The sequence below is a fragment of the Equus przewalskii genome, chromosome 9, assembly GCF_037783145.1.
Source record: "Equus przewalskii isolate Varuska chromosome 9, EquPr2, whole genome shotgun sequence".
NCBI classification, from domain to species: Eukaryota; Metazoa; Chordata; class Mammalia; order Perissodactyla; family Equidae; genus Equus; species Equus przewalskii.
The window spans coordinates 26,492,543-26,544,363 of NC_091839.1; the positions used below are offsets into that span (position 1 = coordinate 26,492,543).

The 51,821-nt window shown below is 42.7% G+C and overlaps 2 protein-coding genes across 4 annotated transcripts; both read right to left on the reverse strand.

The window, feature by feature from the left end:
* Positions 1-22,623: 22,623 nt before the first annotated feature.
* Positions 22,624-29,520, reverse strand: LOC103563467 (zinc finger protein 154-like). Of its 3 annotated transcripts, none has more exons than XM_008538857.2 (3): positions 29,223-29,520; positions 26,235-26,361; positions 22,624-24,920 (listed from the first exon to the last, which is right to left on the reverse strand). In XM_008538857.2, exons 1-3 carry the CDS (start codon positions 29,253-29,255, stop codon positions 23,530-23,532), a joined length of 1,551 nt encoding a protein of 516 aa, XP_008537079.2. In that variant the 5' UTR covers positions 29,256-29,520; the 3' UTR covers positions 22,624-23,529. The 3 variants fall into 3 exon arrangements, with proteins under 3 accessions (XP_008537079.2, XP_070414892.1, XP_070414893.1); XM_070558791.1 differs by having other exon boundaries at positions 26,235-26,356; positions 29,223-29,506; XM_070558792.1 differs by lacking the exon at positions 29,223-29,520 and adding an exon at positions 28,687-28,891.
* Positions 29,521-42,282: 12,762 nt separating this feature from the next.
* LOC103563472 (zinc finger and SCAN domain-containing protein 4-like) lies at positions 42,283-44,226 on the reverse strand. The gene is made up of 3 exons (XM_008538864.2): positions 43,826-44,226; positions 43,126-43,291; positions 42,283-43,034 (listed from the first exon to the last, which is right to left on the reverse strand). The coding sequence occupies exons 1-3, from the start codon at positions 44,219-44,221 to the stop codon at positions 42,283-42,285; spliced, it is 1,314 nt and encodes a 437-aa protein (XP_008537086.2). The 5' UTR covers positions 44,222-44,226.
* Between the last annotated feature and the right edge of the window lie 7,595 nt (positions 44,227-51,821).

Consider the following 51,821-nt stretch of genomic DNA (forward strand, 5'->3'; position numbering starts at 1 on the left):
TTAGCACAATGACTCCATTTGGGGCCTGTTGTCTCTTTTTTAACAATTTCTACCTTTTGATCAAACCCTCAGTCTCAATGAGAGTCATAATAAAAAATTAAGACCCTCATGCCACTCCTAGCCACGGCTCTGTAGTTTTCACTGATTCTGTGTGGTATTCACAGATGATGATGTTTTTTACTGAATCCCTGTGGTGCTCACAGGTCACAACTTAAGGCACATAATTTTTTAATCAGTCATTTCCTTTTCTGGGGTTTCAGTCTTAAGGAGATCACTTGCTTAGTGGTTATCAGCTGTGAACAAGCATTTAAAACTTTTGAGAGAATAACAGCACACAGGGAAGACTACTATGATTATTATCAGCAGGATGAAAATGTCTGGAGTGCACTCAGAGCCTTGGTCCCCAAGACCCAAGCCAATCAAACTCAAATAAGCCAAAGACTCCACTGAAGGAGTCACTTTTTTAAGCCAAGTGGTTTGCTCAGTGACCTTATGTAACTGAGCTTCATCCTCCCCAGAAATGTCAATCCAGGTACAGCAGGTGGTGTTGGCCACACACAGACACTTGCTTGCTCAGCTACAAGATAATCAAAGGCTACCCTATTATCAAGAGCAACTTTGGCCAGAGTGGCTAAGGATTTTTGTTGGGCAGCTATTCCTTTAACAGTGGATTCTGCAATACTTTCAAGAGTTAAGCAGAGGTTCCTGATCACAGCCTCATTTACATTTAATCCTAACCAGGGAAGTAGGGCCCTGCCAAAGGAAGCAAATCCTGCATAGTGAACACCTCCTGGTGGGTCCTTTCTAACTCAAAGATATAAATTCAGGGGACTTGACCAGTAAGCTATCTCAGTTTGTTTGTGAACAGTTAAGGGCACAGTTAGATAACCTAAGAGGCATTGCTGGTCATGCACCAGCCATGTAGGCAATCATAGGCCCGAGGAGAATGATGACCACCAGAGACAAAGATAAATCCTGACAGGACACAAACCACTCTCATTAAGGTGGCATGCTAATGGATTCATTCACAGGGACTGTTGCATTTGCCTGTTCACGCCAGCAGTCAGTTAGGTTTTCGTTTAGCCTGAAATAAAAAGTTGTTCTAAATCCCAGAGGTTACTCCCCTTAACAATGGCCTGGGAGATAAAAATGATTGTGCTGTCTCTCCAGGCCAGTGCCAGAGTAATGAAAGGAAAGAGAAGAAGAAAGAGTTTCATGTTTAGTTAAAGTATGAAGTCTTGATCTGGCATCTTGGGAGGAAGCAGTCTACCTCTGTGTCAGCTACTTCTCTTCTCAGTCAATTTGATGTGGAGGTCCTCCAGCGTTTGTACAGGATCAGATGTCAGGTGGAGCCTTCTTCAGTGGTGACATGTATAACCAAGGTTCAAGTCCCTGAAGTTTGGCTGCCATCTGGGTAGTGAGGAGGACCTGGTATAAACCCTTCCAAGAAGATTCAAGGGCAGTCTTTGTTCTTAGTGATTACAAATCAGAAGGGTGGAAGAAAATTGCAAACGTTATTTTGGAGAGTCATAGCCAGATAACTGAGAAGACTAGAATAATTCAGGATCCAGTCCAGTTTACAGATATATAACAAAACCTCAAAGACAATTCACAAGACTAGAATCTAATAACTACAAAGGTGCAACATAATTTTTCTCTCTATAATCATCCTTTCTTTTTACCAAAGATAATCACAGTAAAACTAATTTATTTGTACTAAAATTGGCCTGATCATTTAACCAATGTTTCCAATTGTGTACTGTTACAAGGAGAACAGGTTCTTACTGAACTTACGCAAATAACAGACTATAGCTCCATGAAAAGAATACTCAAGAGTTTCTGAATTCTGGAAGGATCAGATAGGAAGAAAAAGCAGATGTTTTCATCTTTGTTTACAAAGGTATATTTTACCAAATTGCAGTAAGTCATAGATACCTTAAGAGAAAAGGTAGTTTCCTCAAATCTGGAAAAATGAAACATTAAAGAACCAGCAGTGTTTCAAACAGGTCATAAAAATTATAATCATCTTCGTCAGTTCACTCAGTCCCATGTAATTCACACTCGTTCTGTTCGAATTATTTTTTCTGTCAGTTCTGGAAATTCTTACCGAGTTCAGTTTTATGATCTTAAAGTGATCAGACTCTTGTATCTGTTAAAAGTCCATTCTATGAATCTCCTTGAAGATGAAGCACCTTTTGCAGGCACACTTTTACAAAAGCATCAGACTGAAACATTATCTGTTTGTACAAAGACTTAAAAAATGCTCATTGTTAAAGATCTGATGAGAGTTCATTTGGTTTGCAAATTTGGTTATTTTTATAACATAAAACATTTTAAGATAATAACTAGAATGATGACTGATAACATTATACCAGGACATATAAGACTTGAGAAATTTCACACAATTTCCAGAACACTTTTTACACACACCTATACAAATACAACATAAAGAAGACTTAGTATTACTTCTTATTCCCAGTGTTTCCCATGTCATTTAACATATCAAATTAGCCTAATTAGTTTAATATTTCTCTTTTTATAAGAAGAGAGAACAAATCTTTTGAGATGTTCCAAGGGCCTTCTAGAAAATCCCAAAGTTTATCAGTTCCAGGTCAAAAAGACTTCTTTTAGAATTTAATTTTGGGAAGTTTGTCAGAAATATCAGAAGGTTTGGACACTAGACTCAAAAGGATCAGAGATCATTATGAAACAATATTTAATTATCTATTACACCAAAGTGACAATAAAAGATTTCAAAGGCAAACAGAAGGTTACACAGTTGTGAGCAAAACTTTTCTCTTTGAATATTAAGAAGACTCAGTTTTCCTATATAATCAAAGACCAGATGAGAGAGATAAAATGAAGCACATTAAATTATTTTGATAAAACACAAAACCTTAGTTTTATAGGCCGATTACTTTAAATGTAAGGAAAAACCTTTTACAATCTCCTATCAGGAGCAGACCAATAATCCAAGAAACTGTTGTACTTTTATCAGAAATAAAAACAATTCGAATTTCACACCTGCTTACTTTTGATATTAAAATTCATTTAACTTAAACTTATTTTAATCTTAGTTTGACAACACTATAATATTTTTCCCCAAAGATTCCTTTTCCACAAATTTTCTAGAACTTTCTTTTTTACATTCAGATTGTCCTACTTTTCCTCTTTCCCATTTGGGGAAAAATAGCCTCATTTTAGGACAAAGTTACTCTCTTTTCCTTCAACTAAAAATGAATTTCCATTCCTTGTACATTCTCTTACTGAAAACACACATCTCACTTTCCTTGTATATAGAGATGTTTCCCTTATTACTTTTAGTAGCTTTAATTACATATATGAGAATGTTTAGCCCTTAAAAAACTTATTTTTTTGTGAAAATAAAGAATTAAACAATTGTGAAGTATATTAGCATTCTCTGCCTTTGCCAGTTTATATAAATACATTTATAATTTCTAGGAACATACACTTTCTCATAGTAAATTTCTCAGTGGCAGCAGAAAATGTATCTACTAACACACCAAAATTATTTAATTCCTCTGTAAAAGGAAACAAAAAAGTGGATAAACGTATGTTCTGTAATTAATGTTTAGTATTTTATTTTATTTGCAAATGATCTGGATATTCAATGAATTTAACTTAATTCACCATTTAACTTAATCTAGCAAAACGTTAAGGTTTCAGGTTACCAAAAAGATTGGGGGGAACTATTTAAAAAGTTCACCTAGGGTCAGCCCTGGTGGCCTAGTGGTTAAGTTTGGCGCACTCCACTTCAGCAGCCTGGGTTCAGTTCCTGGGCATGGACCTTTACCACTCATCTATCAGTGGCCATTCTGTGATGGGAGCTCACATCAAAAACTGAAGAAGACTGGCAAGAGATGTTAGCTCAGGGCAAATCTCCCTCAGCAAAAAAAAAAAAAAAAGTTCACCTAAAACCTTTTTATCCTATTTACATCTATTTAATTTCTTTGTTCTTAACAATTATGTTCAGAGTACCCACAAAAAGTCCATGAGACATTAGACACCATCAGTAATCATTCTAAGTTATTTGTCTGGCTGACAAATTTTGTAAGAGATGACAGGAGCTCAACTGACTAATAAACCCAGGTAGAATAAAAGTTGTATGTCTGTGTTACATTTAATGTTAAAACTGTAAAGACATGTCTCTTTTCATTAAACCAATAAACTTAAATTAACTTTAATGCTGAGTATTTTCTTAGATCACATGAACCTGAAATTCATAAGTTTCTATTTTATTTCTGAGAATTCAATTATATTAGCACTTAATTTTTTTAATGCCAATTAAATAGAGCTCTTTTACAAATTAATCTTAGCAATACCATCCAAAGGTAGAAAATGCCACACAGCTACAACATACACACATATATATACAGACACACGTGAACATACAACAAATGCAAACAGACCTCATAGCTTCTAGCCTAAAATTTTAATTATGAAATGAATATGATAATGCAAAACTCACTAGATTATAAAAGAATGGTTAGGATAAGTTATGTTTACCAATATTTGTGGAGAAGACCCTTAAGAGTCTTCATTCACTCAAGTTCCAAATGACTTTTCCCCCTTTTTGTTCACCTTCTGATAAAAATTACCTCCTTGAAGTTGCTATTTGAAAGAGGTAACCTAGATAAGAGTTAATGTTTATACTTCAAAGGCACAGACAAAGAATGTAAGTTCCTCTAAGGACCTTTATTTCTAGGGCCGGAATATTTAAAACCCTTTTGAGATAAAGAGTCAAGGTTAGTTGCTTATCAAAAGACTGATACATCCATCCACCTATGGCAGAATGTTTTTCTTTCCCTCTAGGTACATTAAGTTTAAGGGAGAAGGCCTAAAAAAAAGTTCCTATCAGGCTCAGAATATGAGCTTCCAATTTGGCCAAATTTCTGATCATAGAGTTATTAAATCCTTTCAAATATTTTGTCAGCTTTCATCCAAGACAAACAGTAACTATTTCTGGCACTATTAAACTATCCCATGGACCCAAAAGGTATCCTCAAAGAGGCTGCAAAAGATATTATCTTCATAAAATCTAGAGTTGCTCTCAAAGATAGCCAAAAACTAAGAACTGACAACCTGCATGTCCTAGGCAGGCAGAAAGCCAAGCCAAGTTCTTAGGATGCAAAACAAGACAAGCAAGAAGGCAACACCTATCCCCCTGGGAGAGAAAAGATCAATAACCAATGGGTCTGGATTTGGAAAACAAGGGACAACATGAATTTTATTTTCCTCTCTTGACTGCGCACTACAGACAGAGATCGGGAAAGCTGACTCTGGTAAGAATTCTCACCCTTGGCTGGCTTGTGTCAGTTTTCCCAGGATCCCATCTGTAGGCTCCAGGACCTACCAGCATTTGGAAAAGTTTCATTTATTTTAACTTTAGTTTCTCTTGGCTGTTTAAAGGAATAGTATAGCAGTTTACCAGACAATCCCTCAGAGTTTCCTCAACTCTGGGAGGGGCCTATACGGGGACCCTCCTTTGAAGGTAGATATAGGGGTACGTGAGTTGATGGTAAAAAGATTTGCAAAGGGCCTTTGAGGGCAATCTCTTTTCCAGTGGCCCAGTTAATTAAAACCGAGACATCAATCCATGGGCCAATGTTTTGATAACGAAGAACTAGGAGGTTGTAATAGGGGAGAAATAGGTGTTGTTTAGATACCTTTGTTTTTTTAATTTTTCATTAGCCTTTCCAACAAATCTTTCAATGAAGCTGTTTTTGGAATAGTGAAGCCTTTTGGAAGCTTTTGCATACAAATTAAAATAGGTATCCTATTCTGTTTGCATAATTCAGGAACCCTTACTTTCAAGTGCACTCCTTAAATGAACGATCTTATCTAATTGAAATATTCCCCATAACAGCTATTGTAACTCCAGGTGATTTTAGTATGAGTTTGCCATTTTCCTAAGTATTTATAGCTTCCAGGACCCTAGTTCTTAAGCAGGTAGTAGCCTGCTCAACTCTGTGGAGTTTAAGGATCCCATTTTACTATTATTTGTTTATTTATTTAGCTAAGCCTGTGTCTCTCTTGGAGCTAAAGTAATACCTGAAGGAGATGTTCTGCTGGGGTGGAGATTCTGTGGTGTCTTATAGTGTACCTCACTGCATTGAAATTTTCTTGAGGTTGGCGAGTGACCTAGTGCCAACTGATTCTGTAACCAACTTATCCTGACAGGGACTCTCTTGGTTTGGTGGCAAGTGCTCTAACAACTTTGTAAGTGCTCAACCTACGCCCATCAATTTTTGTGGCTTTTTCACTTCTGAAGTTTCCATTAGCAATAGCTTTATCTCACATGTACATTAACAGAAACCAACAGTAACTGAAGAAACGGGAGTGTACGCACCAGTAAGAACCAAAGAACTAGGGACTGGGGAAAGGAGTAGACCAAAAGACCTCATCAAATGGGGGCTGTGAACCGATTCCAGACAAATGGAGAACTGCAGCTGCCACGAGCAGACTAAACTCCCTGCAATTCCCAATATGGAATCTGGAGACAGAATCAAGGGCTGGGGTTTAGATGTCACTGAACACTGGCCAATAGAAGGCCATGTGTGCACTACCAGCAATTCCCATGGAAGTTGGGACTGGGGAAAAGGGATAAACCAGCAAACCCCCAAAATGGGGACTGCGGACTGGGGTCTCCACATAAATGGGGAACTGCAAACTGCCACTAACAGTCCCCAGGTGGTTCTTGGTACTGAATCAAGGGCTGGGGTTTTCCACTCAAATACCTGAAAATTGTGGACTGGAAAAGCCAATTAGATTGGGAGCTAGATGCAAAGAGAGCAGAGCTCAGAACTGAGAGGAACTTATTCACTGCCCTCAGAAACAGCAAGAAAGACAGTGAACTCAAAGGGATCGCAGGATACCATGCCTGTGTTTCTCGTTGTCCCTGAATGCCATCAGAGAAGTTCACTTTGGAACCCAAAGTTTCCACCAAATCTGTTAAAAAACAAAATTCAACTGAGTAAATTTGAAGGCCTAATTAGCTTTATTCAGTGATTCAAGAATTGGGCAGTTTCCCATCTAGCAAATAGAAAGGAGCTCTGAAGAGCCACAGAAAAGGAAAGCTTTTTACAAGCAAAAAGAATGGAAAATGAAGTTACTAGCAAAGAGCACCTTCTTTCAGACAAGGTCTCCTTCCTAAGGGGGACGGAAGGAGACTATCAGGGTGGATTACTAGTGTTGACCATATAATTTTGGATTAACTACTTTTTTTTTCTTTTTAGAGACTGGCCCCTAGGTAACATCTGTTGCCAATCTTTTCTTTTGTTCTTCCTCTCCCCAAAGCCCCTCAGGACATAACTGTATATTCTAGTTTTAAGTCCTTCTGGTTCTGCTATGTGGGATGCAACCTCAGCATGGCCTGATGAGTGGTGCTAGGTCTGTGCTCAGGATCTGAACTGGTGGAACCCTGGGCCGCCAAAGTGGAGTATGTGAACTTAACTGCTCAGCCACAGGGCAGCCCCTGGATTAATTACTTAAAGATTACGTTCCTGTGAAAGGCTAAAGCTGCAATTGGTTAGGTACTAAGTTTTGGTTTGCTGATGCATTGTTGAGCATGAGTCCATTTTAGGCCTGTGTCTCTTTTTTAACAGGTTCAAAGCCCCCAAATAAAGACTTTTTTCCTCTCTTTTTTTTTTAAGGTTGGCACCTGAGCTAACAACTGTTACCAATCTTTGTTTTTTAATCCTTTCTTCTCAAAGACTCCCAGTACATAGTTGTATATTCTAGTTGTGAGTGCCTCTGCTTGTGCTATGTGGGATGCTGTCTCAGCATGGCTTGACGAGCGGTGCCATGTCCACGCCGAGGACCCACACCAGCGAAACCCTGGGCCACCAAAGCAGAGCATGTGAACTTAACCACTCAGCCAAGGGGCCGGCCCCAAGACATTCTTACTAGTAAGTTTCCAGGGGCTGAAAGGTGACATCCCAAGAACCAAGGGCAAAGGCCAGACGTTTCTTTGGGTAAGGTTAATTTTTCCAGTGTATTTATTTCTTTTGAGGGAGATTAGCCCTGAGCTAACATCCGTGCCCATCTTCCTCTACTTTCTAAGTGGGACGCCTACCATAGTGTGGCTTGCCAAGCGGTGCCATGGCCACACCCAGGATCCAAACTGGTGAACCCCAGGCCGCCAAAGTGGAACGTGCAAACTTAACAGCTGCGACATTGGGCTGGCCCCCTAGCTAATTCTTTATTAAACAGATGGTTGTGTTTTTTATAGACAGAGGGAAGATGAGCAGAAGAAATGACATGGAGAATGTGGCAGGCTTGCTTTGGGAGGGTGCTTATTGGACAACTGAATGATGAAGTCCAGCTGACAGGTGGATGTGCTAGGCTACAAATACGGTTTAGTCAAAACTATGAACACAATTTGGAAGTTCTCAACACAGAACACTGTATACTACACAGGTAATGAGCAGCAGTGATGATACAAATTACCAAACACTTCCTCATTACCCCTGTGAAGGGGTGGGAACCTCTGGTCTGATTTACTGGAAAAAATGGTGTGGACACAGAGTATGGGGTAGCCCTGTGTGCTATAACAGAATGTTTGGTTTTCATCCCCATTCAAGGAACAGAGCTCCTCAAGTCCTTGGAATTTTCTAAGGGACAGGAGTGTCTTCTGTCATTCATAAAGAAACACCTTAGAATTTATGCTAATGAGATGATTTAGGGTGGGGGGGGGTCTCTAAATAGCCTCATGATGGGTCTGATCACCAGAAAGACCAAGTGATTAGGGTCAGAACTTTCAGCCCCACTCATCAACCTCTGGGAAGGAGAAGGAGAGAGGTGCAGCATATTAAGCTCTATAAAAACACTTGAACACGATTTGATGAACTTCCACATTGGTGAGCACCTGCCGAGAGGTGGGGTACCCCAGTTCCATGGGGACAGACGCTCCTATCAGGATCCTTCCACACCTCACCTTCTGTATCCCTTTGATACAAGATGAGAATGAGGCCAGAGTCAACAAGATGGTTACCATGACCACCTCAAGACTAAACTGTGGGCAGAAATAGAAAATTCTATTTTAACTTGGACTGTCACCAGATGGCTAGAGAACAATGCAGTAGTTTTTCCCTGCAGTTAAGACATTTAGAAAGCCCCAGGCACAAGATAACCATATCAATTTGCAGGTTGAGGTATACTTCCTCAGTTGGCAAAGCTTTTAATAAAGCCTCTCTTTTCTTTAAAACTTTATCTTTGCCTTGTAAAGCTGCTCATTTGGGCTAACATTTCTGGTGATGAAGATGGGATGTGATACTGCCACCTGATCTCCTCATGGAAGTTGACTGGACACTACATGCCGGCACAGCCCGGAGTAACCTTGACTGCTCTTCTGCATCTCCCATGGCCTCAGGAGGACAATCAAGGTAAGGCTCCTTCACATCCTTAACCTCCCATGCTTTGGTAGAGGTCTAGAGGCTCTTTGAGGGGAGACCCTCAATTTCAGGTTTAAGGTTCAGCTGGCTCAAAAGGGAGGTTTCTCCACATAGAGAGGGTTCTCCATTCAGGATGGACACTTTTTCTAAAGATTGTTCTAAAGAAGCTGCAAACGGCCAGCGGCCTGTCACCACTCCTGCAGCTTTTCTGTACAAAAATTATGTACCAAACACTTGCAAGTTCCTTATCACCTGTATCCAGATCACTAGAGATGATCTAAAATTACACTGGCTACAATGGGACCCTTTGCTATTTCCAAATTGGTTTATTTGTGCAGTTAGAAAAGAGATGTCACACCTCTCAAATACTATGGGAAGCATATTTTAATTTTTTGAGTCTTATAAATAAGATGAATAATCCTTTACTGCCTCTTCAAAAGAAAATAATTAAATAAAAAACCATACCAGATTGGAGAGTGTCAGCTGCACCAGTGACTGTGCTAGCCAAACAAACCCAAATCTGCTGCTCCTCTCTCTTCTCTCGCTGAGCTCCCTATTTCAACTCCCCTGAAATTCCTGATATAAAATGAAGCAAGTGCAAATGGATAGAATTTTGAGGTAATCTGAAATTATAATGGCCATTCTGGGGAACCTTTGTTTCAGACAAGTCCACCTTACGGGTCACCTTAAAAGAGAGGATCCAAAACCTCTCACAATGGAATGCATTCTTTGCTCAATATGCAGAAGCTTCTACAAGACAAAATGACTTCAAAAACAGCTCTAAAAAGGATCCTTATGGCAAAAAGAAAGAATCTTTAGTAAAAATCTTTCACCACCTGAGCAGGTCCATCAGTTCATAAAATGAACCAGTGAGAAAATGTCAGAACACTTACAGTAATAAATGTAAATTAATTCTATGCAAACTGTCTACATTGATGCTGAGAGAATGCAGGCAAATCAGCAGAAGCCTCTTTGAAAGATAAGCAGTGGAATTCTCATCAGAGCTTTCTCTTAATATGGAAGGATTTACTGTAACTTCTTGTTTTTCAAACTATGGTCAAAGACCATTGATAAATTATGAATAACATTTATTTAAATAGAAAACATTGTTAAGTGGATAATATATATCTTCGAAAATTTTATCTATAATACACAGATAAGATTATAAAATTTATATATTTAAATAAAAGAAAATAACTTCACAAAATACAAAATGGAATGCATGTATGGCATATACTAAAAACAGGAAATACATGTAAGTTTGTTAAATTTTTACTTCAGTCACTTATATGATCTTATATACATATATATAAAAATATATATGTATATAAGTATATGCTAGAGTATAATGATACAGTACATTTCTTGCTATGGAATGATCCAATATGTTTGAAAGCCACTGCTCTTACACCACAGTAAACTGAGCAACAGAAGGGTCTATGCAGCCAGATGGAAAGGCCAATACAAGGACAACCACCCTCTCTGTCCTGTTCACAAACAATGATGTATACCCACAATAACAACTCCTCAAGGCCAAGCTGTAATCACTCTCTGATAGGCTCAAACTCTGTTGCCATGTCTTTTCAGATTTACAGCCAGACAATCAATCTTTACTTAAAAGAACTTCCCCCATTTCTTATAACTACTTGCAGAGCTGAACATTCGGAAGGTGGCTTCCCAGATATTTATAGCTCTGCCATCAGTTTAGAAGTTGTTCCATCCTTCAAATCTTTATTCTGCCTACCCAACCTAGAGCAACCCGCTTCAGCAATAATGTGGGGATCTTGTTGCCTCTGCCTGATCTATCATTCCTGGTTCAGCAAAGCAACGTCAGGATGAACCTACGGACACAAATGAATCTCATACTGTATATTCCAAAAACCGTATGGTTTATCTTAACTATATTACATAGAAGGAGTTAATATTCACTTAATCTAATGCATAGGCACTTACGCTATCCTCTAGGAGTAAAATCTGTACTTATTTTCTAACAACTGCCTTCATCATTCCTTTTCTAGATAAACTTTCTAACTTTTGAAAGTGAGAAAACGACTGTATATGAAAAGTAGACAATGGATATGTTTTCAATAAGAAGAAATAAACAATGGAAATATTTTTGTTTGTTTTGTTAAGAAAGATAAATTTGTCCTCAAGCACTAGGAAAAGAAAAAGGAAAGAAGGCATGCGAGAAATTCTTAATGTAAAAAGCAAGTGACAGAAGGTTTGTGGAAGTAAAACCCTGAGTAAAGAGTTTGCTGCATGGTCAAATTGGCTAAGATTAAAATGAATTCAATTAGGTAAGTTTTAATATCAAAAGCAAGCTGATACAAAAAATTAAAATTTGGCTTTCTTAAAAGGCTAATTTACTTCAACTTTTAGCCTGCTCTTGCTAAAGACATTATGAAAGGTCCTTCTTTACCTTTGAGTAAGTCTACCTAAAAGACAGAAAATCTGTATTTTGTTAAAATTATTTCCTATATTTAAAAAGCCTGAGATCTATTAGTGTTTTATTTTAAAATAACAGTTTAACTCGTTTGTCTTTGACATCTTCTCTTGTCACCTTGATTGAATGGATAACTAAGCAATGTTTCCTACTTGACCAAATGTTTTAAATAAACTCTTTTGATATTTCTGACAAACTTCCCCCAAGGTTCAAATCCTGAGTAAAGTCTTTCTTTTGACTTAAAAACAAACTTTGGGAATTTCCAATGGGGCATGGGACTTCTCAAAGAATTTGTTCTCTCTTTCTATAAAGATGGACATACTAAACTAATTAGACTTATTTGGTATGTTAAACTACATGAGAAGCATTATCAAATAAGAAATGACAATAAGCCTTCTTTGGGTTATGTCTCTGTAAGTATATAAGTGTTCCAGAAATTATATGAAATTCCTAGAAATCTAATGTCTTGGTATGAAATGTTACCTGTCATCAAAATTGAGGCTCACACTAAATATCTGGAAAGTGCACTTAGCCAAATTTCATGCAAACGCAGCCATAACATAATCTATAAAGGTTATGACACATGTGGATGAAACCCATTCTGCTTCTTTTATAAAAAAAGAAAAAATTTGACCTCATTGCCAGACTTTTGCCATCCTGATGTCCTTCTAACACCGCATCAGACTGCTCCTGAATCAGAAAATTAAGATGAGTGAACAGTAGCTATAAATTAAACATTCGGGGCTGTGGGAAAACCAAGATGGCCACTTGTTTTTTTCTTGGATCCCTGGCAAAACCCCATTTTTTCATTCCTTCACCCACCAGAGTAAATTAAGAAAAAACTATTTCTGCCCCCAGAGGCCTCAGAACTACTCCCTCAGGGTTCTTTGAGCACCTGCAGCTGGATTTCATTCAAATGTTACTTAGTATGTATTACCATTATGTTCCTGTTATTGTATGTATGTTAAAGCCCTCCCTTGCCAGAAAGCTGATAACTTCACTATGGCAAAGAAATTCCTAGAAGATGTTTTTCCCACTTGGGGTATACCTTCTAGTCTCCAGTGAGCGAGGCAACTCATGTCACTGGGCAAATCATACAAACATTAATGAAAACCTTTTAAACTTCTTGGACTTTTAAAACTTCTTGGTTCCTATCATAACCATAAGCCAAAGCTGAGAAAACTAATGGAATAAACTGGATTCAAGCAGAAGAAATATTAAATTATACGGAACTACAAGAACTGAGGAAGATGCTCTAATATTTTATTTTTCCAGATTTAAGAACTCTTTTCTCTTAAGCTAACTATGACTTATAGCTATTTGTGAGCAGAAGTGAAGCATTTATCTTTTTCTCCCTACCTGATCCCTCCAGAATTTGGAAGCTGTAGATAAGTGAGTATTCTTATTTTCTTGGCAATACAGTTGTTTGTGCTAAGTTCAATAAGACTCTGTTCTCCCCAAGGCAGTGAAACAACTGGAAACATTATTACCAAGGCTTTGACTGGAATGTCATATTTGCTAAAACATGTATAGACTCTGATATGACCAAACGGTTTTAAGGAACGAGGAGTGACTTTATGGAACACATAAAGCCACTTGAAAATATTGGCCTGATACTGTGTTTACAGGGTGCCCAGCAACCTTACCGGGTGAGAAAAGAAGGTCACTTCCTTGGCAGGTGCAAGAACCCCAGAATAACGTAGGAACATCGAGAAGAGAAGAATTCACTCAAACCTGCAGGTATTGAAGGTGGAGTCTGACAATCCTTGGCTTAGCTTTCCTGGCCTCGAGAAGCCTTTAAAGTTCAATCTGAGATTCCTCATAAAAATTTTCACCAAAGCAGATTTAAAGGAGCCCATGATTGTTACTCTTGCTGTACTTATGTAAATAATTGGGCCGAGTTTATTAAAACTAGACTCATTTTGCAAACCAATGAATCTTAATTTGGCTATCTTTGGTTAAAAAAAGAGGGTGATTTTAGAGGAAAAAATTATGTTTCAATAGAAACTACAGTACACACTTGTGGATATTAGATTCTAGTTCCGTTAATTGTCTTTGAGGTTTTTGTTTTCTATCTGTAAACTCAACTGGATCCTGAATTCTTCAAGTTTCTTCAAATATCTGGTACAAATCTTCAAACTATTATTTTCAATTGTGTCCATCCTTTTCACTTTCAATCATTTAAGAACTGAAACCACTCCTTTTCTTGAAGCCCTGCAAACTGAAGGTGGATAACTTGATACAAACTTATGAGAGAGCACCACAACAGCTCATGTTTAGACAATCTTCATGCCTCTTGCTGTATAAGCCACTCAAAAGGTTTACCTGAACAGCCAATGACACCATCAGAGACATTTCAAACTGCAAAAGATGATTCGACCCTGACATCTAGAAATCATCTTGACTGGCTATCCCTTGAGCTCAGAAAGTGGTTTATAATTTGCTCCAACCATTAACCTTGTTTCTCTAGACATGCTTCTATTTACTTACCTGGTCACTTGCTTACACAATATAAGCCTAACCTTGGGAGATCCTTCCTATGTCCTAGAGATGATTCAAAAGACCCAGAGGAAACTTACATTAAGGAACTAGACACTGTCAGATGTTCCTCCGCGCCACATTTGTCATGGAGACTGGGTCCCATTAAAATCCTGGAAGCACAAGCACCCAGAACATCAACTTCATCCCCACTTGATGGGACCATACAAGAAACACCACAGGAATGAGAACTATGCTATAGAAGAATTATCACAACTGGGATCACTCAAACCTTGACTGGCTTCATACTCAGTCTAGACTGACTTCTCCAAATGGACAAGTGAACCTCTGACAGACCACAAGTTGATGCTCAGAAAATGATCTCCTAAAGGCAAGTAATAAATGATTCCCAGGTTCTTACCTTACTTGTTGGACTATTAGACAGTAGGCTATTTGGCTACATTAGATTTCACTTGAGTTTCCAGGCCCTAACCTCGAATGGTTTACAGGACTCATGCCCTGGATTTCCCAAAGATTGAGGTCCATTACGGAAGGGATACTAAAATTTGGGCTATTTTGCTACTATCCACAGTCGTCTATATACCTATAAAATATAGATTTAAGTGTTGTTCTAAAGAAATTGATCAGAGTACTAAAATATTAGTCATGTAAAGCATACCTTGCTCTCCCCAGCTGGCATCCAAAAACATTTTAAAATAAAAGTACAACAATTTCACTCCTCTGACCTGGTCTTTGCTCTTTTATAGCAGGAAATTGCTAGAGTGGTCTTAGGCACCATTCCCCAAGACTGAGGGAGGATCATAAGACAGTGTGGATTGAAATGAAAATGAAGAAGCTAAAATTTTCCCTTCATTAGGGTGAAACCCTGCCTCTTACCCACAAGGCTGATGTGGGAAACTAACCAAAGTTTCTGAGCTTGTTTTACAGTACAGGAAGACTGCTGATGAGAGAGCGACTTGCTGACAGCCCCGTCCCCCCACCTTACTAAATAGCGCAGCGGTGTCTGGATGCTACCTCACTGCTGGCAACCCACATGATGCTGGCTCAGGCCACCACCTACATTCAGCACATGCCACCCTCTGGAGCCTCCTATGTGGGACTAGATGGAACCCAAGCAGCCGAGAGGGTACTTAGGCATCAAACAACCTTAACACTCCCTGAATTGATCAAAAGTGGTGACCTGGCAAACCTATGATCAAGAGGAAGAAATAATAAAAGAGAGATAAAAACAGGGCCAGAGTGGACATGATGGTTACCATGACCACCTCAAGGCTGAACTATGGGCAGAAATAGAAAATTACATTTTAACCTTGATTGTCACCAGATGGCTAGAAAACAATGCAGTTTTTTCCTGCAGTTAGGACACTGAGAAAGCCCTGAGCATGAGCTAACTATAGCTGGAAATGGTGACCAATCAGAACTGGATTCAGCTGTAACCTTGCCTACTCTGCACCTTTTGCCTTTAAAAATCAGTCACCCCCAAACCAGGGGAAAGCCCAGCTATTAACTTGCAGGTTGAGATGTACTTCCCCAGTTTGCAAACCTTTTAATAAAGACTCTGCTTTCTTTAAAACTTATCTTTGCCTAATAAAGCTACTCATTTTGGTTAACATCTTTTCAGCTGGCTGTTCATCTATATTCTTTATAATGAACTGGTAAACATGTTTCTCAGTTCTGCAAGCCACTATAACAAATTAATTGAACAAAAGGAGGGAGTTGTAGGAACCACCAATCTATAGCTAGTCAATGAGAAGCACAAATAACCACCTGGACTTGCCATTAGTATCCAAAGTAGGGGCAGTCTGATCAAACTGAGCCCTTAACCTGTGGGATCTAATGCTATCTCCAGGTAGACAGTGTCAGAATTGAGTTAATTCCTTAGTGTTGTTGAAAAACACACATATTGTGAATAATAAAAGTGTTTTGTCTCTACTACATTTGTGGAGACGATTTGAGGGTTGGGACATTTTATTTCCCCAATAGTCACCATGACACCTGTCTGCTGACACCAAACCGCAATCACCTATCTCATCCATACCTAGTGTACAAGATTATGGAAGAGGGTGATAAGTTTAACGGTATCAGAGATTCAATAAGCCACATCTAGGACGTGACAAATTCTAATAAGCTTATGAATCATCAACCTCAACAAATAAATAATAATAATTAAAAAGATAAGTTGAAACTATAGATTGAAACTTGAAACACAGCTACTGACCACCATCAGGATACACTTCAATCCTAATTACAATTAATCTGATTTAAAAACCAGACACATTTTTCAGAAAACTGAGCATTGATAATTTATATTTAAAATATTTTTGTGATAGTTATTGGAGTTACAAAGTAGCCCTTACATTTTAAACATGTATTCTCAATGCATTCTTATGCATTGAATTATCATGTCTGATTAAATAACCCACTAGTATATGTGAGGGTAGATGAAACAAGAAGAGCCATGAAATGATGAATAATGGTAGACGACTAGGGAAGGGTTCATGTGGCTTCATAATACAGTGTTTTCCATTTTTGTACACATGTGAAAAGAGCCATGACAAAAGACAGACTTAACTTAGTCAGTCTGGGGTGCTATAACAAAAGACCACAGACTGGGTGGCTTAGAAATTGAGAAATTTATTTCTCACAGTACTGGAGGCTGCAAGTCACAGATCAGGGTGCCAGCATGGCCAGGTCAGCCTTCTTTGGGGTCACTGACTTCTTGTTGAGTCCTCAACATGGTGGAAGGGCTTGGGTATCTCTCTGGAGCCTCTGTTATAAGGCATGGATCCCATTCATGAGGGTTCCACTCTCATTACTTAAGCACTTCCAAAAGGCCCCACCTCCTAACATCATCACCTTTGTGGGTGAGGATTTCAACATGTGAATTTGGGGGGAACACATTCGGACCACAGCAGTGTCACTGTATCATAACTTTATTTGTTAAGAATGAAATAAAAAAGGGCAGGAGGGTACTTCTGGTTTCCAGTCCAACATGTAAGAAGCTGGAAGTTGCCGATCCATCCTAACAACAAGTAAAAAGATGAACAATCTGGAAAAATAAATAACTCCTCTTAGATTCCTAAAAGAAGTGCAGTCACAGGGCAAACCACTGTTCCTAGACTGGAGAGACCAACAGGCAAATACAGAGAATCACAACTTACTGAAGAAGAAACCCACAAATGGAAACCATGGTAGGAGCCAGAGCCAGGGTGGGCAAACCTGAATTGTAATGGACAAATTGCTGGAGGCTGAGTGAGGACAAGTCTGAGGGCTGAAAACTCTGGGGGAACCAGTCACAGTGAGAGCCCCACACTTTCTCTGAGTTTTACTCCCTAGAGTTCTACCTGGTTGTCACAGTGACTATTGGAGAAAAACCCTGTTGTGCTTTCAGCAGGGGGAAAGAAAAAGGAACCTTCTTCAAGTATGCCAAAGCCTTCTGTTCTGTACAAAGTCTGCCCCCAGGAGAAACTAAGCAGACCCTAACTTCCTCAGGTTTTATCAGAGCCTGAGTGACCTGGGACAAGGGAAATATCCAAACTCACGTCAGATCTACTTTATAAAAGACAGAGGAGAAAAAAAACCCAACCAACTCCAGCCCCCTCTAGCCATGCAGTCCCATCTAAGGCTGAGTGGGGACTGAAAGACACATGTGAAGTACACAGACCAGAAGCACAAACTCACCAAAAGACTGACATCTGTTATATGTCAACTAAAAAGGTTAAAAATAAAAGAAAATGAAACTTTATACTACAAACAAACTTCCTAAGCTTGGAAATATACTCCTAAAGAACTCATAGGTTAAACAGAAAACGACAGTTCAAAAAACACGAAAAACAAAAAACTGAGACCCAATCATAGGACAATCTAGCACTTTCCCTCTCCCCACACTTTAACACCACATAATGAAAGGATTATCTACAGCAGTTCCTTTTACCCAGTACATCATGCCTAACTACCAAGAAAAAATAAGGCATAATAAAACTTAAAAAAAAAAAAAAAAAAAAAACGAAGATACAGAGCAAGCGTCAGAACCAAGCCAGGGCCAGGAGTTTAAAATAATTGTGAATGACATGCCAAGGACGCTACTGGATAAACACAACACACAAGAACAAATGGGCAATATAAACAGAGAAGAAAATTCTACAACACACCCAAAAGAAATGCTAGGGATCAAAAACTGTAACAGAAAGGAAGAATGCTTTCGATGGGCTTCTCAGTAGACTGGACACAGCTAAGAAAAGACTCTGACTTGACGATATCTCAATAGAAACCTCCAAACTGAAAAAAAACAAAGACTGAAAAACAAAACAGCCACCCAAGAACTGTGGGACAACTACAAATGCTATAAATTATGAGTAACAGGAAGAAGTGAAGAAAGAGATAAAAGAACAGAAGAAATTAAATCAATAACTAACAGCCTTCCAAACCAGAACGCACTAGACTCCAATGGGTTCACCAGTTTATTCTAATAAACATTTAAGAAAGAAATTATACCAGTTCTTTACAATCTCTTTCAGAGGACCGAAGGAGAGGGAATAATTTCCTAACAGGTTCTAAGAAATCAGCATCGCCCTAATACTCACACAAACCAAACAAAGTAAAGGTCACTTCAGACCAATATCTGTCATAAACATAGATGCAAAAATCCTCACCAGTAAGATACCACTTCACACCTATTAGAATGGCCAAGCTCTGGAAAAATGACAGCACCAAATGCCAGTGAGGAGGGGGAACAACAGGAACTCTTACTCATCGCTGGGGAGAATAGTACAGGCACTTTGGAAGATACTTCGGCAGTTTCTTACAAAACTAAACATGCTCTTACCATACAATCCAGCAACTGTGTTCCTTGGTATTTACCCAAAGGAGCTGAAAACGTGCCCACACAAAAGCCTGCACACGACTGTTTACAGCAGCTTTAGTCATAATTGCTAAAACTTGAAAGCAACCAAGAGCTTGTCTTCAGGTGAATGGATATATGGTGGTACATTCAGACAACAGAATATTATTCAGTTGTAAAAGAAATGTGCCATCAAGCCATGAAAAGACATGGAGGAACCTTAAGTGCATATCACTAAGTGAAAACAGCCAATCTGAAAAGGCTACATACTGTATGATTCCAACCATATGGCATTCTATAGAGACAGTAAAAAGATCGGTGGTTCCCAAGTAACACAGGGGCAAGGGAGAGATGAACAGGCAGAATACAGAGGGATTTTAAGGCAGTGAAACTACTCAATGAGATACAATGGTGGATACATTTCATTATAAATTTGTTCAAACTTAGAATGTACACCACCAAGAGAGAACCCCAATATGAACTACGGACTCTGGGTGACAACAATGTGTCAATGTAGGTTCATCAACTCTAACAAATGTATTACTCTGCTGGGGGATGTGATAATGGAGGAGGCCATGCATGTGTGAGGACAGGAGGTATATGGGAAATCTCTACCTTCATCTTAATTTTGCTCTGAACCTAAAACTGTGCTAAAAAAGGGAAGTGTTTACATTTTAAAAATTAAAAATGTAAATATGAAACAAAGCAAAACAAACAAAACACTGGACAGAGAGTTAGGAAGCCTGGGTGTTACTTCCAATCCTGATACTAACTAGTTGTGGAAGTCACTTCCCCTCCCTGGGTCCTGATTGACTTCCCTGTGAAAGAAGGCTAAGGGACCTCATGACATCTAAGGTTTTTTCCTATTCCAACTTGTTTGGTTAATATTGTTTTTCTTTTTTTGTTTTGCTAGTGGTGAGGAAGATTGGCCCTGAGCTAATATCTGTGGCCAATCTTCCTCTATTTTGTATGTGGGACACCACCACAGCATAGCTTGATGAGAGGTGTGTAGGTTCACACCTGGGATCTGAACTGGCAAACCCCAGGCTGCTGAAGCAGAGCGCAAGGACTTAACCACTACGCCACCAGGCCAGTCATAACTGTTTCTTTCAATTTACACCTACCAATGGCCCTCAGAACCTTTGTAGGATATTGTATATCATATCAAATAAAATGGAATAATATGGCTACACATACACATACAAACAAGTATTTTCTATTAAAATCAAGAGTAAAAAAGATTACGAAGTGGTAAGTGTTGCATATTTGTTTTTTAAACTGCTTAATTCAGACATGACTGATTTAAACTGCTCATACTTAAAATATACATTTTGATGTTTACAGGCTTGAAGTATTGAAACTAAAAGTTTCCTTCTGCCCTTTTAAATTTATCCTTCTCACCATATGAAGTAACTCATAATAGGACATGTTCCACCCTTTGTAATGGCTATTTTCAAACATATCAAAAATGGAAAAGCATTAGGAAATCATTATTTTGTCAATATTTATCCATTTACGGTTGTTCTTGTTTCATCTCTCCCTACACACTAGTGGTTGATCTTATTTATAATCCCAGACATCGTGTCATTCCACACATAATGCCTTCAAAATGTTTCTACAATGTAAAGGCTCTTATACAACTTCAATAACTTTGACACATAGTCAAAATATTTAAAACTATGATAAATTGTTGTAAGTGCTGAATTTTGTCAGTTGTAGTCCTTAAAGCAGATTGACTGCAATCTGAATGCAAAATTTATCCTTAGGCAATTATTACATGTGTCCAGCAAATCTTTTAACCTATATGTACCATTGACCACTTTTTAATTCTTCAGTTCATGAAGCTGGTAACCATTTGTCCACTAGAATTTGCCACAATCCAGATTTGGCTTGTTGATTCCTCATCCTGTTTGACACACCCACCATGCCACAATATTTCTATACTAGCTATGCTAAACATCTTGAAACATCAGAGAAACGCAATTAAAGCCACAGTGAGATACTGCTACACATCCACTAAAAGGGCCAAAATTTTAAGAGTAACAGTAGCTACTTAGCAAAAATATGGAAGAACTGGAACTCTCATATACTGCTGACAAGAACACAAAAGGGAACAATCATTTTAGATGACAATTTGGTGTTTCTTAAGTTATACATTCACCTACACTCTGACTCAGGTACTGAACTTAAGATATTAACATGAGAAAGGAATCATATCAATATCCAATTTCTGCAGAGTTTTATCTGCAATAGCCCAAACTGGAAACAATTAAAACTACCCATACATAAAGAGATACATTGATAGAAAATTCTTTTCAACTACAAAATAAGAATGAACTACTCATATAAGCACTAGTGATGAATTTCAAAATAAATGTCACATGAGGGTACCCAAGGGAAAAAAAAAGACTAAACACTTTATGATTTCAGTCATATAAAATTCTAGACAATGCAAACTAATCTATTGTAATGAAAAGCAAATCAGTGGCTGCCTGGAGAACAGACTGAAGGTCACAAGGTAAATATGGGGGTGATGGAAAGGTTTATCATCATGACTGTATGATGGTTTCATGGGTTTATATGAATGTCAAAAATTATCAAATGGCACAGGTTAAATATGAATAGTATACTTCATATCATTTATCTTACTAAAACTTTAACAATATGGTTCAAATTAAAAGTCTGGATTTCCTTTAGAAAATCAGGTTTGGTAACCATCCTGACTCCATCGTCTCTCTCCTCATGAGAGAAGCACTTGCCTCAGTGGCAGCAAAAATAGTTGAGCCACAAAGTCTGTTTCACCTCATTCAACAGGAATACTGGCTGGGTCATAAGACGACATGCAGGACTAAGAGATCTCCCTTCTCTCGTCCCTTGTTTTCCTGCCTCTGAGGCAATGGCCTTAACTGAACAGCCCAGAGAGCCCACAGGAATCCACAAAACCTTTAGAGTATTTTCTCTGACAAGGCCCTCACTGACACAAGATACACAGTTCTGGAGATCCTGAGAATTTCTCTAGCTGCTTATCCTTCACAGCCATACTGACTAAACATTGTGGACGACCTTTAAAGAGAGGCACTGTTCTGTGACAGACTCCTGCACTATTAATCCAGTGTTTCTGTAACAATTCTCATTCCCCTGGCCCTTATAGTCTCAAAAACAGTGATGTTACCCTACAGATTTCAGGAACTCTGAACCCACAAAATATCACGGCATCCGAGTTACAAATTAGGACCACAGAACCCTGCAGTCTTTCCTTGAAGGCTTTGAGCAACAATGCAAACGAGGCTAGAGAGGCATTTTCTGCCATCATACTGTCCCCCCTAGGCACACAAAGTTTGGGATTCCAACCAAAGCTGTTCATCCCTTCACTTTAGCAAACCCAGTTAATTTCAAACCATCCCATACAGTAAACAGAACTCCCAAGATTAAAGGTGGCTGAAACAATAAGACCTTTATTATCAGACAAACAAGAGCAATGGGAGGCAGACTATTCTCAGGTTGGTTATTTGGAAACTAGAAAATTCCATCACTAGAGTCTCATGAGACCAATAATATCCTGAAAAATGTAGTCCATCTTTCCAAATCACCAACAGAGTCCTCTAGGCCAAAAGTGGGTAAGGTCTACGCCCTAACTCAGCAGAGGAGAAAAAAATTGGGCAAAGTATAAATGCTCAGGCTACTCACGAATTGTCCCGCAAGGGGGGGAGAACACTTGTCTTTACGTCCCTGAAGACCCTGAGAAGGATGAATGTTGCCCACTGTGGGCACCTACCAGGTGGAAGAGGTAAAACGGCCTCTGCTACAGAAGTGGTAGTGACATAAATCTGGCAATGGCCCTGGTCAGGTTAAAAAGTGCAATGCAGCTCCCACATACCTGGAATTTACATGGACGTTTGGATATATGAGGGTTCAATACAGGTAAACGGCACCTTCCTAAGGGCCCTCCTTCAGTGCTGTTGCACTAAACAAGGAAATAGTATATACCCGTACATTTATGGTAGTTCTCTCATTTGAAACTTGCGGCATCCAATGAGGCAACTCCTTCAGCTGAAAGGTTTTTTACATTCACTGCACTTATGAGGCTTTTCTCCACTGTGAAGTCTCTGGGGTGTAATGAAGTTAGACTTGGCTTAAACGATTTCCCACATTTGCCACACTCATTAGGGCCTTTGTCCAATGTGAAGTTATAGTGTTTAGGAGCCTGGTATTGTAGCTAAATTCCCCACATTCAAATACTCATAAAGCCTTTCTCCAGTTTGAACACTCTAGTGATTACTGAAATTGGAGCTGTGGCTAAACAATTTCCCAGATTCACTGCATTCATCAGGCCTTTATCCAGCATGAACTCTTCGATGTTTAATGAGACCAGAGCTGTCGCTAAAAGATTTCCCACATTCACTGCACTCATAAGGCCTTTCTCCAGTGTGAACTCTCCTGTGTTTAATAAGGCTGGAGCTTTGAGTAAACGATTTCCCACATTGACTGCACTCATAGGGCCTTGATCCAGTGTGAACTCTCTGGTGTTTTAAGAGACTGGAGCTGTAAGTAAAGAACTTCCCACATTCACTGCATTCATAAGGCCTTTCTCCAGTGTGAACTCTCCGATGCTGAAGAAGCGCAGAGCTTTGGCTAAATGATTTCCCACATTCACTGCATTTATAAGGCCTTTCTCCACTATGAACCCTACGGTGCTCAATGAGGCTGGAGTTTTGAGTAAAGGATTTTCCACATTCACTGCACTCATAGGGCCTTGATCCAGAGTGAACTCTCTGGTGTTTAATGAGACTGGAGTGGTAGGTAAAGAATTTCCCACACTCACTACACTCATAAGGCCTTTCTCCAGTGTGAACACTCTGGTGTTGAAGGAGTGCAGAGCTTTCACTAAAGGTTTTCCCACATTCACTACACTCATATGGCCTTTCTCCAGTGTGAATTCTCCTGTGTTTAATGAGGTTGGATTTGTTGCTAAACGATTTTCCACATTCATCACACTCGTGAGGCCTTGCTCCTGTATGAACTCTCCGGTGTTGACTGAGGCTAGAGCTTTGCCTAAAGGATTTCCCACACTCCCCACACTCATAAGGCCTTTCCCCAGTGTGAACTCTCCAATGGTCACTGAAGCTGTAGCTCGTGCTAAAAGATTTCCCACATTCGCTGCACATGTAGTTTTTTTCTCTAGTGAGGACTCTCTGGTGCTGAACAAGTGTGTGTTTGCAATCAAAGTCTTTTGTGCGTTCTCCAGAGGTGTACTGAGTGTTTCCCTTATGAAAGGCTGCCCCACATTCAGTTCTCCTATTTGACTTTTCCCTGGTGTGTGTGGCCTGACACTGGAGAAATCCTGAGCTAGCCACGATGTCCCTCACAACCTCCTCACAGGAAAAGGGCTTCCCTGACACACAGAATTTGTAGTCCTTCACAAATGAGGCTCTGCCCATGTTGCTTCTGAAGCACTTCTCTCCAGTGTGCTGCTTCTGGGGCTGAAGTTTTGCACTGAAATACAACTGTTTCTCACATGCCCCCATCCTGTACAGCTTCTGCCAACAATGTGTTTCCTGGTGCTCAGTCAAGTGGAAAATGTCTCTCAATTCCGGGCCACACATTTCACAAGGCTGGGCATTCTGGGGAGACACACCTGCCTTGGGAGTCCTGATCCGTGACACTCCTTGTACAGAAATGCTCTGCTCAGCTGGTGTCTCCTCATCTTCTGCTCCATGCCAACAATCTGAAAGAAAGAAAGGCTGGTAAAGTGACTGGTGACTTTGGTGGGAAGGGGCAGTTACTGCCCAAGTGTGTGTCTAACAAACCCAGGAACCAGTCCACAGGATTGTTTGCTTCAGGTTGAAGATGGGGCTGCTCAGCAGTACTGGGCTATAAAGAGGACAAAATGGGAGAGGCCTCATGAGCTGAAGGACACAACCATCAGCATGGCATCAGAGAGCACAGACAGGGTCTACAATTCATTCCTCTGCAAACAACTTTTCAAAGGAAGTTGTCTGCTGGTGACACATGAACACTGCATAGAAGGGCAAAACCCAAGAAAACACAACTATAACAGAGCAGTTGGTGCTCAAGGACTGTGTAAAGATATGTGCACACCTCATGACACAATACATAATGGCAAATGTGGAAAGCACTGCAGATAGAGTGGTGAGAATAATGGATGAGACATGAAGTCCAGAGATGTGAGATTAACTCCAGGCCGGAAGTAAGACGAAGTGACAGGCAACACAAATAACAAATGGGCAAAGTGTCAAGAAAGGGGAAGGAAAGACAGAAATGGAGTGTGGCCACTGGCAATGGCATCAAAATACTAGTCAAACAGAATGTTTCTGGTCTGAGGTGAATACATGTCCTCTTCCAGGGCTACTCTGCAGGGCCAGGCTCCTTCTGAGCCATTTTGCTGTGGGCTGGATTCATGTACATCCTGAGAACCACCGTGAGCTCCCCAACCCAACCCCACTCCCTCAATGAGCAAACACACGGCACCCTGATGACACAAGTATAGAGGGAAAGACAGGACAGACGAACAGCCAGCACTAGTCCAGAACAACTCAGCACATGACAGCCCGAAAGAAAGAAAACTAAGCATTACTCAGAGAACTTCGGAAGAGGGTCTTGCAAGAACAGCCCAGGGTCCATGTGAGTAGTGAATATGTCAGTGATGGCAATTCCTGGTAGAGGCAGGCATGAGGAAATGTCAGCTTGGGGAAGGAAGTAGACCTGGGACGCAGAGGTGCCTTGCATCTGGACAAAGTGACCCAGTCAGGGAGAAGGCAAGTAAGGTGGGATCCTTTAGGGTGACTACAAGATTCCTGACCCTCCATCCTTCCCTGCAACTTAGCAGGGAAGCTTGTGTTGGGCCTGTTCATGGAAGGAGAGGGCAGTGTGCACACCTCAGGCTTACTAACCAAGCACTTACCCAGGAAAGTGAGGGACAAAGCAGTGCCCATGGTCCTGTGTGAGGAAAGAGCTCCCCTGGGGAAAGAAGAAGGGCAGAACATAGGTCAGGACACAAGGGTGAGTGTGAGAGCCTTACCCAGGGAGGTTATCAGTGCCAAGTTCTTCAGCATCACATCCTGGTACAGGCATCTCTGAGCCTCATCAAGGAGACTCCACTCCTCCCAGGAGAAGTACACGGCCACATCTTCAAAGGTCACACTGCCCTGGCATGGAGACAGATGAAACCATAAACAGTCCCTCTCCCAAGAACCCACAAGCCCTTCCTCATCCATCTATTCCACGCCCACCCGCCTCCCAATCTCCCCAACTCAGAGGAGAAACCAGGCGCTAGTGCCATGGGTGCTACTGCTTGTCTCCTCACGGGCTCACTCATCACAGGGTCCAGCCACCAGCAAGAAGAGGCAGACAGATTGTCTGACTTGTGGCAGGTGGATGTCTAACTTGTGGACCTGGCATGAAGGGATCTACCCGATCATGCCAGGCTATTCTGCTGGTGTGGCCAAGGTCATGTAACTCTCAATAACAAAGCCCTGGGGTCATGAGGCATACTTCTTCTCCAAGTACACATAATTCTTGAGACAGCCACACGCCTATGGTCACAACCACCTCACTGTCCCACACCAGTGGGATTGCCTTGGCCTTTCCACATGTTACTTATGTTTTAAACATCTCCTCTTCACCTCACTGCTGAGGGTGGCATTCCCATCTTAGGATTATGGGGATGGCCAAACACGTGACACCTGACCTGAACAGAAGAGATGGACAGCAGTTTATTAATCACATATATTCACAGCCTGGGAGAGGACAGCACACCCCACACAGGGTCACGTGGGGGCTGCACTCTGAAAGACTAAAGAATCAGAAGCTGTAGGAGGCAAGCTTTATAGGATCAAGAGAGTGGAGTACCTCCTGATTCCTGTGAGAGGATGTGATTGGCTTCTTTTCATAACTCCCTGGGATGGCAGGAACTGAAACCCATACAGAGGACTAACCAGGAACTGCACCTGGTCCCTCTGATGAAAAAGTTGTTTGACGAGGAGACCTCAGCAGCAGCAGCAGCAGCAGCAGAGTGGGGAGAGGACCATGTACCCTGGCCATTTCAGGCTCTCCAGCTTTCACCAGATGTCAAGGCAGCACATGATATTGGGCCCTAATCTGAGGACTCACACTACAACTGGGTGACAGAATCCAGAGTATGTTTGGAAAATTTCAACAGGATCCAGTACTACCCTAGACCTACCATGCTTTCCGCTAGTGGTGGCCACCCAAATTCCTTCTGGGAAGGCCTCCCTGCCTGGCTCCGTTCTCTCCCTTGGACTTAACCACACAGAACCATACATGGATCTCTGATACCCATGGTCCTCTTCTACTCCTGTGCTGCACTTATGTCCCCTCAGCAGTCACAACCTTCCTCTGTCCACCTAAGCCTCATTCAATGCCAAGCCTCACTGGTGGCCAACCCCAGGCCTGGTGACTCTCACAGGTGACCATACCTGCAGGTCACAGATGACTTTATTCTCCAGGCTGAATGCAATACCCAGCCCACCAAAGTTCTCACAAAATTCTGGTGGAGTTCAGAGTGGTGAATAAGCACCAGCTCAGGCCTGAGTGTCATCTTGCCTTAATTACTCCTAAGCTTCTGCATCCACCTCATGTTCACTCTTCCACTGGAAACCTTGGCCACCTGCCAGACTATCCTGTCCCTGACACTGTCCCTTCATGGCCACTTACCTCCCTTACCTCTGTTTGTGAAGTCCAGTGCCATCACCTAGGTACCCAAGCGAGTGATCCAGTCGTGAGTCCCTAACCTCTCCCTATTCCTGGCACCCTAATAGCTTTACCATCGTAACCAGAAGACTGCTCCTCCTAAATTTGATCCACTGCTCACTCACCTTGGTCCACATGGCAGCCATGACATTTTAGAAGTCTCCATTCTCAAACTCTCCTCAGATTTCCAGACCTGTGTGTTTAGCTGGTCACTTAATGACTCCACTTAGTGCTCTGTGAAACATCTCAGAAATTCCTGACAGCTCCCCTGAATATCACTCCTACTACCAACTTCCTCATGTCAACTGATGGAGCTTCCTTTCCCACAGCTGCTAAGAAAAACCCTAGGAACATCCCTGAACCCTGTTTCACTCCCTCACCGTTCACATCAGAAGACACAGTTGTCACTTTTTAAAACACACATCCAGACTCCAATCACATCTCCTAGACCACGACTTCTGGTTCATTAACCCTCACCTGGATCTACCGCAGTAGACTCCACCCTGATCTTCCTCTTCCCCATAGTCCTGTTATAGCCAGACGGAGCCTATGGAGACCTCAGCCTTTATCACCTCCCTCCTCTGATCCAAACACCTCATTACCGCCAGAAAAAATAGCCTGCTTCTCAGGCAGTCATTGCGAGCTGACTCCCGTCCCCACTTGAAAGGAAAGAGCCCTGTAGTTTCCTTAACACTACCAGATGAGTGTTAACTCAGGTACGTGCACACCCTGCTCCCACTTTCTGGGGTAACCCTCCACACCTGTTCACACTGGTTGCCAGAAATGGGAAGACCTCCGTAACTCCTGGCACGGGTTTGGGGTTTCTCCAGGGTCTCCACTCAAGACGGAGCACGGGAATGGCACTTAAGTCCCGGGACACAACAATCCAGGGACATGCGTTTGAGGGTCAGGGCCGCGAGGAAAAGGGACGCCCTCCACCTGGCTGTGTTGGTTCCACAAGCGCTTCTGCAGCCACGAAAAACGTGGGAAAGGCAGACCTCAGAATACCGCGTCCACGCGGGCTTCCAACGGCTCAGGCCTCCCCGGACCCTGCCCTGGCCCTGAAACCCAGGCCGCGGCCGGCCGTTTAACCTCCCTCAGCGTGGGCCCCCCCAACCAGGTGTCCCTCCGCCGGGACCCTCGCCCGCAGCCCGGCCCCCGCCCGCAGCCACAGGCCCCACGAGCGCCTCCCCGGCCCGGTCCCGGGGCCTGGGCTGCAGGCCCGGGAGCAGCGCCCGCCCGAGGGCTGGAGCTCGGGCTGCGCTGCGGGCGGGGCGGCCCGGAGCCGAGCGCTCACCTGAGCCGGCTCCCTCCGCGCGGCCGCCGCCATCAGCCTCGGGGGCGGAGCGGCGCCGGGAGCGGCGGGAGACGAGGCGCCGGGCGCGGCGCTCCCTGGCTCGGGCCTGGCGCGGGGCCCCGGGCGGCGTCGCCAAGCCTCAGAGCCGCCTGCGCCGCGGGGACGGCGCCTCCTCCCGCGCCTCCTCGTCGTCCCCTCCGCCGTGAGCGGGCGCTTCGGCGCCTCTTAGCCGCTGAACAAAACCATGAGTAGCTAACACGGCCGCTTTGAGGGAGGCCGGAAGCCCCGCCCCAACGTTATGGGCCACACGCGGGACCTCCGTTCTAAGCTCTCATTGGTTAGCGACGCTGCCGCTCGACTGCGGGCATTCTGGGTAATGTAGTCCCCACACATCCACGGACTTGGAGTAACAGACTTCTTTCCCCTTTTCCCGCCGCTGGGAGGGGCGTTGGGAAACGGCATTGCCACCTCTTTGAAAGGATCCTAATGTTTGTGCAGGATGCTCTCTGGAGCTCGTTATCCAACTGTTTGGTGACGTTATTTCACACTCTGTGAAGCTCAGCATACGCCCAGAGGCTAAAAATATTATTTCAGATGCTTCCAAAGGCTACAAACCCAAATAAAGACATAATTCCATACAGTCATACAGATTCCAGATGTGTCCACTGTTAGTGGAACATTATCTTATGGACATTGTCTTATTTCAGCTCCACTGAATGCACTCTGAAGCATTAAAGTCAGTTTGTCAGTTTATGTATGTTTGGTCAGAGAGAACCCCAGACTGTGCCGTGTCAAGAAAGATAGAGGAAGGATGTTGGGCCACCCTGAAGCAGGAGTGCACACAGAGATCTGAGAAAGAGTCTCTCCTTTACTGAACTTTAGGCAGCCTCCCCTAACCTTTTTTTGACTAGGCCCAGTTCTTTGTGCTTGTCCCCTGGAGCAAGACTCCTGCTAAGTTGGTTTAGTGAGAATCTCCCATCCTCAGCATCTGATCGCCACTGATACCTCATCAGATTTCCTCATCCATCAGCATCACACAGGTACTATCTAATCACACTGACCTCCTTCAGCAAGAACCTTTTAGGTCAGTTTAGGATGAGTTTCCCTGCTCTCTTAGTAATTTTCCATGCACTCGCCCCCACCCTCCTTAGCTATAAATCCCAACTGTTAAAAAAAGTTTGGAGTTGAGTCCAATATCTCTCCCCTACTGTGAAACCCCGTTGTCTCTACACCAATCATAATGGTCCTGAGTAAAAGTCTGCCTTAGTGGGAGGTTTTTCATTGCTTTTTTTTTTTAAGATTGTCACCTGAGCTAACATCCATGCCCAGGGTCTGAACCGGTGAAACCCCGGGCCAGGGAAGCGGAGCACATGAACTTAACCACTTGGCCACGGGGCTCCCCATGCCTTACTGTTTAACAAGTGTCTTAATAATTTTTCTTTAGCAGATCTGTCTGTGGTTACCAAAGAAAACCTCTCTCCTATCTGTATAATCAATTATTCTGTCCCATTCATTGAGCAAAACTTTGATCCATTTAATATCTCTTATTTGATATCCTGACATACATTCAGTTCCTTTTAGGAGTCTAACATCAGCCTCAAAAAGAGAACAAAGAGAAAAATGTTATTTTGGTACAGTACGACAGTGGCACTGCTCAAAGTTGGAGCAGGTATGCAATGGATGCTCTCAATCTGGAGATACTGGGAGTATCTTAAATTCATGATTTCATTGCTGAGAAGTGATTATCATTTCTCTTGGGATGCAGGAACTGTTTTGCATGAAGAATTTATGTTATCTCAGAAAAACATTGTCAAATGCAAATTACAGAAAGCTACTAGCAATGTCTATGTAGTGATTCAAAGGTGGTGACAGAAATAGCTCTGGTGAAACATCAGTGGAAGGTGAAAAAAAGTAAGACCTCCGAGAAGTTGTAGCAGTGATGTCTGTGAAGACAGAGAATTAAGTTGAGAACATGACTAGAAGGGTCTCTCAAAGTTTTGTCTCCCAAATGAGATTCTTCTTCATTCTTGAAAAATTTGTGCAATACCAACATGGAAGGAGAGTTAAAGGGGACATTTAGCGTAGCCAGAATTGTAAAAATATACAGGGGAGCTGAGATGTCGTGTTTGTTCCCTGGTCTCACTAATGATCAATGAGCAAATATTTGGTTTTAGGACTTACTGTGGGTGTATGGGAGACATTGGGTCATATGAGAGACAAAGACCCCTGCACCCATGGGACTTACCCGGTATTCATGGAAGAAAGACCGGAAACAGAAAAGAATGAATACTCAGGTCTACAGTATGTTAGAATGTGGCAGACAGAGTGGAAGAAGAGGGCGAGAGTCCTGAGAGGGGAGTAGGGAATGTAACATTATACCGCACAGTAAGGGGGCTCCCTAATAAGAGGAGAAAACTCTTGAAGTTGGTGAGGGATGAACGACGTGGGTATTTTTGCAATAAGTTCTGGGCAGAAGAAGCAGGTGACTGGGTTGGTCAGTGGGTAGAGCCTTCACAGGTCTCCTCAGCAGTGGAGAGCCTGGGCCACTAGCCCAGTCAGCCATTCCTCTGCTTTGCTCACTGCAGACACGCTCAGGGCATTTGGGTGAGAAACCTTAGCTCTGCCTCTCAGAGCCTGCGAATCTCCCCTGTGGTGGACTGGGGCCTGAGCCCAGGCAGCCTCACCTGTCCTAGAACCCTGATTTTCAGAGTTTGAGCCCTGGATCTTCACCATCGGTGTCACCTGATGACTCAGGAGAAATGCACATTCTCAATCCTGAACCCAGACGTCTGTGGATCAGGCCCAAGAATCTGTGTTTTAACAAGCTTCCAAGAGATTGGGATACATGTTTAGTAAATTTCCATTCTTCTGCTGTGTATTCTGTGGAAACATGTACTTGCATTTCTTGCAATTAGCCGTTCTGTCTAAATCAGTACAATTGGGGCCAGGCCAGTGGCATAATGGTTAAGTTCGCACACTCTGCTTCAGCGGCCAGGGTTCAATGGTTCGGATCCTGGGCGCAGACCTACACACCGCCTGTCAAGCCATCCCTAACAGAACTGGGAGAACTTATAACTAGGATATACAAGTATGTACAGGGGCTTTGAGGAGAAAATCAAAAGAGGAAGATTGGCAACAGATATTAGCTCAGGGCCAATCTTCCTCACAAAAAAAAGAAGCAGCAGCAAAATATCTTAAAAATAAATAAATAAATCTGTAGGATTTTTTTTCTTTTTCTGCTTTATCTCCTCCCCTCCCCCCCCCCCCCCCCGCCCCGTACACAGTTGTATATCTTAGTTGCACTAGTCCTTCTAGTTGTAGGATGTGGGACGCTGCCTCAACATGGCCTGACAAGCAGTGCCATGTCCTCGCCCAGGATCCAAACCCTGGGCCACCGCAGCGGAGTGCGCGAACTTAACCACTCGGCCATGGAGCTGGTCCCTCTGTAGGATTTTTAAACTGAAGTTGGAAAAGAAAACTGGATCAGGATATTTGTTTTCCTAATACAAAAAAAGTATAAAATGTTTTCTATTATTTATTAAAGGAGTCCCATACTAAATAAAATTATAAAATAAATTGTGAGAAGTTTCAGATAATTAAACCTCCTAGAGAAAAACAAAGTTTGCAGTATAATATACTTTTAGAGTTGCTTTTGCACGTGGATTGCTCTGTGTGTGTGTGTCTATACATTAAAATGTGTTCCTCTAAAAGCTGTTTTTCTCAGTCTGAAGTGATGGCGGTCTTATGGGACTCAGGCCTTAACCTGTGGGATCTGACGTGATCTCCAGTTGAGTTAATTGCTTGCTGGTGTTGAAAAACCAGTTAGACCCTGACAGAGGGAGCCTTTTGGCCATTCATGTGCGAAGAGCCCCCCAGCTTTCATTCACTTCCCATTCAGACTAGTTTCTTGGTCAACTAGCTGGCAAGGTTCATGAGGGAGAACATCAGAGGATTCACTAATTTATTTCATATAAAAAAATGTGTTTCTAGCATTTCCTGTGTGCCCAATTCAGTTCAAGTTTTACAGATATTAATCTATTTAAATACGTGCAATAACACTACAAGGTAAGTATTATTATAATAATCCCAAATGAACATGTGAAGAAAACGAGGCCAAGAGAGTTTCACTAAGGGGCCCCGTGTCTCAACCCTAGTAAGTGTCAGCATGAGGAAGGAGTTGCACGCTGCCTCTGAGTCCAGGAGCTCCATCCCTGTGCCACACTGCCATGGGATGCTGATCCCTAATATAAAAACCAGAACCAATATTTTGGGGGTGTTCCCACATCCAGGGCTCCAGAAGGTTCTGAGCCCAGGCATATTGATGAAGAGGAGGAGGAGGAGAAGGAGGAGAAGGATGATGATATTAACAACAGCAGTGATGGAAGCAGGGATCATAATCAGTAACCCACACACAAGCAGGGAGGAACAGACTGTGTGTTCTGTGCCCTGTTCATATATTAACTAATTTACCCTCACAATAGCCCTGTAAAGTAGACAAGATAATACCCATTATACCAAAGAGGAAACAGGCACACCAAGGTTCAGAAACTCACCCAGGGCCAGACAGCTCACAAACAGCAGAGCTGGGATTCACCGCCATGTGGTCGGGCTCTGGAGCCCCACACTAACGGAAACAGCTCACAGGCACTGTGTGGGGTCAGTGTCGGTGAGGAGGAGGTGATCTGCAGTATCTAATCCTGAGATAAGAGAGCTTTAGGAGGGAGTGACTTGGTGATTCCCAGATGAATATGACAAACTGCTAAAAAGTTTAAAAATAGAAAACCCACACTGTACTTTGGTCCAATAAAGACATTTCACATTTATTCTTGCCAACATTTCACAAAAGCAAGGACATCTTTCATCAAAGAAAGCAGAGAATGGTGTCTCAAAAAAAGGGCACATCTAAATTGAATAAATCAAGCCTATTGAGGGACTCGCCGCATGGCTCCTCTGTGCCTCCCTTTGCAAGGATGGATGTCAGGAAGACTAAGGGTGGGAGCATGGGTAGCGCCCCCCAGACTGACATGTGGTCAGTGCTCAGGGGATGTCAGCTGTGACCATTGGCTTTTCCTTAAGTTGACCCACTTTTTATTATTCTTACACAGTTTATTCTAAAGGAGAATCTTGTATTTCTCTGGTAGATGGCAAAGTCAATTTCATTTGCCACAAATAGAAGGTTACCATCAAACCACAACAATGAGATCCAAATAATGATGTTAACTCTGGCGAGCTCACGCAGCCTGCTCAGGGCTGTGAGCTGGAGGCTGCTCCCTCGGTTGAAAAGGGAAATTAGCCACAGTGAGGAGGCATGAAAGACTCAGCACTGAAGTGAGAAATTCTGTTAATAATCAGGAGGGAAAGAGAAGGGAAAAGGATCGGCTTTCTCAGCGTGTCCACCCATGGCATTTGATGACATCCCTGTGCACCCTCTAAAATCATCTGTACCAATGGAGGATTGTGGCCCAGGCCACAGGAAACATGTGAGGATCTTGTAGACACCAGGGGCCTTTTTACCAAGATTGTGTTGTTCAGGAAGATCCCTGAGGGGCACTGATGACAAATGTGACCTGGTGGTCTGCCTGACTCACTGTCTCTTCTGAGAACAGCCCATCACCCATGGCCCTGCCAACTGGGCTGTGGAGACACTTGACCCAGCCTGGCTGAGCTAGTCAGCTCCCCTTCTGTGGAATCTGAAATAAGGACCTCAGACTGAGGCCCCAGTGTTCTGGGCGCTGGGGTGAGGGTTTGTGTTTCGGTATTTTGAATATATCATTTCATGCTCTCCTAGACTGTAAGGTTTCTGCTGGGAAATTCACTAAAAGCCTGATTGGAGTTCCTTTGTAGGTTATTCTCTTCTGCCTTGCTGCCCTTAATGTTTTTTCTTTGTCATTGACTTTTGCCAGTTTTAATAGTATATGGCTTGGAGAAGGTCCTTTTGCGTTGATATAATTAGGAGTTCTGTTGGCTTCATGTACTTGTAAGTCCAGTTTCTTCCCCAGATTTAGGAAGTTCTCAGCTATTATTTCTTTGAACAAGCTCTCTGCTCCTTTCTCCCTCACTTCTCCCTCTTGAATACTTATAATTCTTATGTTACTTTTCCTAATTGAGTCAGACATTTCTCAAAGAATTCCTCCATTTTTAGAAAAATTTGGTTCTCTCTCCTCCACCTGAAGCATTTCTATCCTCTAAATCACTAGTTCTGTCCTCCATAGCATCAGCTCTATTTTTTATGGATTATAGATTATTTTTTATGTCATTGTCTTCTTCATATCCAGAACTTCTGTTTTAGGGGAGTTTTTTCTTTTAGAGTTTCAATCTCTTTGGTGAAGTACCCCTTATGTTCATCAATTTTATTCTTGAGCTCATTGAACTATCTTTCTGAGTTTTCTTGTAACTCATTGAGTTTCTTTATGACAACTATTTTGAATTCTCTGTCATTTATGTGAATTCAGGATTGGTTTCTGGAGCCCTGTTATTTTCCTTCTGCTCTGAAGTATTAATGTAGTTCTTCATGATGTTTGATGAACTGATCCTTTGCCAGCACATTTGTGATAGTATCAGGTCACAAATTCCACCTGCCACCACTGGGGATGTGGGCAGAAGCTGTGTTTTCAGATCCTGCCCCCTCTGCTGGAAGTTGTTCAAGTAGGGCTGCTCTGCATTTGCCTAGGCTGGCCACAGCTGCTCTGCAGGTGGCACTCATGTGTGCAGGGCCTCTATGCTGGGCTTGCAGGTCAGGCACCATAGGCAGGGCCTCTGTGCTTGGCAGGGGACCAGCTTAGCTGCTGCAGGCTATGTAGAGGCTGAGCCGCCACTTGATGGTTCCTGTGGGCTGCCATGCTCTGTGGGTTGGGGTACCTTCTGAGTGGGCAGGGTGCCTTCTTGCCTGCGCTACACTAAGGGTGTAGGGCACCCATGCGGGGGCTGAGCCACCACTCTGTGGATCCTTCTGGCTACTGTGCTCTGCAGACAGGGGCACCTTCTGAGCGGGCAGGGCACCTTCTTGCCTGCACTGTGCTAGGGTGGAGGGGAGCCACCGCCACTCAGTGTAGAGCATTTCCACAGGCAAGGCCACTATGGCATGTTGGGCCCTCCCATGGGCCAGAGCCCAAAAGTGTTTTCCGGTCATGCTGTCCTCACCTCCTCTTACAGTTGTGGGAATCTGCTGTGTGGGGATCCATGAACTGGTATGCTGCCACTGGGGAGGGAGAAGGGTACACTTACTTAGTTTTACTGCCTCTCAGGGGTCCAGTCCACCTACCTTTAGATGTGTAGCTCCATGGATCTCTCAGAAGTCTTGTTGTCCTTGCAGAGAATCCTCTGCTAATTAATGAATGTCCATTTAGTTGTAACTTAAAGAGGTGAGACTGAGGGAAAAACTCACTCCACCATGATGCTGATGTCACTCCCTCCCTAAATTCAGCCTCTTGAATCCAAAACTTTCTCTGCTGTGTGACCTTGGGGAAGACATTTCATTTCTCTGATCCCGGATTTTCCCAGAAATGCAGTAATAGTTCTCACTTCACCAGGTTGTTGTCAGAATTAAAGATCAAACACTCAAAAAGCAAATCCTGGGGTGCCTGGTTCATGGAGGTGTTCCTAGTGTTTATGCAACTGTTAATGGTCCTCCAACAACCCTCAAGGTAGCCCATATCGTATTTCCATCTCAATCAGCTGCTCGAGGTTTGAGGGTCAGGCAGCTCTGACAAGTCATTCAGTCTACCCAGCAGAGGTGGGACTGAACCCAGGTCCCTCTGGTCAGGATGCATTGTAACCCCACACTCCTCCATCACCACAGTGAACCCACAGTCAGCAGGACATGAAGTATTTCCCACTGCTATTGCTGTTATAAGCATTTCAGCCTCCTCCCGCCTTAAAGACCCCCTGTTCCCTCTCTACTGTCTCCCCAGGTTGGCAGAAGGCCCCTTACTCAGGTTACTTATGGCCCCCCAGGGCACTCTGCAGTCATGCCCCCCCTCCTCTTATGCTGATGGCCCCCACTCATCTGCTCACAGGGAGCTAACACTAATGAGCTCTCCTGAGGATGATCTCATTTTAACAGCCCCCAAACCACTCAGGATGCAGGAACTATTATTTCCACTTCTCAAAGGAGGGATCTACAGCTCAAAGAGGGTGAGGGACTTCCACGAGGGCCCACAGCTGCCAAACGGCTGAGTTGGAAGGGTTTAGCCTACACTGCACTGGGTCCTTTGCCTTGTTCCCTCCTGTGCTCCCCGACTGGAACTGCTGAGGACTCTGGGCCAGGACTCCCAGCCACCCGACTACCCAGATGGCCCATAAGTAACCACACCCCCACATCTCCACTTGCGGCTCTCCGAGCCCTCCCCCATGGTATGCAACATCTTCCACAAAATTCCTTCCCTTCTGCAATGTGGGAAACCTTCTATAGGTGGACGGTCATCAGTGTCACTTCAGAAGCACCCCGCCCCTTTGCCATCATAGGCAATGATTCCTCCCCATGGTCCTGTAGGTCTTTCTCCTAAATATGACTTCTGGGTATCCCCTCCTTTCTGTGCCCCCATACTGAGATGTCACCTAGTTATCACTGTTACCATTATGGAGGTTGGAAGAGTCCCTGAAGGAGTGAGGGTGGCCACTGAGGTCTCTCACATCCTGACGGGGGTGAGAGGGGTGGGGGGGGCTTCGAGGGAGACTCTTGCAGCCTCCTCACCATTGTTGGTAAACTGCAAATAGTCAAAACAATGGCTGTTAATCCCCCAGAACAGTTGCTGGGGAAACTGGCTGAAAGTTCCCCCCATCCCCCACCCACCCCCGCCCCAGCCCCCACCCCCACCCCCACCCCCCTGTAAAATCTGTAAATCTCCCACCTCCTGCCCCGTGTGACTGAGGGTCTGGAGCCTTCTTGGTGGGCATTTCTGTGTAGACTTCTCAGCTCCGGCTGGTTTCCTCCCACAATCTAAGAATCTTCAAATCTTAGTCTCCAAGGTTGTGCCACGGGGTGCACCTGACTCCTGCTGTGACCTCCACCGGCACCTCATCAAATCTGCAGAGATGGGAGTTAGGTTGTTTTTTCCAAGCCAGACTATCTCCACCTGTATCTTCCTCATCACACTCTGTGCATGTAGACTGTGTGATTCTGTGTGTCTTTGGGGCATCCCTATGACGTGCTTGTCTCACTAGTCTCCAGTCTCCATGGAGCATTTGTACATTTGTGTTGCTATGGCTGTGGCAGGTCAGCACCTCCTTCCTATCCCATAGGTCCCTGGTGTGTTTTGCATATTTGTTGCATACGTTTTATGTCTGTCGTATATCTTTTCTGTTGTGATGTTGTATTTGTGTTTCCAGGCTGTTTTCTAGAGTGTCAGCATCCCACACCTGTCACATAGTGTCCCCAGGGTGTGTGTGGAGAGCCCCCAGGTTGTGCTGGGCTGTGTCAGTAGAAAGCACTTGTCACACAGAGTTCCCAAGATATTCATGTCTGTAGGCTGTACTGCAGTATCACACCTGTCACACACCTGCGTCATAGGGTGCTTGACATGATTGTGTATTTCCAGGCTGCACCATGGTGTGCTAGCCTAAAATGTCACATTGCATGTGCCTCTAGGTGTGTCAACGTTACACACCTGTCCACTGGCACCAGCCCTCCAATCATCCATCCCACCAATATCCAGTTTGCAGGAGATGTGGTGGGGGGCTTGGCATCTTAAAACAGCATCAGAGAGATGCGAAAAGCCAAATCTAGAATGTGGGAAATTCTTATGAACAAATGACCCACAGCTTCAACAAATAAATTATAAGAATAAAAAAGAGGAACGAAGTGCCATGTATAGGTTAAAGAGTGACATACAAGCCATCCCTACCACAAGCCGTGTGGGTACATGATGGATACTGATTGCAGTGAAGCTGCCTTAAAGAACAAACACATTTGAGACAACTGAGAAAAGAAAACGCCGATAGCAAATTTTATGATATTTGGAATATTTTAATTTTATGTGATCAAGTAATTAAAGTTCTAAAGTGCTTACGTTTTGAAACTTTATTCTGAAGTAGGTCAGTGATATTTGGAATTTTGCATAAAATGACCAGGTATTGTGTGTGTGTGTGTGTGTATTGGAACACAACTCAGTAATATAAAAAGCAAATGACTGATAGATGCCTAAACATGGATGAATCACAAGGAAATTATGAGCAAAGGCAGCCATCGAAAGCAACTATAAACTGTATAGTCCATTTATGTGAAGTTCTAGCACAAACGATATGAATGAACAATTGTATAAATTAGAACAGTGCCCACCTGGGACGGTAGGTGCAAAGGGACATGAAGGAATGTGTTTGGGGTGATGAAAATGTTTCATCTCATGACTGGGATGTTTTGGGTTTAGATACTAAGGGACACAACACTCCTGCAAATAATCATTATTAAATATTTTAATGGACTCCTTTTTCAAATATAAGTAAATATCTTAAAGAGGAAAGTGGATTCACTGCTGCAACAGATAAGTCAGCTCCACTTGGAATAACAGATGTCAACCACAAAGATAAGTCCAGTGACCTTCTTGATTCCACCCTGAGAGCGAGCCCTCTCCTCTCCAGCACATGAGCAGAAACTCCAAAAACAGATCTGAACCTCACCTCAGTTGAGTTGGACAGGGTTCTGAGTGGGAACCCACCTTTGTATAATTAAACTCTGCATACAGTCCCTGAGATCACAGTCGCATGGAGGCCAGGCATGCGTACTATCTGTGATTTCTTTTTTTTTCTTTCCTTTTTTTGTGAGGAAGATTAGCCCTGAGCTAACATCCATTGCCGATCTCCTCTTTTTGCTTGAGGAAGATTGTCACTGAGGTAACATCTGTGCCAATCTTCCTCGATTTTCTGTGGGATGCTGCCACAGCATAGCTTGATGAGTGGTGCTGTGTCTGCACGGGGGATCTGAACCAGCGAACCCCAGGCGGCTGAAGTGGAGCGCATGAACTTAACCGCTACACAACTGGGTCGGCCCCCTATCTGTGATTTCAGTACCTGCACAATGCCTGACAGAGTCGTACAAGCAGCCAGTATGTGGAGGAGAGCTGTCAATGTGAGTTTAACTTGCAAAATCCAAGCATATTGGTTAAGCAGAGGATTGATAGAGAAATTAATTCGGACACTAACCGGAGCTAGCACAAACCTCTCAGGCTGAGAGCTCAGTCCCACAAGACTGCCCCCCACTTCAGATGCCAATCACAAATAGTAGGTCCCCAGGTTACCACAACTTCTGTCTGACTAGGCTCCAAATTAGAGGTTCCTATGACCACCTTCCTCAGATGTGATCATCTGCTAGGACAGCTAGAACTCAGGAAAACATTCAAGTTGAACAGCTTATTATATAATAAATGATGTAAAAGATGCAGATAAACAGCCAGATGAAGAAATTCATAGGGCGCGGTCTGGAAGGGTCCTGAGCTCAGGAGCTCCTGTCCCTGTGGAGCTGGGTGTGCCATCCTCCTGGCATGTGGATGTGTTTATCAAGCTCTCCAAACTCCCTACTTATGAAGGCGTGATTGATCATTCACTCAATCTCCAGCCCCTCTCCCCTTCTTGGAGGATGGGGGAGTGGGGCTGAAAGTTCCAAGCTTCTAATTATGGTTTGGTCTTTCTCATAACCAGCCCTCACCATGGAGCTATCCAGGAGCCCACCAAGAGTCGCCTCATTAAAACAAAAGACACTCCTTTCACACAGGAAATTCCAAAGGATTTAGGAGCTCTGTGCCAGGAACCAGGGGGCAGAGATCAATACCTATATTTTATTATTTTACAACCCACCTCCCAGAGGTCTTTCCAAAGAAAAATTTCCCCTTGTACCAAGAAGTATGTGCAAGAATATTCACAACAGCATAACATCTGGAGACAGCTCAGGAAAGAAGATTGGTAAATGGGCTTCTCCACACAGTGGGGCATTATCCACAGCCCTAGTTCTCCCTTCTGTGGATGCAATGAGAGAATCAGACAAATGTCACAATTTACCCTGCAGAATGCCCACTTCCATGATACAAACCATTTTTACATGGCACCTTCTAGTTTCTCAGTGAGACTGAGCCCCAATTTCCTATGGAAAGCAGCTCACACTTGCAAATGTCTTCCCAACAACAGCACAGTTACTTCTGCCTCAGCACTGCACGGAACCCTTTCTTTTTCTCCAAACTGCCTTTCAAACTAGTTCTGCAGATAAGCGCTCCTGTCCCCCATACTTTTCATCTCTGGGAGAAATGGATGGAAAACATTTGACTTTTTTGGTACATGTTAATAAAATAGCATTCTGCAACTTTCAGTCACCAGTCATATTCAGGTCCAATTTAGCTATTAATATTTCCAAAGAATTAAAGATATGGTTATAGCATTTAAAATATAAATGTTCCTTTTAATCAGCTAAGGCCTATTTCTGGGTTTCCGCCTCTGCTCCCCACTTTTTAGGTGCTGTGGCTGCACTAGAGAGAAAGGGTGTGGACAGAGGACGGGCGGCAGGCAGGGAAAGCCTCCCCGGACCACTGTGAGCTGGGGTTTGTGTCCTGGGGTTGGACATTCCTGGATTCTAAGGCATAAACACCAACATTACACATTCATTCATTTATTCAACAGATATTTATTGGTCGTTTGAAATGTGTCAGCCACTTTCCTAAGCACCTGAGATACTTTAGTAAACAAAACTGAGAAATTCCCTGCCCTCATTTAGCTTACACTTTAGTGGAGTGAGACAATAAATGGAAAATATAATCGGAAAATTATAAGATGTGTTCTAAATAGAGAAGTACTAGGAAATACACATACCTGTACAGATTTGTATACATTACATTGGGGCTGTACCCAAGGAAGCATCTGGTGTGGAGGGAACACTTTTTTTTTTTTTTTTAAAGATTTTATTTTTTTCCTTTTTCTCCCCAAAGCCCCCCCGGTACATAGTTGTGTAGTCTTCGTTGTGGGTTCTTCTAGCTGTGGCATGTGGGACGCTGCCTCAGCGTGGTCTGATGAGCAGTGCCATGTCCGCGCCCAGGATTCGAACTAACGAAACACTGGGCCGCCTGCAGCGGAGCGCGCGAACTTAACCACTCGGCCACGGGGCCAGCCCCCTAGAGGGAACACTTTTGAAGGCAATTTTCTGGTGAGTCCTCAGGTGGCGGTGGTAGGTGGATGACTGGCGGTAGCTTCTCTGGCAAAGGGAACACACATAGGGCTTCTCCCCTGTGTGGATTCTCTCATGAGCCCGAAGGTTGGTTTTGTGGCTGAAGGACATTTCACATGTGCTGCACTTGAAAGGTTTCTCTCCTGTGTGAATCTTCTGATGCATGCGTAGGTCTGATGCCTGGAAGAAGCCTTTGTCACACTGGCCACAAATAAATGTCCTCTCATTATTGTGTCTTCTTTGATGGGCTTTTAACCGAGACAGATACCTAAAGATCCTGGGACACTTCTCACATTTGTATGATTTGGGGGCTCCCTGGGATCTTTCTTGGTGTCCCCCACATGCTGAGTTTCCCTCAATGCTCTGGTGGGTAGGAACACGCTCAGGCGTAACCTGGTTTGGCCGGGAGAGAAACCCTGGTCTCACCTCTATAAGGACATCTTGATAAGGGGGTCCTTTCAGGGACTCTTCCTGGGACCTGCAGCTGCCTAGATCTGCTCTTCTGGAGCTGAGTGGATTCTCCAAAGGAACACCTCCCTCTCCAGGCCCAGGACGGTTCTCTCCCTGGATGATGAGTAGGGAAGGTGTTTGATTGCCTTGACTAGTCATACTGTCATTTACTTGACAAGTTTTCAAAGATATGTTGCCACCATTTTCTTTGTCTTCATCTCCTGTGAAAATAAAGAAGTGATTCAGTGAAGTCGTACCCAAGAAGGGGTCCACACAGAACATCCCTCTAGTATCTGGGCTCCCCTCACTCACCTTGTTCTGTTTCCAGAGAATGATCTTTGGGAGTCTGGAAAGGGGTCCCCATGTTCTCTCCAGTTTGGGTTCCTGTTGAGAACTGTTTCCTGAGGTGAACTATGACTTCTCTTAAGGGCATATTCTCAGAAAAGAGAGCTTCCTGCCCCTGCATGCAGACGTGGACCTGTAAACAAAGTCTGTTCACTGTTGTGTATAGATCTGTTGAATGACAGAAAACCTCCCCTTGTCAAGCTTTCCCAAGATTCCTCTATTGCCTGCCCCATACCTGCTGTCCTGCCCTTGTCTTTCCTAGCCTTAAATTTCATGTAATTTCTTGTTAGTGTGTCTTCCTCAATGAAAAAAGACAAATATTAAGGCTTTCTGAGGGAAGCACCAGCTCGTGTTAAGGCATTTCTCCTCATCCTTGAGGTTTCTGCTCAATTGCCAATTTCTTAGTGAGCACTCCTATCACCTCACCAGCTAAAATAACTTAAATCAATTAATATATTGGCTTCTATATGTCCCACTGAAGAAATGCCTATAAAAACTTCTACTCTCATTCTTGCTTACTTAGGATGGTAAAGACTTTCTTTGGTGAGGACTAATAACTGTGTCTACAATAACTCTTCTTTTGCTACTTCCAGGCAACTTCAACTGACTGTACTTGTTCCTTACACCCCTCTGCCCCTCACCCCAGAGGTCAGAACCCTCTACTCACTAAGCCAGGTGGCTTCATGCCATCATCAGTCAGATCTTCCATGAATTTCTCCAGGTTTCTGCCACTTGATTCCCATTTCTCTTTCAACATGGACCTGTCACTGCAGTAGCCATTGATCATAAATTGCTCCAGGACCAAACGAGAAATCATTTCATCCTTGCTGTGTTTTTCTGGCTGTAGCCAGGAGTGAAATAACTTATAGAGTCTTTGCAGTTCCTGCCTTGCACATGAATTCTTGCCATTTTGAAATAAGCTGTGTTGAGTGCTCGGGAACTTGGAGATCCTCTCCCCATCCTGGACAGCAGGTACTTGACGGGGATTAAACTCATGATTTTCTGACCCAGGATCATTCCTGGATGGTTCACCTTGAAATGAGATTCTGAGATCTAAAGCCATTCTTAAAACAATTCTCGGAGAGACACAACTTCAGGGATTCAGTCTCTGATGACTTGTTTCTCTGGGAGTCTGTTTCAACAACTAGTGGATGCTTAAAAACTGCAAGCTACAAATAGAAGAGATATATAATTAATTACAGACCTGGCATAATTAAAAACAAAAAATTTCAGCTTCAGATGAGTTTATGGGTGAATTCTAACAAACATTTAAGAAAGAAAGAATTCTGATCTTGCAAACTCTCTCAGAGCATTAAAAAAAAGTGTGAAGACTCCCCTTCTAGCTAATGAGTTCAGCAGCTCCCTGATAACAAAATCTTACAAGTACATTAAAGAAAGGAACACTACTGGTCAATATCTCTCACAAATGTGGGCATAAAAATCAAAAGCAAAATATTTGAAAATCAAATCTAGTCCCATATAAGGAGAACAATATATTACAAACAAGTGTGGTTTACTATCTAAATAGTTAAATTGGGTTAAAATTTAAAAATCAATGTAACTTACCACATCAGTAGAACATAGAAAAACACAATACAATTATCTCCATAGATGCATTAAAAATGTTTAATAAAAGTCAGTGCTCATTACTGAAAAAGAGATTTAGCAAACCAGGAACAAAGAGAACTTCCTTGATGTCAAAAAGTACACAAAATACAGCAAAAATTATCCTTAAAACTTTCCCCCCTTGAAATTGATCGATGGATGACCACTGTCAACTATGTTCAATATTGGATGCTCCCTAACCAGTAAAAGATGGTAAGAAAATATATCGAATATCATTATTTATATCTGTCTTGATTTGGTTTGCAGGAAAATCTCAAATATTCTACAAATATTCGACTAAGTGAATTTTTGCAAGATGCCTGATACAAGGCCAATATACCAAAATCAGTTGGATTATGTAATAACACAAGCAGCTGAAAATTAAAACAAAAAATACTTTACCACTTATATTACCATTAAACCTCAAATATCTAAGAAAAAATCCAGTGAAAATGTGCAAGCCCTCTACCCAAATATACAGTATTAATAAATATTCTATATATAAAGGATAGCCATGTTTATGGATTAGAAGACTCAGTATTATGGAAAATGTCATCTCTCCCCAAGTTGCTTTATAGATTCAATGTTATCTCAATGAAAATCCAATAAGTTTGTGTGCACATGTACATATGCAAAAATTTGCAAGCTAATTCTAAAATTATATAGACATAAAAGGGCTACAAATAGCCGAGACAATTCTGAAGAAGAATAATTTTTCAGGATTTACATAATCGGAAGACAAATGGATTAGGAGACTACACTGATCATGGTACAAGGGTAGATAAATAAAGCAACAGATTGAATATTGTCCTCATATAGATTGACATCTATGCAGTCACTTGCTTTCTGGAAAGCTTGACACTGAAGTGCATATGCAGAGGGAAAAGACTTTTTTTCAATAACTGGTGCTAGGTCAACTGAATATCCATAAAAGGAAAAATTAATCCTGACCCCTACCTTACAGTGTTTACAAAAATTAGTTCTAGATTGATTTAAAAAACAAAAAAACTCTGAAATATGAAACAATAAATCTTCTAGAAGACTACATGGAAGAATATGTTTAAGAACTTGTGGTAGGAAAAGATATCTTCAATACGACACGGAAAGTACTCAGCAAAAGGAAGAGACTCATATCCTGGACTGCGTTAAAATGAGAACTTCTGTTCATCAAGTAAAATCATTCATACATTAAAAAGACGAAGCACAGTATAGGAGAAGATAATTCCAATACATATACAAAACACAGAATGAGTTTACAATGAAGTCCTTCAAATCAATTAAACTGAAGACTGCTCAAGAGAAAAATGGTCAAAAGTACTTGTCAAAAGCAGATCTTAATGAATAATAAAACGGAAAGTGGTACAACCTCATTAATCATCCCAGAAACACAAAATAAAACTACGGTATCATGCTACAAAATACCTACCAGAATGACTAAAATCAAGTAGCCTGAATGATAGCGTAGACGAGAGCACCTGGAACTCCCAGTCACCACTGGTGAGTACTCACTATCTACTAGATCTGTATTTATACATTCTGGAGGCTCATCCATTTTACTCTTTGGCATATACTCAACAGAAAAATGTACTCATGTACATCAAAGACACATACAAGAATGTTTATGTCATCATAATTCATAATATTGCCATCTGTAAACACCTAAATGTCCAAAATTAAATGGAATAGATTACAATTAATTTATATAGAGGCATATTTGACAGCAATTGAAAATGAATGAACTGCTTCACGCAACAACATGGATGAACAACAAATCATAATGCTGACTGAAATAATACAGACACCAAACAATACATTGTTTATTCCCATTTATGTTAATTGAAAAGCATACAAAATTATCAATATCATTTAGAATGTTGGTTACTTTTGGAGACAACAGTAGCTAGTGAGATAGGTACGTACATGGAGGCCTCCAGAGGAGGACTCCATCTCAGTTTGCCTGGGACTAAGGAGAGTTCCGGGATGCTGTACTTCCGGTTTTAGCTGGCAACAATCTACCCCTCGGTCTTGGAGGTCACAGGAGTGTTTCTCTGTAAAAATCCACCAAGCTATATACTTTCACTTTTTTATTTTCTGTATGGGCATTACATTTCAATAAAAATGTTCAGCTTTAAATACTAAATACGGCCTTAAATTGTAATTGGACACGATGTAATTGAATGAAGGTAGTGATCTGGTTCTTTCAGTTCTTTCAGTTATTATTAAAAAAACCGAAATCTTAGAAAAAGTTGAGAACAAAACGAATGAAATAGAAGAGAGAGGCCGGCATTTGTGCAAATGATCTCGTCCTGTGTTGGAAACTCCTCCATCAGATGCAACATCTGTATAGCCTCCCCCAGCTACACCCACTGGGTCGGTCCAATGATACATTCCTTAACTTTCCTTTTACTTTCATCTTTACTGTCTTTTTTCCATCAACAGTTACCCTTCTTGTGAAAAACATTTGTCCTTGCTTCACTGCTTTTATCAATGTCACAGTTTTGTGTTGATCTGTTTCTAATGCCTGTCCAGTGGAAATGAAGTTGAATTTGCATTGCTCAGTATCCATTTCTGACTGCAAATCGTGCTACCTGGGCAACCAGAGGCACGCCGCTAGGGATGCAGGATGGATAAAAGATTTAATCCTTTTTCTATATCATCGCTCTATTTTTGCGTCCTTTTCCCAATTTCCATATAGTTAACATTTCAAAGATTTGTGGGTTTTTTTCAAAGCAAATTTCATGCTACAAATCGGAAAATGTGGGTGTGTGGTGGGATTGAGACGTGGGCACACAAAGACCTCATTTATTTCCTATAGTTGGCATCATTCATTTCATACTTTGTGTCAACCTTACCTGGCTGTCTGATCAGACTAGCCACCCTGATCTCATCAATTAATGAGGCAAAGACGATTCCAGAAAAACCCCATAGGAGAAAACTGAACACAGTTCTTGTCTTTCCCTAATCTATTCACCACAAAGCTTCCAGTCAATCTTTATCAAATGCTAATCTGCTCAGGTCACACCCCACCTCACTCCCTTCCCTGGCTCCCTCTTGCCCCGGGGGAAAAGTACCAAGTCCTTCCTGGTCCCAAGGGGCCTTGCCTGGGCCTGCTCTCACCCCTCCACACCCATCTTAGGTGTTGTGGCTGGTTCTCCATGTCCAGGTACACTGGCCTCCCCCAGGACCTCTCCTTTCTCTAGGTCTCCCTACGAGTTCTCTTTCAGGACCACCCAAGGCACACACAGACCACACACTCACATTTGTAGATATGCACTCAATCCCATGGCTGTGGAGCACTACTATGACCAAGACCTTGAAATTCAACACCGGACTGCTATATTAAAAGTTCTCATCACAAGAAGAAAATATTTTGTAACTATATATTGTGATGGATGTTGACAGACTTATTGTGGTGATCATTTGGCAATATATACGAATATCGAATCATTATGTTGTATACCTGAAACTAATATTATATCTCAATAAAAAACAAAAGGAAACAAAAACATCCAGACTTGTGAGGTCCTTAATCTGGAGTCTAGCATTTACGAGCTGTGTGATCCCAGGCACATTACCCATCAGGTCCCCATCTGTGTCGTGAGGACTCTGATCTCTAATGACACCACCTCCCAAAGGTGTCATGGGAGCTAAAAGAGTGGATATATATGAAGCACAGGGAGCATTTACTGGCACATGCTAAGCAAGCACTCAGTAAAAGTCTGCTAAATAACTGACACTCATCCTTTAAATTTTAGCACTACTCTCACCTCAACTGGCCATTGACCAACAGTCGCACAAGAGCAATAAAAATGAATTACCAGAAACATAAAACTAATAAGATGACAAAGCCATACAAAAAGACTTTCCCAGGAGAAGTCTTCTTCAATCAGGCCAGGTTTTGCACAGCTAGAGCAGCTGTCACGACAGACCATCTCCCGTGCCTGAGAGACCCCCACCTCTTTGCACCTAGGAATTTTCTCCCCATAGCTATGCCTACATGCACATGCATGCACACTTGCAAACACAAAATTGGAAATTTTCCCTGTAAGTTCTGGAAACTCACCTCCTTGAATGAACGTCAAACCAGGTAATCCTGGGCTGAAGGCTGAACTGCTGTGTGACTGGCTTTCTGCACTGGCTTCATCTGATTGCCTTCCCCAGGCTCCTCCTTTTATAGGGTTAGGGATCAGTGATGCATTTAAAGACATGATTGGATAAAGTTTTCCCGTTGATGTAATCACTGTTGGAAACTTCATCCAGCTCTCCAATCCAATACGTACACTACTATATAACAGCCCTGGGCCTGGGACAGTTGGCCATAATCAAACACACTAATATTTCTGCAGTGAAGTGTAACAATATTCACACTGAGTGGGAATAAAAACAGAACCAAACCATTTTTACCCATCCACTGCCCAGCCCCCATCATCCTTCTCCCATAGTATGAGGTCAGCTCCTGACTGGCCTCCCCTCCTCCCTCCAGTCTTTTCTATTGTCAAAGCAGCCTCATAGGGACCCTGTTATAACCATCTGACCATATCTTTCCTCTCCAGAAGCTCCCAGTGTCTCCCAGGGTCACTCTGCCAGAGCTCAAACTGCCTCTGATGAAGGATCTCTCCACTCCCCAGTCTGTTATGGACTCACAATTTCACAAAATGCAATAAAAATGAATTACCAGAAATGTGAAATTAACAAGAAAACAAAGCCATACAAAGTGCAAGGTCTTTTATGTCATCAGATTCACTGGACATAAAATGTGTGTCAGCTTGTCCTAGAGTTCATAGGCTTACTCTGTTTCTGTGCTTACCTCGCCACAAACGGGAGAGAGTGTGGAGAATGGCAATGTCCTCAGACCACACTCTGAACATCACGGACGTAGCGCAGAAACCAGCTTCCCGACAGTGCCCTGGCTCCGTGGCCTGTCAGCTCCAGCCTCACTGGCCCGTGTGGTTCCCGGAACCCAGCAGCTTCACTTCCATCTTGGGCCTTTATCCCCTCTTCTCTCTGCCTCTGGGAGAGGAGCCCACAGCTCTCCTCACACTCTCCAGGTCTTCGTTCAAACATCTCCTTCTCAGAGAGAGCTGTCCTGGACATGTTTTCTAAAGCTGCAGCCTACTCTCCCCAACTCCCACCCCGATCAGTCTCTATTCACCCTCTCTGCTTTATTTTTCTCCACAGCACAGATTTCCATAAGGAAAACTCTATATTCCCCTTATTTGTCTTGTTTATTGTCTGTCACCCTCTATAGAATTTAACCACCTCACACAGAGGAATTTTCTTCTGTTCTGTTTCTTGCTGCATCCTCAGCAGTTGACAGAGAGCTTGGCACTTGGCAGGTTCTGCTCAGTATGTGTACTGTGAAGTGACTATTCCAGGTGTGAGAGGGTATGGCCTAAACTGATGTGGCAGCTGCAGGGAGGGCAGAATCAGATGAACCACAGAAGGATTTATGCAATAGGAACTTTAAGACAGCTTTGGGGTCTGGAAGAGATGGTGATCCTGCAAGGGCTGCTGATTACACCCCAAAATCACCGTAGAGAAGTTAGAAGTTAGAGGGAGACACAGATGACAGCAACTAGTGGAGTTCTGTCCCCAAACCCAGGGGACATCTAGGCCATCCCAGACTTGTCTGGGTGAGGAAAGCTGCTGTGAGGAAGAGTTAGAGAAAAGCGGTTTCATTTCACCCTACACGGTCTCGGGGCAGCCGTTACCTTCCTGTACCACCTTCAGTCTGTGGTGCTGGAATAGACAGTAATACCAAGTCAAGAAGATTTGAAGAGAAATCGGGCTGGTCAGCCGCCCCTGGGCTGTCACACCATCCCCTCTCATCCCACAGACCTTTGGGATGACAGCTCAGGAGACACCTCCACTCTGGCCAAATTAAGATGAAAACTGATGAGCCTGGTCGCCTAGTGTGGTGGGAGCTAGGTCCCCTTCCCTGCTCCCCTCCCTCATTTCATGCTCATTGCATCTGCCAGGGCACCTGCCTGCCCTTGGCTTTTCTTCCACACACACAACACAGAGCAACTCATACATCCAGAGAAAAGTAATTAGGTGTGGGAGAAGGACAGCAACCTCACAAGAGTCACAGTGCACAATACACGCCATCTGGAACATAAGGTGGAAGAGAAGTACAAAGAAATGAAGATGATCAAGGAGATGAGGAAGAAAAAAGCCATAGGAACAAGAAGATATGCTAAAAAAATTGGGGAAATATTGGTCATGGAAAGAGTTTGTAAAGAAAGGACTGAATAGAATAAATAAGAGGATGGAAATATTTAAAGAATTAATTTGTGAGTGAGATGATCAGATTGGAGATGCCATCTAAAAGGCAAAGGACACAAGAAGGACATAGCATAAAAAAGTGAAGGTTGTAATCAACCTGTGGGAAGGGATCTTTCTCTGCTTGATGCCTCTGAAACAGTGGCTAACATGTACTGCTCTTAAATACAAAAAGAAAACGGAAGGAGAGGTGCCAAGATCTGGACACAAGTAGTCCCAAAAAGAGGGGGAAAATCTGTGATGACTCAGCAGGAGACACATGGGTGGGGGTTCCTGGGCCTCAGTCAGGCATGGCCACTAGGTGTCGCAGCTGCTGGACTGGGAAGCATGTGGGAGGAGAGGGCAGGAGAAGCCCAGGGATGAGGCAGGAAGACACAGGTGTGGGTGCTTCAGGGGACATGAAGAAGGCAGCACAAGTGACCGTTGCTGGGGACACCATGAGGATGTTACCCTCTGTATGGTGGCTGATAGGAGTGGCAAAGAGAGACCAGAACGTAAGAAGGCAGGAGTCCTAACCCAGAAATGGTGCAGCTCATTTCAAGTGAGGGGGTGGGGCGGGGTCTGGGACAGAACAGGCGGGAAAAGGAGATTGATGCTTTGGTGGAGAAGACACTGGTGTGAATTGAAAAGCTCTCTGCCACCTTCAGTGGCCCTCAGTCTTTAGCCGTTTAGCACAGTTCAGAGGAGAGGAGCCAACCTTCACCAGGGCCAGATGCGGGCTTTATATTGTTTTCTTGTTAGACTTTAATGTCCAATCTTAGGAGGAGGGCTTTTGG

Excerpts from the sequence above, each read along its gene's own strand:
- LOC103563472 (XM_008538864.2), bottom strand. The coding sequence starts at position 44,221 with ATGGCTTTAGATCTCAGAATCTCATTTCAAGGTGAACCATCCAGGAAT. Across the intron at positions 43,292-43,825 it reads GCATGAAGCCACCTGGCTTA|GTCCACGTCTGCATGCAGGG; the intron begins GTGAGTAGAGGG and ends CTTTGTTTACAG. Across the intron at positions 43,035-43,125 it reads TTCTCTGGAAACAGAACAAG|GAGATGAAGACAAAGAAAAT; the intron begins GTGAGTGAGGGG and ends TTATTTTCACAG.
- LOC103563467 (XM_008538857.2), bottom strand. The coding sequence starts at position 29,255 with ATGGCGGCGGCCGCGCGGAGGGAGCCGGCTCAG. Across the intron at positions 26,362-29,222 it reads CGCGGAGGGAGCCGGCTCAG|GGCAGTGTGACCTTTGAAGA; the intron begins GTGAGCGCTCGG and ends TCTCCATGCCAG. Across the intron at positions 24,921-26,234 it reads GGCACTGATAACCTCCCTGG|ATTGTTGGCATGGAGCAGAA; the intron begins GTAAGGCTCTCA and ends TCTTTCTTTCAG.